Source organism: Palaemon carinicauda, chromosome 31, assembly GCF_036898095.1.
Source record: "Palaemon carinicauda isolate YSFRI2023 chromosome 31, ASM3689809v2, whole genome shotgun sequence".
Taxonomy (NCBI): Eukaryota; Metazoa; Arthropoda; class Malacostraca; order Decapoda; family Palaemonidae; genus Palaemon; species Palaemon carinicauda.
In genome coordinates this window covers 79,156,638-79,228,726 of record NC_090755.1, presented here as the reverse complement: position 1 = coordinate 79,228,726, position 72,089 = coordinate 79,156,638, and the positions used below count along the sequence as shown (strand labels likewise).

At 39.5% G+C, this 72,089-nt stretch overlaps 1 protein-coding gene and 1 long non-coding RNA gene across 3 annotated transcripts in view; one reads left to right on the top strand and one right to left on the bottom strand.

Annotated features, from left to right (window-relative positions):
* Positions 1–23,302: 23,302 nt before the first annotated feature.
* LOC137625029 (uncharacterized) lies at positions 23,303–62,222 on the bottom strand. Its single transcript, XR_011040809.1, has 3 exons — positions 61,814–62,222; positions 23,705–23,928; positions 23,303–23,522 (listed from the first exon to the last, which is right to left on the bottom strand). It is a non-coding gene; the product is annotated as an uncharacterized lncRNA (long non-coding RNA).
* A 5,958-nt stretch (positions 62,223–68,180) lies between these two features.
* Positions 68,181–72,089, top strand: part of LOC137625028 (glyoxylate/hydroxypyruvate reductase A-like) — a 9,915-nt gene continuing 6,006 nt past the window's right edge. Inside the window, exons 1-4 of one of the 2 annotated variants that reach the window (XM_068355962.1) lie at positions 68,181–68,597; positions 69,624–69,739; positions 70,282–70,368; positions 71,348–71,470. In XM_068355962.1, the coding sequence (XP_068212063.1) occupies positions 68,492–68,597; positions 69,624–69,739; positions 70,282–70,368; positions 71,348–71,470 (432 nt within the window). In that variant the 5' untranslated portion in view covers positions 68,181–68,491. Of the gene's footprint in view, positions 68,598–68,773; positions 68,998–69,623; positions 69,740–70,281; positions 70,369–71,347; positions 71,471–72,089 lie in introns of those variants that run through there. The other variant, XM_068355963.1, reaches the window with a different exon arrangement.

Sequence of the window (72,089 nt, the reverse complement as noted above, 5' to 3'; positions counted from 1 at the left end):
GTTGGGGTAATTGAATCAGTAAAACTTAAGTTCAAACTTGTAGCAAATTTTGTTGTTGTTGTTGAACAGGCTTACTCAAGTATTTTTATAGTTTCATATATCAAATATCTGTTTTAATGTTGTTTTTGAAGTATTATATCTTAATTTTTCATTACTACTTATATCGTTTATTTATTTCCTTTCCTCACTGGGCTATTTTTCCTTGTTGGAACCCTTAGGCGTAAAGGAAAGTATCTTGCTTTTGCAACTAGGGTTGTAGCTTACCTAGTAATAATAATAATAATGGCAGAGGATCCTCAACATCCGGATCTCAGCACGTCGCGTCGGTCAGTTCTCTGTTCTTGTGCGCATCGTGTAGTTGTACCGTGTTCGGTCCGTTATTAACAATGCTTATTATCTTCCTTTTTTAAATATTTAACTTAGCCGGTGAATATATAGCTGCAACTCTGATGCTCGACAGACAAACTCTACGGAAAAACTCGCCAGCGATCGCTACACAGGTTGCGGGTGTGCCTAACAGCGCCATCTGTCAACCAGATACCCAGCTCTTATGTAAACAAAGACTCAATTTTCTCTCTGTCGACGTGTCGACAAGACGTACTTTACTCGCTGTTGCTAAACTGGAGTTTTTCACATCTAATTGGTGAAGTACTATATTCTGGTTTTGAGCTTTCGCTGTGCAGGGTTTTTCTTCAAACAAATCCTTGAACTCTTTTTTTTGTATCGGATTCTTTGTTGATGACTTAGATCGTTTTTTTGGAATTTTCCCTTGACCAATTCAAAATGGCTGACCCTTCACAAGTTCCCAAATTTAGGAAATGCAATGCTAGGGACTGTTCTAGGCGTCTTCCGAAGGCTTCTATCGACCCTCACACTGTTTGTTCCAATTGTCGGGGTAAAACCTGTCAATTGGAAGATCGGTGTGAGGAGTGCGTTGGCCTTTCGGAATTCGATTTTATCGAATTTCAAAAGTACACACGTAGGCTAGAGAGAGATAGAGTTAGGAGAAGTTCTTCTCGATCTATTGATGTATCCTCTCCTCATGCCTCACAACCTATTCCTTCCCCTGTAGTGGTTGTTCCTAACCCCCCTCCTAGCACTCAGGAACCATCGATGGCTGACATGATGCGTGCCATCCAGGCTCTGGGTGAGAGAGTTGAGTCCCTTGCAAGTGACCGCAATCAGCTCATGGCGGATGTTAAGGAGCTTAAGTGCCAAAGTGCAGTGGGAAGTGCTAAAGTGCCAAGTGATAGTGTTGTGGACAGTGTTGCGCTTGAGGGTTCGTCTGTTCGTGCCTGTCGTCCTCCTAGTCCGGAACCTCTTGCAAGCTCCCAAGTCCAGGGGAGAAGCAATGTCGTACGACGCATGGGTTCGAGAGGCTTTAATCAGCGAACAGATGTTCCCTCCGTGGTATCGGGCGTATCTCCCCAAGATCGCCCCTACCTACCTAAGACGAGAGAGCCCATTTATACCTCGTCGTCTGAAGGTGTTTCTCGCAAGAAACTTTGGACCAAGGTCTCACGACCGTTAAAACGTAAATCGGTCCTTTCAGGACAAGTCCAACGGCCCGGTTGTAGCCACTGGGTCAGTTCGGACTCGTTGCCGTCATCCGATGACTGCTCACCGCCTAAGAGAGGCAAAGCGGTACCGCTTCAGACACTAACACCGTCTGTCGCCGCACCTGCTCCCGTAGACCCTAAGTGGTCTTTACTGCAAGACATGCAGTCTAAGCTTACGTCTCTGATGCAGGACTTTCATGCGGAGAAGGTTGCTGCCGTACCAGCAGCGAGTGCAGTACCTAGCCTACAACCCACCAAGCGATCGGTTGTGCGTCCTGTGGACGCTGAGGTAACCTTCTCACGTACACCAGTTGAGGGAGTTCCTCCACCGATGCGTTCCAGTGTGGGCTGCCAGCCGCATGTTGACGTTACGCGACGCACGGAGGTTGGCTTTGACGTTCTGGATGTTCAACAACCATCAGAGTTGCCTTGTTTTGACGCGGTGCGTCAACCTCCGCAACCCAGTGTGGTTTCCACTGCGCAACCCAGTCAGTCTAGACAGTCTCGGGTAGACGCTGTGCGTCCTCGCGCTACCATAGTTGTTGACAGCTCACAGACTGTGCAGCAGGTCCATGACGTTGCGTCCGGCTCAGTCACGCATGCACCAGTGCGACCGGACTCAGCGAACCAGCCGTTACCCACTCCGTTGCCGTTTCCTCATCAGTTGTCGGATGAGGAACTTTCTGATGATGATGTTGCTGCACATCAAGATGAACAACAATCAGAATTGGACGAGCCTAAGTCTACTCAACCCTCTTTGGACTTTAGAAAAGTTTTGGCTATTTTCAAAGAGCTGTTTCCTGACCAGTTTGTTTCTGTGGCTCCTCGTTCTCCGCCTTCAGAGTTTGTTTTAGGCATGCCTTCTACCGCACCTGCCTTTACTAGACTCGTCCTCGCACGCTCGTCCAAGAGAGCTTTGCGGGTGATAGGAGGCTGGTTACAGTCCAAGAAGAGTTTAGGGAAGACAGCATTTGCTTTTCCCCCTGCTAGACTCTCTTCTAGATCGAGCGTCTGGTATGCCACGGGAGAAGTTCTCGGCTTGGGAGTTCCTGCCTCTGCCCAGGGCGACTCCTCAAGTCTTGAAGACTCTCCCCGCCGCCTTGCCATGAGACGCTCAAAGATTTGTTGGTCATCATCGGACCTGGACCACCTTTTGAAAGGAATCTTTAGGGCTTTTGAAGTTTTTAACTTCTTAGACTGGTGCCTAGGAGCCCTAAGCAGGAAGATCTCTTCGACAGATAAAGAGACTTCTTTGCTCATTATGTCCTGCATGGACAAGGCCGTCCGTGATGGGTCTAATGAGCTTGCTGCATCATTTGTGTCCAGAGTCCTAAAAAAGCGAGAAAATCTCTGCTCATTCCTTTCTGCTGGAGTTACACCGTGCCAGAGATCTGAGCTTCTCTTTGCTCCTCTTTCCAAGTGCCTATTTCCAGAAGTCCTGATAAAGGAAATAGCCGCTTCGTTAGTGCAGAAGGACACTCACGATCTTGTTGCGTCCTCAGCTCGCAAAGCTCCCCCTTTGCCTACCTTGTCAGCTAGACCAAGGATGGACACTCCAGCGTCTCGCTTTATTCCGCCCTTTCGTGGCAGAGCCTCCAGCAGAGGAGGTGCTCGTGCCGAAGGGAAGCAAGGGAAGAAGAATGGATCCAAGTCCTTTAAGGGCAGAGTCTGACTGCCCGCAACTTCAGACAGCAGTGGGAGCCAGACTCAAGAACTTCTGGCAGGCCTGGGAGAAGAGAGGCGCAGATGCACAATCTGTGAAGTTGCTCAGAGAGGGGTACAAGATCCCTTTTGTACGAAAACCCCCTCTAGCAACGTCTCCCATCGATCTCTCTCCCAGGTACAGAGAGGAAGAAAAGAGACGAGCCTTGAAACGGGAAGTGTCTCTTTTGCTAGAGAAGGGAGCGGTGGTCAAAGTCTCGGACCTTCAATCTCCGGGATTCTACAACCGCCTCTTCTTGGTTTCAAAGAAGACAGGAGGGTGGAGGCCGGTGCTAAACGTCAGTGCTCTGAATGTCTTTGTCACAAAGACGAAGTTCTCCATGGAGACTACAAATTCAGTCTTAGCAGCGGTCAGAAGGGAAGACTGGATGGTCTCTTTAGACCTAAGGGACGCCTACTTCCATGTCCTCATCCACCCAGACTCCCAACCTTTTCTGAGGTTCGTTTTCGAAAAGGTGGTCTACCAGTTTCGGGCCCTGTGCTTTGGCCTAAGCACAGCTCCTCTCGTGTTTACGAGGCTGATGAGGAATGTAGCCAAATTCCTCCATTTATCGGACATCCGAGCCTCCCTTTATTTGGACGACTGGCTTCTCAGAGCCTCTTCCAGTCGTCGCTGTCTGAAGGATCTAAAGTGGACTCTAGATCTGACCAAGGAATTGGGACTCCTTGTCAATTTGGAAAAGTCGCAACTGGTCCCATCCCAAACTATTGTGTATTTAGAGATGGAGATTCACAGTCTAGCTTTTCGGGCTTTTCCGTCGGCCCCCAGAATAAGTCAAGCCCTGTTATTCATCCAGAACATGCTGAAGAAGGAACGCTGCTCAGTCAGGCTGTGGATGAGTCTGGTAGGGACGCTATCATCCCTGGAACAATTTGTGTCATTAGGAAGACTACACCTCCGTCCGCTTCAATACCATCTAGCTTTTCACTGGAAAAAGGACAAGACGCTAGAAGCGGTCTCGATCCCGATTTCCGAAAAGATGAAGTCTTGTTTGACTTGGAAGGACAATATCAACTTAAGAGAGGGTCTTCCCCTGGCTGTTCAGACTCCCAACCACGTTCTCTTCTCGGACGCATCGGACGTGGGCTGGGGCGCGACATTAGACGGTCGGGAATGCTCAGGACTGTGGAACTCGAGTCAGAGGAACATGCATATCAACTGCAAGGAGCTGTTGGCAGTACATCTGGCCTTGAAAAGCTTCAGGTCTCTCCTTCGAGGCAAAGTGGTGGAAGTGAACTCAGACAACACCACTGCCTTGGCGTACATCTCCAAGCAAGGAGGGACCCACTCACTGACGTTGTACGAGATCACAAGGGACCTGCTCATCTGGTCAAAAGGTCAAGACATCTCACTAGTAACGAGGTTCATCCAAGGCAACTTGAATGTCATGGCAGATTGTCTCAGTCGGAAAGGGCAAGTAATTCCAACAGAATGGACCCTCCACAAGGATGTATGCAAGAGACTTTGGGCCACTTGGGGCCAACCAACCATAGATCTCTTTGCAACCTCGCTGACCAAGAGGCTTCCAATCTATTGCTCACCAGTCCCGGACCCAGCAGCAATACATATAGATGCCTTTCTCCTAGATTGGTCACATCTAGATCTCTACGCATTCCCACCGTTCAAGATTGTCAACAAGGTACTGCAGAAGTTCGCCTCTCACGAAGGGACAAGGTTGACGCTAGTTGCTCCCCTCTGGCCCGCGAGAGAATGGTTCACCGAGGTACTTCGATGGCTAGTAGACGTTCCCAGAAGTCTTCCTCTAAGGGTGGACCTTCTGCGTCAGCCACACGTAAAGAAGGTACACCAAAGCCTCCTCGCTCTTCGTCTGACTGCCTTCAGACTATCGAAAGACTCTCGAGAGCTAGAGGCTTTTCGAAGGAGGCAGCCAGTGCAATTGCTAGAGCAAGGAGAGCATCCACCCTTAGAGTCTGCCAATCGAAGTGGGAAGTCTTCCGAGACTGGTGCAAGTCAGTATCCGTATCCTCGACCAGTACCTCTGTAGCTCAAATAGCTGACTTTCTCTTATACCTGAGAAAAGGACGATCCCTTTCACCTCCCACTATCAAGGGCTACAGAAGCATGTTGGCATCGGTCTTCCGGCATAGAGGCTTAGATCTTTCCAACAATAAAGATCTTCAAGACCTCCTTAAGTCTTTTGAGACCACTAAGGAGCGTCGTTTGGATACACCTGGTTGGAATTTAGACGTGGTACTAAGATTCCTCATGTCAGACAGGTTTGAGCCGCTACAATCAGCCTCCCTGAAAGATCTCACTTTAAAGACACTTTTCCTGGTATGCTTAGCCTCAGCTAAAAGAGTCAGTGAGATTCATGCCTTCAGCAAGAACATCGGATTTTTGTCAGAAAAAGCCACATGTTCGCTACAACTTGGTTTTCTAGCCAAAAATGAGCTGCCTTCTCGACCTTGGCCTAAATCGTTCGATATTCCCAGCTTATCGAGATTGTAGGCAATGAACTAGAAAGAGTCTTATGCCCTGTGAGAGCTCTTAAGTTCTATTTAAAGTGCACTAAACCTTTACGAGGCCAATCTGAAGCTTTATGGTGTTCAGTTAAGAAACCATCTTTGCCTATGTCAAAGAATGCTTTATCCTACTTTATCAGACTGTTAATACGAGAAGCTCATTCACATCTGAGTGAGGAAGACCAAGCTTTGCTTAAGGTGAGGACACACGAAGTTAGAGCTGTTGCAACTTCCGTGGCCTTTAAGCAAAATAGATCTCTGCGAAGTATAATGGACGCAACCTATTGGAGAAGCAAGTCAGTGTTCGCGTCTTTTTATCTAAAGGATGTCCAGTCTCTTTACGAGGACTGCTACACACTGGGACCATTCGTAGCAGCGAGTGCAGTAGTGGGTGAGGGCTCAACCACTACAATTCCCTAATTCCATACCCTTTTAAATCTTTCACTTGAAATGTATTTAATGTTGTTTTTATGGGTTGTCCGGAAGGCTAAGAAGCCTTTCGCATCCTGGTTGATTTGGTGGGTGGTCAAAGTCATTTCTTGAGAGCGCCTAGATTAGGGGTTTGATGAGGTCCTGTTGTATGGGTTGCAACCCTTGATACTTCAGCTCCTAGGGGTCGATCAGCATCCTAAGAGGATCGCGAGGCTCCGTAAGGAAGACGTACTTAAAAGGCAGAGTAATTGTTCAAGTCGACTTCCTTACCAGGTACCTATTTATTTTGTTTTTGTTATTTTGATAACTTCTAAAATGAAATAAAAAACTCTTAGCTCATAAAATGTAAACATATATTACTGGTCTCAACCCACCATCCTGGGTGTGAATCAGCTATATATTCACCGGCTAAGTTAAATATTTAAAAATGATATTTTGATTATAAAATAAATTTTTGAATATACTTACCCGGTGAATATATAAATTAAATGACCCTCCCTTCCTCCCCAATAGAGACGCAGTGGGACGAGGAGAAAATTGAGTCTTTGTTTACATAAGAGCTGGGTATCTGGTCGACAGATGGCGCTGTTGGGCACACCCGCAACCTGTGCAGCGATCGCTGGCGAGTTTTTCCGTAGAGTTTGTCTGTCGAGCAACAGAGTTGCAGCTATATATTCACCGGGTAAGTATATTCAAAAATTTATTTTATAATCAAAATATCATTTTTCACGTTTCATTTTTTATTTCACGTATAATCATGGGTCCTAAGAAGCTTACTTTCGGTACAGGTATTAGTAGTGGAGAGAAAAGGAAGAAGGCAATGCTTTCTTTAGAATTGAAGCAAGAAATTGTAGAAAAACATGGGCTAGGTGTGTGTGTGTGTGTGAGTGATCTGGCTTAACAATATGACTGGAACATGTCTACGATCTCGACGATAATCAAGCAGAAGGCAGACATTAAAACAGTCAAACCATCGAAGGGGATCACCATTATTTCAAATCGTCGCAGCCCTACCCTGGAAGAGGTGGAATGCCTTTTGTTAATATGGATAAAGGACAAAGAGTTTGTTTCCGATACGATCACTGAAACGATCATTTGTGAGAAAGCCAGCGCTATCTATTGTGACTTGAAGGCGGCCAGCTCTTGGGGTGACGCTTGAATGAGTTCAACCGATCCTACGACGGAGGAATTCAAGGCATCTCATGGTTGGTTTGAGAAATTTAAGAGACGCACCAGGATTCATTCAGTTGTTTGGCACGGAGAGGCTTAAAGTTCGGACACCAAGGCTGCTAACGATTTTGTTAAGTTCACAAAGATTGTGGAGGATGAAGGCTATGTAGAGCAGCAAGTTTTCAATTGTGATGAAACCGGTATTTTGGAAAAAGACGCTTAGTCGAACATACATCACCGCCGAAGAAAAGAATGATTGGTTGACTCTTGCCCTGTGCGCCAACGCCAGTGGGGACTGCAAAATTAAGCCGTTATTGGTTTATCATTCCGAAAACCCTAGGGCATTTAAGGCACATAGTCATTAAGGACATGCTGCATGTTTTCTGGCGTGCTAATTCTAAGGCTTGGGTTACTAGGCACTTCTTTGTTGAATGGGTAAACCAAGTTTTTGGCCCTGCTGTCAAGAAGTACCTTCAGGAGAGGAATTCACCTTTAAAGTGCTTGCTTTGCTTGGATAATGCTCCCGCTCACCCCCCACGATTCGAAGATGATATCATCAACCAGTTAAGTTTATTAGAGTGCTGTATCTTCCACTGAACACCACCCCTATCCTCCAGTCCATGGACCAGCAATCATCTCTAATTTTAAGAAGCTCTACACCAAGCACTTATTTAAGCAGTGCTTTAAAGTCGCGCAAAGCACCAACTTACCTTTGCGTGAATTTTGGAGGAGCCATTTCAATATCGTGCACTGCTTGAAGATCATAGACCAGGCTTGGGAGGGAGTAACTTGACAGACACAGAATTCATCTTGGAAGAAGCCTTGGCCTAATGCCGTTTCTCCCAGAGATTTTGAAGGTTTCGGTCCTGAAGCTGAACCTGTGCTTGCCATAGAAGATGATGTAGAAGAGATTGTATCTCTTGGCAAGTCCATGGGTCTGGAGGTCAATGGAGATGACATCACTGAACTCGTCGAGAAGCATCATGAAGAGCTCACCACCAAGGAACTCAAGGAGCTGCATGCCTTTCAGAATGATAAGTTCCAAGCGCAGTTGTGAGAGTTGGAGGAGATCGAGGAGGTACAGTACATCGTAAGTTCGTCTGCAATAAAAGATGTTTGCACATCATCAACATGTGGTTGACTTCATTGATAAGTATCACCCACAGAAACTAAAGTTTTGCCATGTAGTTTCGTAATTCGATGATGTCTGCTTAACCCTTTTCAGAAAAATAATGAAAAGCTATACCAAGCAACTTTCTCTCGATAGTTTCTTTAAAAAAAATCTACAAAGCGGTCTAGTGATCGTGATCGAGAAAGAAAGTGAAGCAAAGAGAACTAAGATTGAAGCGAGTGAAAGTGATGGAAATTAAAATTCAAAAAGAAAAAAAAGTAAATGCAAGAAAGATAAAAAAAAATATAAAAATTAAATAAAAATAAATAAGCTAAGTTAGGTTAAAGTTACATAGTGTAAGTTAGAGTAAGTACGGTATGTTATCGCTGTCACCATCTCTACCTCCTCGCCGACAGTCAGTCTCCTGCGTAGTAAGCCTACACCTTCGTTGGCCTGTCTCTTAAGGTAAAGTGACAATAAAAACCCCTTTTTTATTTATTTCTTTATAATTATTCATTTTTACTTCTCTAGTATATGATGCAATTGTATTATTGCTATGTGTAATCATGTGTAGTAATTTATTAAGGAGGTATCATAGGTTTTTGGGCTGTAAAACGAATTATACAAATTAGTGTATTCTTATAGGAATAATCGGTCCAACATACGATCGTTTTAACATACGATCTAGGTCCCGGAACGAATTAAGAAAGCATGTAGAGGTTCCACCGTACAGTATTTCTTTTAACTCCGTATGACTTGAAATTTTAGGTATGATTCTCAACAGCAAATTTACTTTTGAGAAACACATTAGGTCTGTCTTCAATTGCACAAAAAAATTGGCTTATTGAGAAAGTCTTTTAACATTTTTGGTAATCAATTTATTCTGAAGTGTTTTAAATCTTTTGTTCTACTTTGTTTCAAGTATTGTTTTCCTGGTTGGTCTTCAACTGCTGATTCTCATCTTTATTTGTTGGACAGGAACACACGATCTATTAAATTTCTTATTCCTGATCTAGGTTACAGAGGCTTCCTGATTCACTGTCATTGAAAGCTGCTAATGAAGAGAATGGCCTGATTCTTGAAAGGAGCAGGGTACTACCTTTTAGGTTATCAGTCGTCCCCTAGAAACTTAGAGATCACCCTCTTTAATTATTTTACTGGCTCTAAAAGCAAAGTGTCAAATTAAGTGTAGTCTAACATGCAGTTAGCGTCCTCTATCTTTACAGCAAAGTTGTATGGTATTCTTACTGCTATTGACAAAAGCGTACTAATGAAAGAGGGTAAAATTACTAATTTTGCATAAAAAGTGTGTTGCAGGCACTGAGTTTAAAAAAAAATTAGTGGCATTATATTTGTTGCACTGCAGGTAAGGAAGTTGAGTTTTGCTGAGTACTGCCTCATGTGGGTTTGCTGGGAAATGAAGAGGCAGACAAATTAGCAAAAGAGGCAGTAGACAAATTATTAACTGCAAGATATCTTCCCAAAATCTGTCTTTACTCAATTCCAGGTTTACATCCTTTCAGATTTTAAGTCTTAGGGAAGTAACATACGATCTCGATCGTCTGCTATTATAACCTAGGGGGTGAAGAAGGGGACCAAAAACACAATCTGAAAAGATCTGAGAGGTCATTGACTGGGTGGTCAATCTGTCACTTTACTTACAAAGGGGTAAAAGATCTAAAGCTCCTGTCGACAGGGACATTAGTATGTCCAAGGCGTTACAAAAGAATCTTTGTGATACAGGTTCTAAAAGCTGGAATCTGGAAAACAGAACCTTCACAACCCATTAACTGCAGGTCTTGACCCGCATGTCATTAGGTACGTTGTTGCAAGGACCTGTGGTAAACTGCATAGCAGTTTATGTACCTGATCTCCTTTCACAGGCCCTTTTGACAAGAGAATACCTTGATGGAGTCACTTGGTTCAGCATGAAATCTCATTTCCTTGATGAAATCTTGAGACAGGCAAGGGGGCCTCTCAAAACTGGGGAATATTTTCCCCGGATTCTAAATTTCTCTCTTGCTTTATTACTATGCAATTTTTGGGTCTAACCTTCAACAGAAAGTTGACTTGAGTATCTTGAATGCTAAAACTTAAATGTTTGAAGATCTTAATTTCTTTTTAATATTATTGGTCCATGCATCTTGGGGAAAAGATAATCAGACTTCTCAAATTTAGATTCCATTCGCCATGACTGTCATCAGATTAGCTAATGGTGCTTTTAGGTTATCCTCCATCCCTAATTTTTTTTTAATTGATGTATGAGAGTAGCTCTCGCCTCCCTGAGAGATTCATCATCAGCCTGAAAGAGGAGAGGGGAATTAATGATGAAGCCAAAACTGATGTCAATATATAAAGAGCAATTAATTCTTCGCAAAGGATATTAACAGGAACAAACTAGAACCAACTTACCTCCTCGCTCAGGAGTAGGGCTGACAGCTCATAGCAGAGCATGCATGACTCCGGAAACCATATCGTATAGGGGGCTTGTCCCGGTTCCCGAGAGAAGGATATGGCGCAATGGGCATGGGCCCGGCATAGATCATGGCCCATGGGATCAGTAAAGGCAGCGGAGCAGCCCCTGGCAGTGCAGCGGACTTTCTGTAAAAAGAAAGAAGACATAAGTCTGGATGTTCCTTGAGATTCTGGTGAGTGACATATGAATCAGAAACACTTAAATCTTAATTATGTGTGAGTATGGTAGTAGCTAACACCTTAATAAATTCAGAAATTATATTAGAAACCAGTAACCACGTAACATGAATCTCTAATCTTCATCGGTATCACATTGTTAACTCGGTTCTGGACGTCTGCTTGATCTCTGTTTGTACCGAAGATCCGGTAGCAAAGGCCCGTCATCGTGATATCGTGACCGTCTCCGGTACGATAACATTAACCTCAATGAATGTGTTATCTCCAGTGAAGCCGGAGATACGATGAAAAAGGGGGCCGTAACGGTGTAATTGTGAGTCCGAGTGCCGGATTTCACCGTTGCACTCCAAAAATCTGCTCCGGTACGATAACTAGTTCTCACCCAGTGAGTATCCATTATAGCGGAGCATAACTCAAGGCGGAGCTAACGGTGTCGGTATAAAACGACCCCAATTAATGACTCGTACACTAACGTACCTATTAATAGTGTTAGCTAATAAAACATTTATAATATTAAACGTACTATCATCAACTCTGATACTAAGAGGAGGCCTGAATAACTCGTGATCGTATAAAAACGGAGAACGGGAAATTCACCTCTCTTACTCGAGCTAACAAAGAAAACGAGAGAAGGGACAACTCATATCTGTAGAACAGGAAACGAGCACTCTATGCTTTCGCTCTCAAGGTTACATAATAAAAAACTAACATCACACAATAAAATAAGAAAATTAATAAAATTGATTGCTTTTCCTTAGTAATTGTAATAACCAAGAACGAAGAATAACGACAACGTAACAAATAAACAAGGATATAGTCTAAATCGAACCCTCCTGAGGCGAGTACAAACTAACAGACTAAATCGCTAAACTTTAAATCGCTATACTTTAAACCGCTATTCTTTAAATCGCTATTCTTCGTAGGTCCAAATTGGACTTGCAAGCAAATAAATACCATAGTAAAAACTAATAATAATTAATGATAACACAAAAGGCCATAAAACGTAAGTGATATAACCTAGCTGACAGAGTACCAGATGGGCAAAAATAACTAGAAAATTTACCAAAGCGAACATAACCCAAAATGGCTGCCGATACCTCGGCAGGACAATCGCTTCAAAACTAAAAACCACCATATTGGAAACAGAACAAATGCCCGGTACTGCCAAAAGCTGCCAAAACAAACTATGGTACTTAACATTGGCAAGGGTGAAGTAGCAACGTCAGTCATGTTGAAATAACGAGAAACTCTTCGAAAAAACACTGTGCCCAAAAAACTCGACTTGTTTGCAAGTCCAAAATCAGAAGGATGTCCTAGAGGGCGCGTGGTAGGTGTCGTTGGGGAGTTCAACTATGTTCTCTAGGGCCTGTCACAGGCCTCCCCATTGATGAAGGGATTGTCTAAATGGAAGACAACCTGTGAATAGTGGTTTTTCACACGCCTTTGTTTAATACACGACACCTACAAGGTGTTCGCGCGAGGGTTGTAACCTCTGCATTCCATGCTTTTATCTTTCTCTAGTATATTTGGAAGATTTATATTAGGAAAGGTATAAGGAAGGACCTTTCTCACCGTGCGTCACAGGCCTCTTCCCAGAAATAGATTTTTCCTTCGTCAAAATCCCTTAATTGATGTATGCAAGTGGCCTCTGCTCTTATATTGCCAGTCTACCATTCTTAGATATGGTTATAGGTTACATAGACTTCCCAATTTACTGTCCTTTAAAACTGACAAAAATAAAATTTCTTAGCAATGAGGCATAAGTTATTAATTATCCCTCCCTGGAAACTTGAGATTGCCCTCGAATAGCAACATGACGAATGATGAAGTTCAACCTCCCTTTTTTTTAATATTTTTACAGACTGCTCTTAAATCCAGTGCTGTTGTTGGATTTGGATAACCAGTAATTCATATCGTTTGATTGTAAACATTCCCTTTAACATCGTCTATCTTTGTATCAGAGCTGTATATGATACTCTGACTGCTGTTAAAAAAAGTATCAATAATGAGAGAGGGTAATTTTACCATTGTAGTGATGCAAAAAGTGTCGTCCAGGCATTGACTGTTTTTGGTACAACCATCCTTTTAATTTCAAAAATTTTAGAGGCTGTATATTTGTAGTATTGCAAGCATTGATGTTAAGTTCTGCTGGGTTTCAGTTCATGTAGGTGTGGCAGGAAAGGAAGAGGCAGACAATTTACTTCCTGGGAGATGGAAACTTCCATGTATTGACTTTGCCTTATATCAAAATATCTCTTGGTGATATTTAGCACAATTTTTTTTAACGAGATAAATGCTTTACCGACATGGAAATACAATAAAAGAAGGTGGGTAAGTTTCCTCTGTCGGCTAAAAATTGGGGACATTTGTTTAACAATAATTCTTAATAACTGGCTGGTACTAACCCTTGTGGGATGATTGCTTGGTTTCCCTAACTGTTAGGCATTTACTAATTTAGTGGTCCCAGTCTGGGGGATCTTGGAGAATTACTCTTCTTTGGATCTCTTGGTGAGGATAACAGTTATATCCTCGCCAAGAATTTATATCATGCCAGTGGCATTTTCAAGTGCATAGTGGATGCTGGCATTGTTACTAGTTTTTAAGATTTAAAATCTTAAATATTTTATTAAGTTATTGATTCATATTTTTATAAATTAATCTTGAATTCTTTATTAATCATACTCCAAATAGCATAAAATAACCATTGTTGTTATAATGCCGGATAATTGCCAGTCATTAGTTTCTCTTTCTCAATGAGGTGTATGCATGGCAGGTATCTGAAAAATGTTTACAATACGTTTGATATCTGGGGGATTAAACAGATTTTAATATCTGATAGTAACTTAGGGATGGTCATATTTCTTGAACTTTCAAAACTATAAAACATCTGTTTTCTAGGAGCTGAATTGGGAATGTGAACGTTGAAATTAATTCCAGGAATAGACTACATGCTTGAATAATTTTTTCTTAAAATGAACAAACCACTGACAATGATGATTAATGCATTATTTTGTTCTTTTAGAAATCAAAATAAAGAAAACGGTCCGCTTTCCCCGTGTTTCCAAGTGACGGATCATCAAGATAAATTGGCAGGAGGCAACCAAGCTGATTATTGCTAGTGCAGAGGACTCTGTCGACCCTTTGAGCTCTGATATGAACCACACAGTTCTGTGAATTGGCCTACTTTAACTCTCTGAAAGTGTCAAGTACAAAATGGAGTTGCAAGTTCTCTACTAAAGGAAATCTGATTGAGAATTATTGTGAATTTATTACTTCTAAGTGAACAGGTAAGCCAGAAACACTGCTGCTAGTATGCCTTGTGTGTGGGTTTTGACTTTGAGCCTGAATATCTGAATATTGCTTAAATTGTTTTGTTAGTTTATCTTATTAGTGGCTTTTAATAGTCTTATAATTTCATTTAGAAAGCAACCATGTCTGGTATAAATATTTTCAAAATTAGGAAATAAAAAATAATTGTTTTCCAAAGCAAATTGTTTAGTGTAAATTTTCCCTTGATATTTTTTACACACGGGTATTTGAAAGTATAAAGTACTAGAAAGCTCTCAGGAAATAAAGCTTTTAAAGACTTTTTTAAACGATGGGAAAATATCTGCTAGATATTTTATACAACTTCAAATTAGTTTATTGAAATAGCATATCTTTTGCCGAGGGGATTCAAACATTATAAGTAAAGTACAGTAATGTTTTTATTGAAGTGAGGGTAAAATGTTTAAAATCAAGTTTTTACTATCATATACTTTAATTCTTAAAAAATTTTCAAGTACAATAAATTCTGAATGTTGATCCTGTAATTTTTTATTCACCTGATGTTCATATTGCCAATTCCTGAGACATTTAGTTTTGTCAAAATTTCCCTTATCCCTTATTGCACATTTTTTATCAATCTAATGAGTTGTGTGTATTCTGCTTTACTTAATGAATTAATTTTATCTAGAGAATACAATAAGCTTAGTTGTAGAATTAAGATGAAAGTGAGTTTTCATTGTTAAAATAAAAGAATTTTTCAAGTCTGGTGTAAAATGGCCTTGCGTTTACCCCCCCCCCCCATGTCTGTTCTTATATTTTCCATGTACTTGGAAACAAAAGTAAATTTAACTTCTTATGATTACATGTTTACAGGAGACAATAAACACTAAGTTTATCAAGAAAATATGTATTTAATTCAATCTTTCTTATACAAGTTAAATAGTTGTCTTGCTATCTATCTTTCACTCCAGGTTTATATGTCTATGATCTCCATCTCCACACTGGGGCCTTAAGTTTGTAGCAGCCTACAATTTTATAGCATCCTGGAAACGGTTCAACTGATCGACCAGAAAAGTTAGTGTCACCTGCAAGGACCTCAAGTTTCACTCCCACCCATTCAGAGGACAGTTGTGCTATTTTGGTTAACAATTAAACTAATTCTGTGCATGTCGAAAACAGTTCCTGAAAAGAAAACCATTTCAGTTAAGGAATGAAGAATAAAATGTGAAATTCACAATACTATTATTAAACTCAAAATTATGCTGGTACATTAAATTTTTATTCACCAAATAAATTTCAATAAGATGAGAAAACTAAAAATTTTGATACTGAAATTGTGACAGGCCTCCCCCTTACAATAGAAAAAAAAAATATATATTCTAATTTTTATTCACAAAATAAATTCCAATAAGATGAGAAAACTAAAAATTTTGATACTGAAATTGTGACAGGCTTTTCCCCTTAAAATAGAATAATAACTTGAACTCAATATAAATTGATCCTCCCCATAATTAAGAAAGGATGAAAATTTTTTTAAAGGTACAGCTTGCTTGCATAGTCAGACCTAAGAGACATGGTAGGAAAAATGGAGCTTTTCCACACTTGTACATAATTGTGAGTTCTGAAACTAATAATTTCTAGAAGCCTAAGGAAAAGGTTTTACACTTGGGTTAATTTGGAGATGCATTTTTTTTCTGACCTTATTTCCTGTCAGACACAGTTCACTTCAGTTGTTGCATCATGGAGGAGGAAATTGAGGATCACCTTTTTGCACCCACCATGTTCATCCCTACTATTGGAATAGGAAGGAAGGATGAGTGAGGAATGAATTTCTCTCCGAAGGAAAAAAGGCTGAGAAAAATGTGCACGGCTGAATTGTCTAACAAAGACACATTGTTGACATGTACTTGCATGTACTCTTAAATTTATGAAAATTCATAAGATTGTGACATTTGAAGAGATTGATCAATCTGGGACAAGAAGCCTTGCAGGAAAAGCCATCAACAGACAAAATATACTCCCTAATGAGGTCTAACGGATGACAATTTAATCTCCCCCTTGACAGAACTTGGCACAAAATGAATTTGTCATTCTTGAGCTGTTTCCAATTGATCAGATTCTCAAGGAAGAGAAACATTTTAAACTTCGTAACCGCATTAGAATAAACTTACAAGCTACAAGTATTGTGCATGTTCCAGAAATAATATACCTCCAATGCCAACTTAGCAGAGATAATAGAACATATTTTCATATGCTTAGTCAAAAGGTGTCACATCCGCTAATACCATTGCTCTGGGCACTGAAGCCATAAAACTATCTCTGTTGATATCAGAGGATCATTCTGAAGGATATACTAAGTTAACCTCTGCCCATCCAAGAATCGTTATAAAACTTAGGAGGGGATAATGTTACTCCTTGCTCACACTAGTATCGAGAAAAACTGCTTGATCAAACTTGGAAGGCTTCTCCAACCAAAGGGTGAAGATGAGGTGATCATGATGCCTTCAGCTGCCACACTGTGCCTTCAAGCAAAGTCACTTCAGATTAGCAGCTCTTAATGTTTCAGATGTCTGGAGGTGCTGTCAAAGCTGTGCTATCCTGGGGAAGACTTGCTTCTTGCAGGTGTGACAAGACCGTTTTGCTGATGCCTGAAGGTATAATAATATTACGGTGGAGGGGGAGCTGATAACCGATAAATATACCTCGGAGTGACCTGGAGAGTTTTATAGGCATTACCAGATAGAATTCCTAGTCTCCTTACTTAACTTCTTCTCCAAGTCCCTTGGCTAAAGCAGACCAGGGGGATAAACTAGCAACTGTAGAAAATTAGACACACATGGTGCTCTTATTTATTCTACCTACTCTTGCAGATGGAGAATACCCGAGCCTATATGGTGGCGAGGCTAGCACTTGGAATACCTCAACCGGTGAATATATTATTTTACACTTTGTTAAAAATGTGCTGGATTTGCTTGATTAAGATGGTGAGGTTCTGGTGGATAAAATGGCAAGGATCTGGAAGGTTGACCCAAAACGGCAAATAGCCCCTGCAGAAGCCCTCTATTGAATGGGAGAAGGAAACTTCTTCTGCAGCATTGTTTTAAGATATCAACAGCCAGCTGCTACTGTGGAGACTTAACAGGCTTTGAGAGCAAATGCTGCTGAAGCTTATCTTCCAATACAAGATCCTTTAATAGCCAATTGAAGGCCAGAGAACTACTGCAAACCTTTCTGCCCTACACATAAGACAAGGTGAGGTCATAAACGATGCTAACAGATCGGGAGCATATATCTCCACTATCTGATGGCTGAAATTAAAGTGAACAGCTGTAAGCTGGGAAGTCTGGTTACACCTTTACAATATTGATATTTGCGGAACAGGTTATATATATATAGGCGTTGCTTAAAAGAACTTGAGATTAAAAATACTAAAAATACAGATTAATTCATGTAATTGTAGCAGGAAAACTTTTTTGTATTGATGATCTGTGGAAAAGTTGTACACATGTGAAAAATTATGCTCACAAAGCTATGAAATGCTATGTAATAGATGTTTTCTCATTCTGAAAGTGAATTGAGATACACAGTAGCTATATAAATAAAAATAAATTACAGTCCACAGTATTTTTTTCATAAAATTTATGATCACTTTCATGTGTCCATTGTAAATCCATCAATATATATAAATTAAAGTTTAATAAATAATATTTATTTTCTGTTTTTTATCTGCTTCACTCACATTTACTTTAAAGTTCATTATGATAACTAAATACTGTACAAACTATTCTCTTTTCCTTGAACAAAAACTATTGGCACCAAGAATTTTAAGTAATTGAAAAAGAAAATTACAGTAAAATACCTACCTAATAAGTTGGCCTTGAAGGAAGTTGAAATGACGTCAAATCCCTAGGGTATCAGTGTCATTAATATTATGTGAAGAGGACAGCTGTGAATTCCATTCAAAAACTTGATCAGGTTGTACCAAACTCCAGCTTGGCTTCTTTAATGTGTAGCAACCGATAGTCGTGAGTTTTGATAATCTTCACATGAAATCACTGATGATGATAGTGACCCTGGAAATAAAAGGAAAAACTATATACCATAAAGAATAGGCACTTGCATGCAAATAGCAAAAGACAATTGACACGGCATGAAATTAAAACCCTAGAAACATAAATGAAATTCCTAGATTGTATATTAAAAAATGTTCCACCCCAAACTCACATATAACTTTCAGAGCAGTCTTTACTCAACATACATATAAAGCCCTTCATATTGATGGGGATCAGGTTTTTACAGCAATAATTTAAATTAACTTCTCATTTAGCAACCCTCGTTTAATAATAATTCAAATATAAAAAGATTGTCAGCCTGTTCAACATAAAAACATTTGCTGCAATTTTGAATTTTTTAAAGTTCTATTGATTCAACTACCCAATTAGGAAGATCATTCCACAACCAGGTCTGACTTTTAGAATTAACTGCATATCTGAATGTGGAAGATTGTCAGAATTATGAAAATCTTATGCCACATTCATAGCAAACTAATAGAACAACAGTGCCAAAGATTAACACCTCAGAATAGATCGATCCCTGAAGGTAGAATAATATTAGGGTGGAGGGGGAAGCTGATGATCGATAAATATATCTCGGGGTGACCTGGAGAGTTTATTAGGCATTACCTGATGGAAATGTCCACCCCAGAAGCTTCTTGAATGGGGGTAGGTGCTACTTTTGTGAAACAACACAACCTGCTTTTTCTTTTTCAATTTGCAGCACCAGGCGAGTTGTCAAATCAAGGAAGAAGTTGGTGGGTACTTGGAAAAGTTACAACAGTTCCAGAGGAATGATACTCAGTTTTGAAGTTGAAGCACAGAATTCCTAGTCTCCTTACTCAACTTCTTCACTAAGTACCTTGGCTAAAGCAGACCAGGGGATAAACTAGCAACTGTAGAAAATTAAGACACACTTGGTGCTCTTATTTATTCTACCCACTCTTGCAGATGGAGAATGCCTGAGCATGGTGGCGTGGCTAGCACTTGAAATACCTCAACCGGTGAATATTATTTTACACTGTTAAAAATGTGCTGGATTGCGCGATTCAGAAGCTTTGCTTGATTAAGATGGTGAGGTTCTGCTGGATAAAATGGCAAGGATCTGGAAGGCAGTTGTCTACAATATACCTCCAAAGAGGAAGACTGGTGTAAAGGTTGACCCAAAAGGGCAAATAGCCCCTGCAGAAGTCCTCTGTTGAATGGGAGAAGGAAACTACTTCTGCATTGTTCTAAGATATTACAGCCAGCTGCTACTGTGGAGACTTAACAGGCTTTGAGAGCAAATGCTGCTGAAGCTTATCTTCCAATACGAGATCCTTTAATAGCCAAGTGAAGGCCAGAGAACTACTGCAAAACTTTCTGCCCTACACATAAGACAAGGTGAGGTCATAAACGATGCTAACAGATCGGGAGCATACATCTCCACTATCTGATGGCTGAAATTAAAGTGAACAGCTGTAAGCTGGGGAGTCTGGTTACACCTTTACAATATTGATATTTGCGGAGCAGGTTATATATATAGGCGTTGCTTAAAGAACTTGAGATAAAATACAGATTAATTCATGCAATTGTAGCAGAAAAACTTTTTGTATTGGTGATCTGTGGAAAAGTTGTCCACGTGTGAAAAATTATGCTCGCAAAGCTATGAAATACTATGTAATAAATAGATGTTCTCTCATCCTGATATTGAATTGTGATACACAGTAGCTATATAAATAAAAAAAACTATTTTGTTCATGAAATTTTTAATCACTTTCATCCATTGTAAATCCATCAATGTATATTATAAATTAAAGTTTAATAAATAATATCCTATTTTCTGTTTTTTATCTGCTTCACTCCCATTTACTTTAAAGTTTCATTATGATAAGTAAATACTGCACAAACTATCAAGTAATTTGCATTGTTATCCTACGTAATATAAAGTTTATCATATTGAAAAAGAAAATTACTGTAAAATACCTACCTAATAATGGCCTTGAAGGAAGTAGAAATGACGTCGAATAGGGTATCATTGTCATAAACATTATGAGAAGAGGACAGCTGTGAATTCCATTCAAAAACTTGATCAGGTTGTACCAAACTCCAGCTTGGCTTCGTTAATGTGTAAAAAATAAAAAAATCAGCAACCAATAGTCATGAGTTTTGAAAATCTAAACATGAAATCTCTGATGATGATAGTGACCCTGGAAATAAAAGGAAAAACTATATACCATAAAAAATAGGCACTTGCATGCAAATAGCAAAAGACAATTGACACTGCATGAAATTAAAACCCTATAACGTAAATGAAATTCCTAGATTGTATATTAGAAAATGTTCCACCCCCCAACTCATATAACCTTTAGAGCAGTCTTTACTCAACATAAATATAAAGCCCTTCATATTGATGGGGATCAGGTTTTTACAGCAATAATCTAAATTAACTTCTCATTTAGCAACCACTCGTTTAATAATAATTCAAATATAAAAAGACTATTGTCAGCCTGTTCAACATAAAAACATTTGCTGCAATTTTGAACTTTTTAAAGTTCTATCGATTCAACTACCCAATTAGGAAGATCATTCCACAACCAGGTCTGACTTTTAGAATTAACTGCATATCTGAATGTGAAAGATTGTCAGAATTATGAAAATCTTATGCCACATTCATAGCAAACTAATAGAACAACAGTGCCAAAGATTAACAACTCAGAATAGATCGATCCATGACAACCTTAACAGACTTTTTCCCCAGTAGGCCAAATTTTTGTGCAATTGCAGAAAAGACAATCGTAAGGCTTTTCTCAAAAGTAAACTTGCTCTCTAATCACGCCTGAAATTTTATCAAGTCATGCCGAGTTAAAGAAATATAGAAATGCTGAAAGCTGCATCATCTGCATATAAAACAAGCTCACTGTATGGCCCATTAACAACAACCTCTTGCAATCTAATAAAAATTTCAAGTCATTTGATTTATTAGCAAAAATTATGATTAAAAAAAAATTAAGTACATTTTTCCCCAATTATACAACACCTATTGTATTAAATCTAATATCATAAAAACTACTTTATAAACCGAACAATTCTGTCAACCGGAATTTTGATTCCCCCCCCATTTTTTTTTTTTACGAATTTTTATTTTTCTTTCCTCGTCTAGACGCAAAATAATCGTGAAAAAGAAAGTGAAAATAAAATCAAAATTCCGCTTAACGGAATTGTTGAATTTTTATTCTTCTTTTCAATGACATCTTTCTCTCTAATATCAAACAACAAAATAAGTGAGAAAAATATACCTATGTTTTTGAGTTATGAGCTCCCAAAGATTTGCAACATATTTTTGCTTCTTTTCTTAAAGAAATCAAGGTAACATTATTATAACTTTTATAGCCTATTCCTACATAAAAGCACCCTAAACGAGGCATTTGAACCCTCAGTTTACTATTCCTATGTTACGAGTTGCCAGCGATCTCTCATTGTTGCCAGTGTTTTAGTTAGCAGGTTTCAGCTTTGTACTCTTATTCATGTTTCCCTCTCTTCTTGGTTCTTTTTTCTTGTTCTCCACTTTTTGTTCTTTCTATCACCTTTTGTAACATTGACATTGCTATAAAGTTCCAGAGGACGTTGTGAAAGCACAATCTACATACGAACTCTAAGTAAACAAATACATGCATTATAACCTATCTAGATAAAACCAAGTTCATTTATAAACTTAGTAAAAGATTAATTTCTCATGAATATCAAGCATAGTTTATGTTCTTTTTAAAGATGCCAGATAACTTCAAATCATTCATTCGTGTTCTTCACATAATTGTATTACAAATTAATTAGCAAAACAATCCTTATCCTTGAATAGTGTTAGTTAGAACTTTTATATTTTTTCACACTACTGTAGTATATGAATAAGTTTTGTTTTGTTATTTTCTTTAATAATTAAATATTATATAATCTTTCTTTCTTTATTTTCATAATCTCATCATGAATCTATTATTTGCTTGTTGGATCCCCTTACCTATCTGAACCCCTGGTTCAGTTAGTCAACAGCGAAGACAGGACTTGGGTCGCTAAATACATGGGAAGTCCACGTGCTACACCAAATGCAGCCCACTAACCATGTCTCTACAAAAAGTTTTAAAAACACTCGCATGATACTATGTACAGATAATACTGCCGAGTGCTAATTGGAGAGAATTTAGGTCTCATCAATGTGGGGGAAATAAGCTTTAGCCAATCAAAAATAATCATTTAAACACAGGGTAGGCAATGAATGGGCACCACAAGACTTTCAGCGCAACTTGTGCTAGTCTTGTTATTACTTGTTTTGTCAACAAAACTTGCACATATTAAGTGAACATTTTCCTCCCAAGCCTATAAAATGCTCATAATCAGATTTGATTTTTTATGCTCAATACTGTAGATTTTCTGGTGCAGTTACTAGTAAATTGAGGTAGTATACTGTATATAAAAAATTCAATCTTTAAGAAAACTTAACCTAGTTCATTTTCATAAATGATTTGACCACTATAGCATTCATATTAAATTGTACTTCATAAATCTATATAAAATGAATGTTTAATAAATATCCTATTTTCTGTTTTTATCTGCTTCACTCATTTATTTTCAAGTGCCATTTTGACTAATTCAAAAGGAATATTAACCCTTCCAATATACTGTTCCTCTGCACAGAAATTAATTTTCAAGAGTCCCAGGTCCTTTTTGAGGGGCATCTCAACTCATCATTAAACAAAAACAAGTGGTGCCAAGAAATTTTAGCAATTTTTCAACATATATTAATTTACTTCGCACTGCTATTACATAGTTGAAATTTTTAATAAGTCAAATATGGAAAAAATTACTCTAAAATACCTTACATATGGGCCTGAAGGAATTTGAAATCTCAAGACGTCGAATACACCCTAAGGGATTCAAAGTGTTACGATCTGAAGACGGCTGCAATATTCGATTAAAAACTAAAATCAGGTTTTGCAGAACTCCAGCTTGCTTCCTTCAATTATGATAATGAAAATATCAGCAACCCAACCTCATGAGTTATGATCATCTTCACAAGTAATCACTATGATGATAATAGCCCTGCAAATAAATGAAAAAAAAATACACTTTCTGGGGGGGCATCTTAACTCATCATTAAACAAAAACAAGTGGTGCCGAGAAATTTTAGAAATTTTTCAACATTTACATTCATTTCCTTTGCACTGCTATTACATAGCTCAAATTTTTAAAAAGTAAAAAATAAAAAAATTACTGTAAAATACCTCACATATGGACCTGAAGGAATTTGAAATCTCAAGACGTCGAATACACCCAATGGGATTCAAAGGGTTACGATCTGAAGACGGCTGCGATATTCGATTAAAAACTAAAATCAGGTTTTCAGAACTCCAGCTTGGATCCTTCAATTATGATTATGAAAATATCAGCAACCCAAGCTCACAAGTTATGATCATCTTCACGAGTAATCACTATGATGATAATAGCCCTGCAAATAAATGAAAAAATATGAAATGAACCTGTGCCATAAAATTATGAGCACTCATTAAACAGGTAATACAAATGACACTACACCGCATGAAGTTAAATCCCTAAAAAGCAGAATAATACTCCCACATTAGCATCCCAAACTATCATTTTGAGCAGTCTTTATTCAACACAAAGGCCTTCAAATTAACGGGGATCAGGTTGACATTCCAACAAACACCTATTTTTCCAATACTGTATGGAAGTCCTCGAGTATCAAGAACCCTTGCTGCCATTACAAATCATTACTGTATGAGTGAGAGCCCTCACTGCTATCACAGTCATTGCTGAGTGCATGATCAAACCTCCATTCTACAGTATGCATCTAAATATAGTCTATAAGGAAAGTATATTATATAGGATAGAATTCAAGATTTTACTGAAATGTCACCATTATTTACCTTTGTCAATTACAATCTTTTACTTCATTAAGTTATTTAAACAAATTTTGAACATTAACTACATAATTTCTTGAGTGTAGTTTGATTTGTCAAATGTAAGTAAAAATGCCACCAGGAATCATGTAATGCATTTCAAAAGATAAAAATGCCAACTCTGAAAGTTGGGTTACTAGGAGTTTTTCAATATGCAACAGACTAACTTCTCGGCTCTATTTTAGTTTCTCCAATATGTTTTGAGCAGCCATATGGTTTAATATAATATTCTTAACAGAATACTCTGAATAGGCTACACTCTCAAGATGGACCATTCCCCTGCATCAAGCTTGACATATGACAACTTTAATAGCCAAGCCAAGGCAGTTACCTACAACATTAACAAGTACTTATTAGAAGAAATGAGAAATTTGTAGAGATGATGCATCCATGGGAGAATACATTTAAAACCTTATGCCCTCCCTTATTGGCTTTTTTTTTCACCACATTGAGTATAGTAGAGCAAAGATCTGTGATAGTTATTTTAATGCTTGTAATGCTCTATGCTACAAGTGCATGTGAATTCAAATAGAAAACAGAAAGATTCTGATAATGAATGACCTAATAATGTTAAATTCTATGGAATAACTATACTGCGAAGATATTCCAATAGGGATTAGAGATGTGCATGAGATAAACGAAAGAGAAAATGGTTATAAACTAACACTGAGGTAGTTTGGATACATGAGAAGGTATGAGGATCTGGCAAGTCAGAAAACCAGTTAATACATTATGCAGCAGAACACAATAAGGCCAAGGAAATTTTTGAAAATATTAAGAATAATGAAAAAAATGTGACAATGACAAACTGGTGATATATTAAATTGGTTTACATGAAACCAAGACAATACAGTACAAATATTTTCAAATAAGATAAATTTAAGAGAAAATTTTAATTTTTTCCTAACTATACAAACCTAAGTCTTCTATACAAGATCAGGACAGATTTCTGTAAAGCTGGAGTATACAGCCATTGAACTTTTATGAGGTGTACACAATTAGTCAGTACTTACCATCAGGGAGTGGGAAGCCCCGCCCCACTGCCTGTTCACTGAGCACTCACTCTGATTGCAGCTGGGACTTCATACAGGTAGGTGATGGTGGGAAGGTATGAAAAGGACTCAGGTTTGCATTATTATTATTAATAGCTAAGCTACAATCCTAGTTGGAAAAGCAAGATGCTATAAGGCCAGGGAAAATAACCCAGTAAGGAAGGGAAATAAGGAAATAAATTATATAAGAAGTAATGAAATTAAAATAAAATATTTTAAAAACATTAAAACAGATATTTGATTCATAAACTTCTGAAGTTCTACAGATTCAACTACCAGATTAGGAAGATCATTCTTCAGGAAAAATAAAAATTATCTCTAAATTTGACATTTGTTCCGGTACGAATACAAACATTCATCCTTTACACAGGAGACTCATCCTTAAATGGCAGGAAGTCCCTATTCCAACTGGTTGAGTACTTATCCTAGGCTACCAAAACTAACTCAGACCCTTGTCAGTGGTGCAGAATTAAGTGTCTTTACAGCTTCTGCATTGACAGTTTGGCAATACCATCAAGTCCTTGGCCTTTGCAATGAAGGGTGCAGAATAGAAACAGTAGTAACAAGAAGGCATATACTGTATCAATCAATGGGTTTGCCTAGTTACAAATCTCTGCATATTAACAATGGGGCATATATATAAATGAGTTTGCCTAGTTAGAACACCCCTTCGTAAGGAATGTGAGGAATAACAATTATTATTACTGTTACCTTAGCAGTAAAAATAACCCAGTAAAGAGAATAAATTAGGAAACAAAATTACAATTAATAATTAGTATAAACTATTTCAATAACAGAAATAACATAAAAATAGATTTGTCATATAAACTTATCTCTCAACAAGACAAATACTATACATTCGCTGCAAGTTTGAATTTCTGAAGTTCTACCAATTCAACTGCCTTATTAATAAGGTTCAAGACACTCCTCCTACGGCAGAATCGTGGAAAAGCATAGATGTTGAGGTTGTCCTTGGGATGCTGGAAGGCATCCTTGATCCCTGCTTTTGGGTTTTGTACCAGTGCGCAGTACTGTATATTGGAAGCTTCCGATTTAATGAGGCTGCAAATAGGGAATGTCAACGAACCTCAAAATGTCAGGACTTTGTTTGTTATCTAAAGATGCAAAGACTATTCTGACCCCACAATCTGCATCCTCCTGCTCAGTTTGATTATCAAGATGTTCATTTTGCCTAGAATAAAGTGGGCTGTTAGAGTGGTTGAGTCGAGCACTACCCACTCATGGATTTCTACTGCTAGTCAGAAAAGTGGCAGACACAATACAGTATTGCCTTGTTTGTTTATCCATGCTACTACAGTGGTTTTGTCACTCGTTGCACCAACACCACTAAGTGCCCAGTCAAAAAAGGGTAAAAGTGTTGGGAGCATGAGGACAGCATCTCAAAGCTCCAATATGTTGACTTGGCATCATTTCAGGTCAGTACTTTGTGTTGTAGGAGGCGAGCTCCCCACCCTTCCTTCAACGGATCTGTGAATAGACAATGTTCTGGTGGAAGTTAGAACAGAACAGGCAAACCCTTTAAAAAGATCGTCTCATTTAGCCTTATCAGATTAAGTCTGGAATGCTCTCCTATCAGAAATAATGCTGAGGGGTGTTGTTGCTTGTGACCAGCGTCTCCGGCTCACAAGTGGTTGTGATCGTTCGAAATGAGATATTCAAGGGAGGCTAGGTGTCCCAGCAACTTTTGTCAAACCTCTGCTGCCAGATGGTGCCATTAAAGGAAAGGTAGAGCCACCTCTCAATAGTTTACCAGACTGTACGGAGATGGGAAGAGTTTTCCTATAACATAACTACATACCCGATTCACCCCCAAATCATTACAAATGGAAAGAAGCTAGTTTTCCGAATCTGCCAAGACTAACCAATGATCTGGGTAACACAGTAGATGAATGCCATTGGTGTGTGCTCATGCAGAAACTATTTGTTGCAAACTTCCCGAGCTGTTGAGAAATGAAAACAAAGGACTTTGAATGGGTGCATTCCGCTCGCTAGGATGAATCTGAGGTATTTCTTGGAGTCGGGATGGATTAGGATCTAAAAGTATCATTTCATTTAAGTTTATAGTCCTCTTGAAGTTTAACTGTTTGATTGCATGCCTGGTTGTGCTTGGATTCTCAACCTAGAAAGAGGATTGTAGAACAAACTTGTTCAGGGCTGAGAGGTCCATGACTGGTCTTCAGCCTCTAGACGTCTTTTGTACAAAAAAAAAAAAAAAAGAAAAAAAAAGAGTAGACTGAAGAAACCTGAAGACCCATTTACAACCTTTTGGAGAGTGCCCACCTCCAGCATGGCTTGGACTTCTGACAGAACGATCCATAGTGGAATGACGATGCCGTCTAAAATCCACTGTTTCACCTCATGATACCGCCACCTCATTCATCGAAGCTGCAGGCATCCTCCCACACATGGCCTCATAGGAGGACTGTAACCCCTAGCGGAAACGCTGAGCTCGCTTTCCTCTCCCACATCGTCTGCGCTTTTGACCCTATCTGTTATATGGGCTGTTGTTGCTGAATCCCACGCCTTGAGTTGGAATGAGTAGGAAGAGGGTTGTTTGCTTGTCTAACCTGAGGTGATGATTTCAAGCAGTTGGGAGTGGAGGCAGCTGAAAGAACAAAGAGGGAGACCCTTAACTGATACTTTGCTGAAATTCAGGATCTCTTGCTGGCCAATCTGCTCATGGACTCAGCTCAACCACTAGTTGGCAGACCGATAGGTAAGAAAACTACTGTTTTAGCCCCTGTCATGACAACGTTCTTGAAGCCCCTTTGGTTGTCAGATTCCATAAGTACTCATTGTCAGCCAAAAAGCTCATTGTGCCCGACCAGTAGTCGATCCACGAAAAGTCCTGAAAGGTGAGCATCACTTTCCATATTCATGGCCTCTGTTGCTGTAAAGGTGAAATTGTGTGATTCTAGACTGTCTGATGTGACGTCTGGAGTCATAGCGGAAACTGTGGGGATGAAGGTAAGCGAAAAGGCTCTTGGGTGAGATAATACTTTCTCTGGTGAGAAAAAGCCCTGAGAAATCAAACTGGAGGATTTCCCTCCCCTTAGAGAACCCTCTCTTGCATAAACCTGGGCATCAATCTTGTCTGGGCTTCCAAGGCCAGAATTTACAATTGACATACTAGAAATGGTCTGGTGTCCTCTTTTTCTGGGACTGTCTGTCAATGGCTGATTTGCTTCTATTGGGAGGAGAGCAAATGTGCATCTCGGACTATTCACTCGGAGCACGCAGGCCAATACCTTTAAAATCATGGACCCGGACTCACCTTCCTCAGTGTCAGGGGCCTTTGGTCCAGGTGGCTTAGGATGAGGATCATAAATGTTTGAGTCTGGGTCAGAGGCAAAATCTTTCCTCTCAGACACGTACCCAGCCAGTGTAGGGAGAAGTCAAGAGACAAGTACTTCTCATGCTCCTCTTTCCTGGGAGGAGATTGAGAACGAGAGGGTCTGCTCACAGAATCCATTCTAAAATCAGCTTTGGATCCAGAGTCCTGAAGTCCCGGGAAGCTTGAGAATCCTTGTCTGGGACGTGGGGGGCAGCCGTCTTCAGAATGGACAGAAGATCCATCCTTTCTCTAAACCACGAGTCCCTCAGAGAATGGGGAGAGAGACTTTAGCTTTAGGGCTAACCACCTGGAGAGAGACTTAAGGGCTAACCACCCATCTTCTTAAGTGTCCAGGACTCGGGACCCTACACTCTCTCCTATGTTCTAAAGGATATTATTATTATATATTATATAATATATATATATCATATTATTATTATTGTTACTATTATTATTACTTTCTAATCCACAACCCTAGTTGGAAAAGCATGAAGCTATAAGCCCAAAGGTTCCAACAGGGAAAAATAATGCAGTGAGGAAAGGAAACAAGGAAATAAATAAACTGCAAGAGAAGTACTGTAATAGCAATCAAAATAAAACATTTCAAGATGATTAAAAACATTAAATTAGATTCATCATATATAAACTATAAAAACTTAAAAAAAAAAAAAAAAATTAGAGAAACAAGATAGAAAGAGCGTGCTCGTGTGCCCTCAAGCAAGCGAACTCTAACCCAAGACAGTGGAAAACTATGGTACAGAGGCTATGGCACTACCCAAGACTAGAGAACAATATTTTGACTTTGAAGACAAGCCAATACTGGGAACTCAAAACTCCAAGGAAAGAGCAAGCCTGAGAGCAAGACAAATTCAACGGGAGATAACGATTAGTTATTGACGTAAAACACTACCCTGGGAGATCTACATACAACCACGATGTGTTAGCAGATGAGGGTTCCCTAGAGAAGTGACTTGACCTTGGGACATGTCTCCGTTGGATATTTAGATCTACAGGGTAGATCGCAGGCTTGAAGGCATAAACTTTAGCTCTCGTAGTTGTGAGGTCTCACCCTAAGGGGACACCCAAATCATCTTTACACCTTAAAAGTGCGCGCTACAGGGGGGTGCATCTAATTGTGAGGTCTCTCACTAAGGAGATACCTAAATCACCTTGCACTTTAGAGGCATGCGCTACAGGGGTGCATCTTTCTTACTTGTGGTGTGGCAAGCAGCAGTGGGGCAAGGCAAGAATTGTGAGGTGTGTCACAGTAGCCCACAAATAGGGTGAGGAGATAAGAGCATAGCACCAGCAAGAGCAACTTCTACATTCTCAGGAGATGAGGTATTGTCCAGTGGGGGCAGGTCAGTTAGTCCACGCACGTGCTCAGGTAGGCTAGCTTGACCTGATGTGTTGTGCACATGTTGAGAGAGACATTGCTCGCCAACATAAGCAGGCAGCAAGTGCAGGAAACATGCTAAAATTAGGCTTATCTCTAGTCTTAAGGGGATATCGAAACTAATGTGATGGCAGGTGGCTTCGAAGGGAGGAGCACAAGGAGGGATTGACTTCTCTGCTCTTGAAATAACAAATCGAAGGTGTTCAGAGCAGCAGCAGTAACAAACTGCTGTGCTTCCATTTAAGCCAGTACCATAACAACTCCCTTGGGAGGTGGGCCTTGCAGACTCATAGAGGTCCACAAAACTCTCAGGGCATCATTAACCTGTCAATCAGATGATGATTAGATCTCCTTCCGAGAGGGGAAGCCCTTCCTCGCAGGATATTGTCAGCCCGTCAATCAGATGATGACGAGGCCTCCTTCCAAGGAGTTAAGCTTTCCCACTCCTCTACGGGAGACTGGAAGGTCTTCGGGCCTCAAGGCTTGGCCTAAAATTAAAGGTCACTACTGTCTTCTCTTCGACTTCCAGAGGAAATCAACAGGAGAGGGTTGGCAGGAAGTGTAAAGGGGTGGTCAGAGGAAAAGGTTGGGATGGCTTATACTTGGTAGGCAAAGAATCCATTTTGGACCTATTCTTCCACCTGAAATACAGCAGTCACTGGGAGGGTGACCACTCCCAACACTCACCACAAAGAGAGAATTGTCTGCAGGTAGGCCACAAAAGGTGAAGTCCTTCCCCCTTCAAACTCATGAAGGTCCTGCAATGTCCCAACAACCCAAAGCAAATTTGCATATCCATTGGCATCCCCAACAATCAGTCGCTAACACGCTGGAAAGAAAGCAAAAGAACACAATGAACCAAATTCCAGCTATAGCCTATTTTTTGTTAGCGAGGCATGTTTGCACCGACTAACAGGGATGCCCTTTTATCTCAGAAAAGTTTCCTGATAGCCGATTGCTCGGAAGTATTCGGACAAAAATACTTCCGACCAATCAGCTATTAGAAAACTTTCCCTAGCTAAAAGGGCACCCCTGTGAGTCAGTGCAAATCTGCTTCACGAAAAAAAAAATTGACTCTAGCGAAAAGTCTGTTCTCACTGACAACTGAAATCAGAATGAGTGCTCAAGGATGAAGGTTTGTATTTGCGCAAGAAAAACTTGCTTTTGGATTTATCATGCAATCTCCAGCCTCTTCTGCCTCTGGAAAGTTGAGTATTTGATCTTCACATTGTACAAATTTTAGCTCTTGCCTCACAGTGAAATTAGGTTAAATTAAGTGAGAGAGCTTTTGCCTGAACCGGAGGCTTCATGGGCACTGTTGTTCGTTACGCAAGAGTTATTTAGTTAGCCTGAACGACTTTCCCGGTATTATTTGCATGAATATCTTGTAGCTATTCAGTCTTCATTGCTAGGAGTTGATTATATTATGCCGATTGTATTCTTGATAGTTTCGGCGATTTAGGTAACCGAACCTTGCTTGCGCTAGGCTTCCTAACCTATGCGTTTCAGTTTACTTTCATGCATGATATAATAGAGACATTCCTAGTGTAATTACAATTAAATGAAGCTATTTAGGCAATTTATACGCAAAGATACATTGATTGCATATAAATATTCCTCTTCTGAGATCGTATACGAGAGTTTCAGCAATTAAGGTAGTCAATTCTCACCCGCCACTAGGATACTAGCCTAGTGGCTTTAGTATACTTCCATACATATTCCCTGGTTACCCTCGTGTATCGTTTTATCAATTCAGGCGAAGATAGATATCTCCTAGAATTATTATATAAATCGATACTCGTCTCCAGTGGAGATTTAAGGGTAATCCCTCCTTCCCTCTGAGCGTAGCCTGAGGCTACAACCCTAGTTGGTCGTGCCTTGAGTAGACACTCAGGCATAAGTAGGCTAGGGTTTTCCGTCTCTTCCCTTAGCCGCAGATAGCTGGTTTTGGGTTTTGGTCAGAACATCAGAATATATAGTCTTTTGCCGGCAGCCGGCCGGCAGGGTGAATAGTCATTCCCCTGCCGGACTAGAACGCTAGACCTCCCTAGGCCGCACTTAAAGTGATTGTATGATGCCGCCACCTTCTCCCTGCGGTCTAGTAGACTAGTCCTGTGCTCGCAGACCCTAGGCTGAAGAATAGACATTCTTCTGCCGCCTAGGATGGTGCCAGCACTAGAACTCTGTTTCTCACTTGTTGAGAGGAGGCGGCAAGTTTGCTGCCGTCCCCTTAACTATATTGGCAGACCCTAGGCTGGAGAATAGATATTCTCTTGCCGCCTAAGATGGCGCCGATACTGAAACAGTGTTTCTTAAGGGTGTGGAAGGACCGGCAACCCTGCCGGTTCCTTCCACACCTCATACAGGACCCTTTTCCCTCCCCCTCTCGCCTAGCCATCGGAACCCTTTGGCCGTCGTCCTACAATCTCACAGCTTACCAGCAGGTTGTGGGGCCAGCCGGGGCTCCTACATGCAGTGGCTTAGTCGCTCAGCTTTCCCTTATGGACGCAAGGCTCCAGGAAAGGCTGTTCCGGCTGGGCCGGCTGCCGGCAGGAGGCCCCTTTACTGTAGAGAATTCTTCAGTCCTCCCTTGGAATGCCATTCACATACCAGTGGCCGGCAGAGACCGGCAATGGTTTGTGTTTGGGTGGAAGCCTGAATGATACATTCTCCCCTTCCATTTGAACCCTCATTCTGGAAGAAGGCAGTAAGACTGAGTACTTACACCCTTATTTACTGTTAATACACATTCAATAAGGCACCCTTCACTCCTTGCTTTCTCTCTCTCTATCGGCTAGTGCCGCCGGGTACTAACTTGGCCGGCAGTTGCCAACCGGGTTGATGTTGCCGGCCACAACCCCAGCCAGCGCCTCGGCAGCCGGTGAGCCGCTAGCAGAACTGACTTGGCCAACAGGTGCCGGCGGGGTTGATGCTGCCGACCACTACCCCATCCGGCAAGGCGCCGGCTGGACTAGTGCACCGGCAGGGTTAACTTGGCTGGCAGGTGCCTGTCAGGTTGATGCTGCCGGCCACTACCGCATGGACTGTGCCGCCAGGTGCTAGCCTTGCCGGCACCATGCCGACTAAAACCACAGTTTATGACTATACAGTAGCCAGTATATATCATACTGCTAACAGAAAACTATAGTATAAATTATACAGTAGTTATTTTTCCAACATACCCTGTGTATTCATGCACAGTCTATTGTTGAGACCTATTATATATGGGAAGAAAAGATTTCTTTCCACATACTGATAGATGATCAGTTACAATTTACCCTCATTTATTAAAACCTTTGGAAAGTCAGTGTTAAGTTACACTTATCTATCCTTACAGGTTAGAATTCTTCCATTGAGTTTCCTGATTAGGAAAACTCAAGGTTTTAATTTTGGGGGAGGTTGCAGCAATTGGCTGGACAGGAAACACAAGTACTGTATGTGTCTTTCCTAATTCTTTTCTAGCTTTTCTATCCTAAGCTATATGCAATAAATATTCAAAAATACTAATGACACTAATATAGTTTATCAGGTGAGATGAACTACCGCATACTCATTTAGTTTTCCTCTCTTTACAGGAGGACCACCCTAAGTGCCTGAGTCTTTTTCAACGTGAGGAGCAAGGACTTCTGCGGCTAAGTGAGTGCAGGGCGCACTCTCTCTGCTCCATCTCCAAGGGACCTCTAAAGTACTGGGACCCCCAGGACTGCAATGTATGCAAAGCCTTGGTTACCGAGACTTTTGATGACCCCAAGACAGCGGAGTCAAGGGATGCAGCACGGACTAAGCTGCGCAGATGGGTTCGTGGCTTTCGGAAAAATGCCACGGGGCCTTACCTTTCAAATGAATGGATGCGTGCCTATCTGTTCCCTAACGCAACTGCGGATGCCGTTATACCACAGCCTCAACCTGAGATCCCTTGCGTCCAGATTTCCGTAGATACGGATGTCTCTGAAGCGATCAAGGGCATAACCTAGATGAGAGGATGTCGGAGGTGTCTGAGGACACCGAGAAAGACTTTCTTGCGGAGGGTCTAGAAGAGGAGTCTACCTTGGCTCCCGAGACTGAAGAGGATGACGTCAAATCGGAGTCCGTTTCGTCGGTTCCAGCCCCAGAACCAGTGACCTCTACTACTTCTGCTCCTCCATTGGACGACATGGGTAAGTATGAAATTTAATGGGCCAAGAACACTATGCTGAAGAACCCCAGATATTACATTCCTATACTCACTAGGGTGCCCATCAGCCATAACTCTTCACGATCTTTTACTTAAAAATTCAACGATGATGCCACCAAGAAATGACCCACCCACTCCCAAATTTTTAAGTATGAAAACAAAAGCCTCAAGATTAACATTGTCAAAGGCAGCACTAAAATCAAGGCCAATGATACAAACTTCCTGACCACAATCAAGGAATTTCTGAACAGCATTGGAGATTGTGAAAAGGGCATCACATGGTCCTAGGCCATTTACGAAAGCTAAATTGCAAACTACGGAACAGATAATTATCTTTTCCGTAATTTGTAAACACAACTGGTTAATAAAATTGGTCTACTTGGGTTAATTTTGGTGACCATATATGTTCTGAAGAAGTATTTTAATTCTTTTATTCTACATTGTTTCCAGTATCATTCCCCTGTCTGGTCTTCAGCTGCTGAATTTCAAAATAATTCATTAGACAGGAGCATACGTTTATTAAATTTCTTATTCCTGATCTTGATATCAATCTCCGGCAATGTCGTTTAGTTTGTTATGCATGTGGCATGAGATGTTTCATAATTCTGACCATCTTTTGCATTCAGATCTTCCCAGACAGTACAATTCTGTTCATAACACCAGGTAGGCAGTTAATTCTAATAGCCATGCCTTCTCCATCATGAGGCTCAATACTACACATTATTCTAGAAGTTTTATTCCAGCTGTGACCAGCTTTGTTTCCAGTATCATTTCCGTCTGGTCTTCAGCTGCTGAATTTTCTCTTTAATTCATTAGACAAGAACATGCGTCTATTAAATTTCTTATTCCTGATCTAGATATTAATCTCTGGCAATGTTGTTTAAGGGGACCGTCCGCCATGTCCGCCATTTTTTTTTTCTAATGAACCAAATTACACCATTTCTATATATGTTTTAGGCATATAATACCTTCATCATATAAAAATTTCAAGTCATTTGATCAAAAACTTTTGGATTTATTAGCAAAAATCATGATTTATAAAAAAAACTTAAGTACATTTTTCCCGACTACTATAATACCAATTGTATTGAAACTTTTTCCATAAAAACTACTCTATCAACCGAACAATTCTGTCAGACAAAATTTTGATTTTCCTTTTTTTTTTTTTTTAATGAATTTTTATTTTTTTTTCCTCGTCTAGACGGAAAATAATCATGAAAAAAAAGTAAAATGAAAATTAAAATTTTGTCTGACAGAATTGTGGCATTTTTAATCTTCTTTTTAATGATATCTTTATCTTCAAAATTGAACAATAAATAACTGAGAAAAATGTACCTAAGTGCGGATAAGTATGTTTTCGAGTTATGAGCTCCTAAAGATTTGCCATGTAAATTTCTGCATTTTTCATAAAAAAAATGAAAAAAACATTATTATGGAAACTTACTTGTTATTTTTATTGTTGATATTGTTGATTTCTACAGCATGGCTCCTGGTCCCCCCCCCCCCTTAAAAGGGGTATTAATACCCTAAGTGTACTAATACACTTAGTGTAAGGGTGTCGGGAGCTGCCTCCTCCCTCATTGTTGCCAGGGTTTTGCAGAGCTAAAATGCTCCAGCTTTATATTCTTCTCCTTGTTTCTCTGTCTTCTTTGTTCTTGTTTTTATTCTCTCTCTACTTCTTGCTCTTTCTGTATCATAAATTTTGAGGGAAGTGTCTATATCAGGACTTTTTCCAAATAACTTTACCATCAAGTTACTTTGCATGTATCCAAAATTATTTTCCAAAACTGTTAACCTTGATGCAAATTTTACTCTAGGCATGCCAAAAAACTTTTGTTTGGGGCACTTCATCCAAAGCCTAGAATGCAGAGATTCATTTGGATTTTGAGTCCAGCCATGCAGGCATCTTTGCAATAATTTGGGGTCAGCCAAACTATTGAAAACACTTCTTATGTGTGTGCGAAGCTCATAGGGTATTCCTGCAAGATGATTTTTCCTTGTTGCATGTGATGGTATCTTTTCTTTTTTGGCTACAGCTCTATTGTAAAAACACCATGATTCAGGCCCAGCAGGGCACATTTGATGGACTGGGTGTTCATCATCAGATGTCAAGTGATAATAGATAGCCCAAATAGCATTTCGCATCTGATCCACTGTTGTGTTTATATTATTTCTTATTGCCATACCATAATATACTTGAATATTATTTATAATGGCTTGGGTCAACTTGTTTTTTCCTGACAATAAACTTCTTTTCATCTGTTTTCCGCTTTTTGTTGTTATATATTCACTCACTTCTGATTTCATTTTTAGGAGCCTGTGGCCCATTCTTTTTTGGGCATGACAAATACACTCCTCCTTCTCTACCTTCACACCTTCATATGGCCCTTGGCCTTCATTCATTTCACATACTGCATTGTATGCACTCGAGTCCCCATCCCCAACAAATGTTTTATATCTGAAACCATTATTCAATGATCTCTTCCACATTCTAATTGCTTCTTCTGCTTCCATAGCACCAGATTTTCCTTCAAAGTTTTTATTGCACTTATGATTTGGCTCATTTCCTTCTTCTTGTCCTTCCTCATTTCCTTTGTCACATATTTTGCAATAATTACACAAAATTTCACAATCGAGTACTTTTCCTGTGAACACATCAATAACGAACCCTACACCTACGTGTGACTTATGGCCCCTTGATAACCAAGTTCCATCAAAAGACACATCTATATCTATTACGCCATTTTCATCAGGTATTGCCAACTTATTTTCTATATAAAATTTCTTTACATAATCATACGTATATTTCTGCATATCACAGTAATGTTTTTCCATTTCTTTATAAAGATAAGAACTATGTCTGGCATAAGATCCCGCTGTCAGAGGCTTGCAGAAAAATCCTCCCATTTTATTCAGGCCTGCTTTTCCTATACCTGTAGTAAGAGAATGATACACTTCTTGTAAATTTGCTTCACCAAGTTTATGACATTCACTTCCCCTCCCATGCCTCCTTGGGGGGGGTAGCTAATGTCCGTATGGCAACCATCACAAGATACTCTAAATGTCGTATCCCATCTGTCCCTTTCTGCGTGTACACTGACTGACTTTCTACAGTTTCGCTTTCTACAAGTCACGCCTTTCATCATTCCTTCTAGCTGTGTTTTTGAAATTAGGTATTTCTCATCATATTCTGGGATATCACTAATATTAATCCCAATTGTATGATCAGGAACTGGCGGTGAAATCAAGTCCTCACTCACGTAGCGTGAAGGTTGAGGGCTTGAAAGCAATTCCTGGCTTACATCCCGTGACGTGGATGGCTTAGGCTCGCTCAATTCTCCTTCATCTGGCAGCGAAAATGAATGACTAAGCCCCGATGTAAAAGGCTCCTCTCTCTCTCTCTCTCTACTAAGCTCCGACGTGGTAGAAGGCTCCTCTCTCTCTCTCTCTCGCGCAGACAATGCGAGAGCTGATGACAAAGAAATCGATTGTTTTTTTCTTCAGTTTTTCCTTCCGAGCACTCGCTAATTTTGAAAGAATTTCTTTCCTTGTACCCCTCTTTACAATGCTTTTCCTTGGCATGATGTAAAATTCACGAGGAATTATAAAAAACACTAATAAACACGTGGGCGAATGTAAACAAAAACACGTGCGTCTCACTCTCACGAGGTCTAAGACTGTACTGGCGTGTGTCGCCAAACTGCGGGTTGACTGAGCTCTCTTCCCCTGATACGCTACATCATTGCCAGAGGTACGAAATTCGAGAAAAAAAAAAACGAAAAAAATCGATGTATATATAAAAAAAAAACACGCAAAGACGAACTGTCAAACTCAGCCGCGCAGACGACGTCCCAGGATGACGTCATGATTTAAAAACCCCCGTATCATCATTATTTATGAAAATAATGGGTTGAAACTTCTGGAGAGCATGTACGATATGTTTCTCTATACAGAGAGACAATAAAACGATTTTTGAATTTTTCAAGTTGGTATGCCAAAATACCAACCCAGGCGGTCCCCTTAATTAGTTTGTTATGCATGTTGCACGAGATGTTTCATAACTCTGACCATCTTTTGCATTCAGATCTTCACGGACAGTACCATTCTGTTCATAATATTAGGTAGGCAGTTGATTCTAATAGCCATGCCTTCTCCATCATGAGGCTCAATACTACACATTATTCTAGTAGTTTTATTTGAGCTGTGACCAAGTTGTAAAATGATCTTCCTAATCAGGTACAGTAGTTGAATCAGTGAAACTTCCAAAGTTCAAACTTGCATCAAATGTATTTATGTTGAACAGACTGACATAAGTTTTTTTTAGTTTATATATGAAAAATGTTTTAATGTTGCAACTACTCTTAAAATATTTTATTTAAATTGTTCATTACTTCTCATAGTTTATTTCCTTTTCTCACAAGACTATTTATTCTCTGTTGGAGCCTCTGGGCTTATAGCATCCTGCTTTTCCAACTAGAGTTGTAGCTTAGCTACTAATAATAATAATACTGGGATCTATTCCTGGCTTACCTACTGATGATAATATAGCATATTTCCATGCCTTTGGGGCCTTGATATAGATATTTGGTCAAAAGATGATCATAAAATTCTTAATAGACCTTTGCCAAACAAGTAAATCTCTTGACATTAAAATTTAGATTATCTTTACCAGGGGCTGTTGAAGTACAATGATATTGAAAATTCCAGCTCCTCCGTAAATCTTTTGCTATAAGATATATTCCATAGTATCAAAATCTAAAGTAATTGCAGCTTCTTTTAATGGATTGAATATGAGCATCCAGATTATTAATACCGCTTATGCTTTTCAATATCTTATCCAGCAATATGATTTTTGAGAATGCATGTGTATCATGATTAAGTACCCAATATGCAATAATGCATGTCTTGCAGATCAAGTATAGGAACTATTAATTTTTCTGAATGTCACACCTACATTGATGTATATTCTGATATACTACTCATATTGCTAAAGTCTCTCCTACCCTTAACAAGAGAGAACTATTCACTGAACAATTGTAGTATAATAGTTAATCCCTTGAGCAAATTAGAATTGTTGGTAATCTGTGTGTTGTCAGGTGTATCTTTTTACAGGATGCAGGTATGGGCGTGCAGATTTTGGTAGACTGGTGCTTGCTGTTCTCTCTGCCTGATATTTAGAGAGCCACTTTCCAGTCTTTAAAAACTAATGTGTTACTGGAATTAAAAACTTCTAAAACTTGTAGGGTACTTCTTGCATCACTAAAATTGTAAAATTTCCCTTCTTTAATACTATTTTTTCAATAGCAGTTAGTATGCCATACAGTTCAACAGTAACTACAGGCCATACTAGGGGAAGTGCACCTCTACAATAATTAAAAGCACTGCTATACTGTATACTTGAAATCCAATCCAATGCCAGCATCAGATTTGGACCTGTCAGTAAAGATGAAAGTCTGACTCCCTATATTCTTCAACACGTTCCATACAAAGATACTGTGCTTTTAAATTAGTCAAAATATTCTTTAGACTAACAAAATAATTACAAATAGATATCTCTGGAGTTATATTTTTTTATACCAATGAATAATTACAGAAAGATATCTGGTAATTTCCATGACAGGGTTGGTGATATCCTAAACGGAAGTAGTTTTTACAGCAATATCATAACTTTATTTATTTATCTGAAACCAGTATAGTATACAGAATCTAAAATCTTTAATTGGCTTGGGGTGGATGAGTATATTTCACACCCATAACTAATTATTGAAAGAAATCAAAGCCTTCCACAATACAGTATTAAAATAGTTTTGCCATCTGACCCATGATGTGTGGGACAATATTTTAAAAAGATTCCAAGAAGATATATTTTACTTCTAAGGATTTCAAGGGAGAAACCCTTGTGAACCTTCAGTGAAGTATCAACCATAAAAAATCAGGCTTCACTTACATACAGGGTCTGTTGGCCTTTCATATACATATCAGGGGGTCTGAAGATAATCCACGGATACCACAGAAATAGACAACAGATTTTCTTATCAAAAACTTAAATCCATTCATATAAGCCTAATGAGTAATTTTGTTGAGTCGCAGTTTTCTCTCAACCATTGCCATTCTAGTTATTATTAAGAACATTAATAACTAAGCTACAACCCTAGCTGGAAAAGCAGGACGCTATAAACCCAAAGGCTCCTCCCCTAGTGAGGAAAGGAAATAAGGAAATAAACTACAAGAGAAGTAATGAACAATTGAAATAAAATATTTTAAGAACAGTAACAAAATTAAAACAGACCATTCATATATGAACTATAGAGAGACTTATGTTAGACTGACCAACATAAAAAAACACTTGCTGTAAGTTGGAACTTTTGAAGTTCCACCAGTTCATCTACTGTACACGATTAGGAGGATCACTCCATAACTTGGTCATAGCTGAAGTAAATCTTCTAAAATACTTTATAGTATTGAACCTCATGATGGAGAAGGCATGGGTATTAGAATCAACTGGATACCTAGTATTACGAACAGAATAGTCTTCCTGCAAAGGATAGTCAGAATTATAAAAATATCTTATGCAACATGCATAACGAACCAATTGAACTAGTTGCACTAATTTTAGCTAGATCTCTAATAAGAGATTTAGCAAACCCAGATCTATATTCAGGAAATGGAATTGATGCAAAGAAGAGTAATAGCATCACCTGCATAGGCAACAAGCTTGTTTTCTAGGCTAAACCATATGTCGTGTATATAGCATGAAAAGTAATGTGCCACAAACACTAACCTCAGGAACACCAGATATCACATGCCTATACTAACTATGGAGCCCATCAATTTTTTGCGATCTATTGCTTAAAAATTCAATGATGACAAGAAATGATCCACCCACTCCCAACTGTTTGAGCTTGAAAACAAGTGCCTAACAATTAATACTGTCAAAGGCAGCACTAAAATCAAAGCCAATCATACAAAATTCCTGATAACACTACAGGGATTTCTGTACAGTGTTGGAGACTGTAAGAGGGGCATCACACACTTCAGAGCATTTAAGAAAGATCACTGCAAACTAGTGAACAAATATAATTTCCAAAATGTTGAGTGTGTACCTATTGGAATAACAATACAAATAGGTTTCCACTCAAAACACTACCCTGAAGAGCTCTTCCTTCTTAATATTTCCTCTCAGACAGTTTCACCTGATTTTAACTTTCAAAAAATCTGTGAAACAAATGCTTGAATGAACAGTGGTAGCTCTCCTCTTAATCCCAAATTATGAATGGTTTTATGTATATCATGTCTCCATTCAGTATCAAATGCCTTCTCAAGGTTAAAAAAGAAAAAAAAATTATAGCACTGTTTGGAAGCACAGGCTTTACAAAAACAGGACTCGAGTTGTACCAACACAAGTCGTTGAGATATTATACCAGCCTTGCACCGACCACCATATTCATGCTTTTACATAAACACACATTACTGCAATTATTTTATAGTTTCCTACTAAAAACTTATCCTTACCAGGTTTCAAAAATGCTACAATAATGGCTAGTTCCCAAACACTTTGATAACTATGATCAAGCCATATTTTGTAAACGTTTGAAATAAATAAGTATGAAAGGGTAAAGGTTAAGTTTAATTATTGTATATGAAATTCTGTCAGGGCCTGGTGCTGTATTATCACAAATAGCAAGTGTGGAATAGAATTCACTTTCAGTAGGAGGCACATTGTAAGATTCCTACTTTAATGTTATAAAATCTAAGTTTTCATTCTTCAATGCTTCTATACCAGTGATCATGAGCTACTTCACACTTACATGATATGAAGAAGAAATGTTCAGCCAAAGCATTTCTTACCTCAGGAGCTCCAGTCACATACTGACCATTCACCTTCCACACTGGTGGTGGGTTGGGGGTAAATTTGCCTACTATCTTTTTTGCCTTCCTCCATAAAGGTGGTGGTGTTATTTTACTTTTGAATGTGGAAAAAAAGATATGAAAGACTGACACCTAGCTTCCTTTACTACACAAGGGAACTGTGCTCTACATTTCTTGTATATAAAATTCTCATTTGTCCACAGCCTACACAATAAAGTCAAATATTTTCTTGTAGCTCTGTGAAGGATAGTTATTTCTGATGATCACCAAGAGACTGGTTGCCGTTTGAATAACCATGGTATTGAGAATTGAATAGACTCCTATAGCATAAGCTCATTACAGTAAGTCTATGGTATCACCTGCATTTTCAAAACGCTCTGCATTCCCTTCAATCTCACTTGGCTCCTGAAGTCTATCATGGTTTGCTGTCTCAAGGTTACAGCATGGAGATCTCTCCAAGGGTGGATTATTATTAGTGTTTATAATAATTGGTGCATGATCACTGGTATGCTAATCATCTAACACTTTCCAATCAGATAAGAGCTTGCAACTGAAAGGTTAATGCATGACAAGGTACCCATTTCAATATGAAAATGTTTGGCCTCAGTGTTAAGGAATACCACATCTATTTTCCACAATTGAAGATATAAGGTTGCCCTTAATGTTTGCTAAGACATCACCCCCATAAAGGATGTCCACCACACACATCTACCAATAGGAAAAAAGGTTGAAAATGTTGTTGAATCACCTCTACTAAATTGATGTAAAAGTTGTAATTTGGTAGCAAGTAAAGGGAGCATATGGTATATTTTCTTCCTATATCAATTAATATAACCGCTGCCAGCAGTTGTAAGAATTGACAAAGATATTTGGGTAACATCTAGACAAACACATATGACTTCGCTATACCTCCCTCCTCACTGATCATATGGTGTCCTATAGCAAGTATATTGTCTAGGACAGGGAATTCTATCATCAAACTTGCTCTATTGTAGACTTACAATTATGTTGGAGTATTCATGAATGAGAAGCATAAGTTCTTCACATTTAGACTTCAGACTTTGAAAGTTCTACTGCAAAAATTGAAGAGAAAATAATTTTTACATTTTGGAAGACTCCTTTGCTGAAGCCTTCCTATCCGAGTGTCATGAATTGATGAGTCACTGATATTCTCTTTGTGAAAATATGTCTGACTTTTGGATTGCTATTCTTAGCAGCCTGCTATTTAATTGTCAAGGGGGTGTGTGGACTGCGACATTAATCTAGGATATATTTAAATTTAAGATTCATCCTCTTTACTCTCATAAAATATCATAACTTTTGCAATAAGTATTTTTACGTTTCTTATTGGAGATGAGAATAATGGTCACTGATCTTTTCATTTTCACATATGCTAGATGGATGTCCAAATTGGAAGCAATTGTAGCACTGCAAAGATTTGTCAGTAAAGGTGAACCGATATTCTCCCATTTTCAATGCATACATGAGAGGGTACACCATGGTCTTCAAATGTGAAAATAATCATAGTGATTTTGGGAATCTTATGATTCGTCAATTTTTCTTTAGGGCACATATCTAAGATTTCTTCCTTACTAAACTCGTAATGGTCCCTCTTAAAAACCAACCCTCTTCCATAACTAAAATCAAAATGTGGTTTGATATCCACCATTAGATTATCTTCTATTTTTGGTATCATTTAGCATTAAACCCCGTTTTCGATTTAGAACGAATTAAGATGGAATTTATGCCAATTCTAGAAATGTCTCCACATTTGATAGTAACTACTTTCCCTTACAATATATTACTACATCTAAAGTAATTATAATCTTCTCCCTTTGATGTTGCAATAATCCACGTTGGTGGCTTACAGTTTCTTTCTGAAATGACTTTTTTTTAGGTGTCAGCAGATTCACTGTTTTACCAGTAACTGGGGTAATTCGTGTCCATTTTCAATTTCCAAGTTATCAACAAAACTTTCCTTAATACAACTGTCAGAGATGGTTAAAGGTTCCGGGGAGGGAGTCAGCATATCTAAGGGATTGGGGGTCATCATTTGAAGGATCCATTTTCAAGGGTTTGGTTGATTTGATTGTTGGTTGGTTAAGTCGATTGGTTTACCTGCTTGAGAATATTAAGTGTATCATACATGGAAAAAAATTTGTAATCTACCATCGACACAGCGAGGGACTATTTCCCAGATGGTCCACTACATACCCTATGCATGGGATATCCCTAAAACCATATATAGAGACAGGTGTAAGCTGTAAGCTGTAAACTTCTAAAAACAAAACAAAAAAACATGGCATCATCCTCACCATATCTGAAATGATGGGCTTCAAGTCAGAAGTGGAGTCCCAACTTGACTGGATCCCACCAGAACTATGAAGACTCAACCCTTCGGAATAAGTCCACCATAAATGTCCAAACCATCTTCGGATAGTTGAGGCCATCCAATACTGTAACATACAGCTTTGAATCCAAACACCAACCAACTGGGATCCCTTCTCCCGTTCATCTAAGTAACCAGTAATAATGAATGTGGAAATATCCATGCCATTCAAGAAACTAAACAAAAATAAATACAAGAATAAACAAAAAAATTTATATAAATATAAGGGAAATATTACTGTACTCAGAGTTAGGATAGCTGGATGAAAAAGTTGTAAAAATTATGAGGTCGGAGTCATGTTGAGAAGTAAAAATAGAATAGAAAAAATATGTTCAAACTGGGGGAGCAGTTTCCCTAAGTTCGAACACACTCTTGCCTGTTACAATGCTTCAACATGGAAACGATATTCCTTGTTGAAGTACGATGACTTCAAGGTATTTTCTTGTTAAGAGGTTCCTGTTCTCGGACACCTTCTCTACAAGAGTTGAATGAATAAGCTTAGGGAGATGACTTCGTGAATGCATGCTTGTGAAAATGGCGAGTTGCATGCATATACTCTGTACAGCACCCTTCTGAAGTATGAACCTTTGCTTATAAGGCAAAGTCCTTCACCAAAACCCCGGTGGTAGGCCAATGAAGTTGATGGTAACATATTAAAGGAGGAGGATGAGTTGGTGAAAAGGAGGCATACCCAGACTGGAGCCTGTCCTCAGTCCTATGTCCCATTGCGTAATTTCATCCCTTCCTCTATCAGGGTTGCAGGTAATCTCCCACACATACCATCATAGGATGACTGCCAACCACTTGCATGTGTTGTTATAATTTTCTTTATGTACTATCGAAGCAGGTACCTGGCCCCTCATCCTGGCCGGATGTTGGTTGTACCTTTAACCCTATCTGCTCTTCAATAGCTGTTACTAGTCCATCGTCTTTAGGTCCAGGGTACAGCAACAGTCCTTGGACTGTACTGAAAGACATTATCGGTGTGTTTGTGTGTATCTTAACTATCCATCCGATCTATATTTGGGAGTAAAAGGGGAAGCAACCAGGGTTGAAGTTCCCATTTCGGCAAGGGGCGACGTTCCAATGGCTAAGAAGGCACCGGCATTTGACTGCTCTGAGTTATATGCTTAATTGCAACCACTAGATCAGCATACTGCCTTCTATGGCCCTTCAGTAGGAATTGCATTCCTCTTAACTATACAAACCTGAGTACTCAGGCTTGTATTTGTGTAGAGTAATTTGCATTCTTTTAACTATCCAATATGATTCTTCTAGTTGTTGGCTGTACTTGTGTGGAGACAAATGAGAGAGTTAGTAGAGATACTCCCATAGAAGAGCAATCTAGCAGGAAGGTGAGAGAATATGTGATAGATAGTGACCAGGTTGGAAGGTATACGACTGATCATGAGTAGTAGAGTTGTGCAAACGATCGTGAGTAATTGGTGTGTGCAACCGATCGTGAGTAGTTGAGGTGGTGTGCAACCGATCAGGAGTAGTTGAGGTGGTGTGCAACCGATCGAAAGTAGTTGAGGTGGTGTGCAACCGATCGTGAGTAGTTGAGAAGGTGTGCAACCGATCGTGAGTAGTTGAGAAGGTGTGCAACCGATCGTGAGTAATGAGAAGGTGTGCAACCGATCATGAGTAATGAGAAGGTGTGCAACCGATCGTGAGTAATGAGAAGGTGTGCAACCGATCGTGAGTAATGAGGTGTGCAACCGATCGTGAGTAGTTGAGAAGGTGTGCAACCGATCGTGAGTAGTTGAGAAGGTGTGCAACCGATCGTGAGTAGTTGAGAAGGTGTGCAACCGATCGTGAGTAGTTGAGAAGGTGTGCAACCGATCGTGAGTAGTTGAGAAGGTGTGCAACCGATCGTGAGTAGTTGAGAAGGTGTGCAACCGATCGTGAGTAGTTGAGAAGGTGTGCAACCGATCGTGAGTAGTTGAGAAGGTGTGCAACCGATCGTGAGTAGTTGAGAAGGTGTGCAACCGATCGTGAGTAGTTGAGGTGTACAATCGATCGTAAAAAGGTGTGCAACCGATCGTTAGTTGAGAAGTTGTGCAACCGATCATGAGTAGGTGACAAGGTGTGCAATCGATCGGGAGTAGTTGCCAAGGTGTGAAACCGATCGTGAGTAATTAAGAAAGTGTGCAACCGATCGTGAGTAATTGAGGTGTACAACCGATCGTGAGTAGTTGAGAAGGTGTGCAACCGATCATGAGTAGTTGAGAAGGTGTGCAACCGATCGTGAGTAGTTGAGAAGGTCTGCAACCGATCGTGAGTAGTTGAGAAGGTGAGAGACTGATTGAGAGTTGTTAAGGTGCATGACCAAACGTGAGCAGTTGAGAGGGTGTGTAATTAATCACGAGCAACCACCTGAACATTTGGGGTTGTGGCTTGTGATGTGCACCAGTGCTATGGCGTTCTCTCAATGCACAAACCCTTAGTAGTAATAGCTAGTACTGTACAGTCGGGTCTTGATATTCGGCAGTTCAAATTTTTCAGAATCGTTCATTTGTGATACAGAAAACTGTAACAAATTCAATAAAAAATCCCCTGTTCGCATTTACGCAATAATTACTCTCACAAGCCAACATGTTCAAACTATTCGGTGATAAATCCTTGGTATAGTAATTATAATATAGTGATAAAAATGAATAAGTTCCTTGATATATTGTTTAAATATTTGATATATAATATAAGATGCTGAATAAAAATATAAATAGGCATTACAGTTACAAGAAAAGAGTAAAGTCTCTGTCTCATGACAAACATTAATATGTATTACAGTTACAAGAAAGAGAGGCTCGCTCTCTCTTGCCAAGGCCCTTTGTTGAGGTGACAGAGCTTGCGAGATACAAAGATGGGCTGGGTGATAGTGGTGGGGAAGTTTTCTCCACCACAGCAGATTTAACTTTGTTGCTAAGACCAGCTCTGACCATCCAGGCTAGGACTGCACTGCTGTTAACTACAAATAAATTAAATTTTTTTTATCTCAACTTCTCTGTTCACACACTCAACTTTCCATTTCTTCTGGCAAAAAAAATAGATACATGTACTATGGTACGTTGGCTACTTATACGTGGCCTATATACATACAGTATAGACTTTAAGGAGCTGACAGCTACCTCATGCATCAGAGCAGAGGCTTTGGAACCTCTGTAAACAACGCTAGGAATTTGCTCAATGGTCTGAAGACTGGGACAGAGGACTCCCAGGAGGACGGGACTAGAATACAAGAGTGCTACAGTCAGCTCTCCTTATTCACAGGGGTTAGGTAACAGACGGCGCAAAGACCGAGAATCTGTGAATACTTGCTGCCCTAGGGTGGGATAATTCCTAACCCTACCAATTCACTGCCCATTGACTACACACAGTCGTCTAACACACTAAGTACTGCCTGATATTGTTTTTAATTGGTTTCTATCACAATGTAAGTATTGTGTAAATGAATAAACACATTTCAGTAAGTGTACAGTACATATGCATATGTGTAAACTACGTACAATATACGGTAAGGCTACAGTACAGTACGTAACACTAAAGTAGTCATTGGGACACTTATAATAACAAAACACTGTTGTTCCTATCTAATATAACACTGATACTGTAGTGTATACAGTAATAATGTAATATATGTACAGTACTATCACTACATTACAGCTAAACAATTTTCATTCAGACGACTCGCACTATTTGACTACTCAATGCACACGTAGCCTACATTTACATAAAGTACAGTAGTAATTTACATACAGTACTGTACAGTATACTGTAGTTAATAATCAATACTATACATTACTGTAATACTGTGCGGTACAATATGCCTACAGGTAGTCGTCGACTTGCAACATTAGTGACTTAAGGCTGTTCGACTTTACCAGAATTTTTTAAGGCGATGAGGTCACAAGTCTATCGGAAATACTACTCTAATATGACAAATATTTCCTTGGAAATAATCTATTTTAATGTGTAAAAATTAAACTGATTTACCTTGTTGAATTTGCAGTTTCTTTTATTGATAATATACAGTATCTATTTCCAATAAAAAATACATTAAGAAAAGTTTAAATATCTGTCGAGTTCATCTCGTATGTCTGGTGACGATATATTACAGGTAGAAAGCGAGAGGACAATGGAGTGATTTCCTTCCAAAAGGCTAACGATCAGTATTAATATTCCCATTATTGGAATATCAAGTAACGATAGAAAGTATTTTGTGGGATTGTATTGGTTGTTGTGAGTACAGTACTACAGTACTTAGCGTAAATATGACTCGGGCTAGTTTTATCTAATCTGATAATAGATCGATAATTATCTAGAGAGAGTATACTAAGACGACAAATATTTTCTTAAAAATATATCTCCTTTTACATTATGAAAATGAAATACGTTTGCTTGGTAAGCTAGTACTGTATTCTCTTTCATTTCTAGCATGAAAAAAGAAAAATGATTTACTTATTTTGCAAGCGTCTCGCGACGTCATATTTCTGGCAGAAGCTAGCCGGCAAACCGAATGATTTCCTTCCAGCATGTTGCCGAGTAATCTTATTACAGTATTCCCATCATCGAAACACCAAGTAACGATATTAAATGTTTTAGTGGTCTGTATCAGTAGTTATGAGGATGGTACAACTTGCCGTAATTTTAAGAAAAAAAGTCTGATGTCATATTTCTGGCAGAAGGCAAGTGGCAATTCAAGTGATTTCCTTTTGATACGTAAAGAGCGAGAATGTTTTTGCATGATAACTAATAATAATGGCTGAAACGAACTGTATGAAAACTGTGATTTCCTGTTACATATTGGCACTGATGTAATATTCATCATGAAAATATTTCGAATAAGTTAATATATTAAATAAATAAAATACGCCATTCGTAGGTACACCATCTTTCAAGACGCCAGCGGGACCTTCACATCAGCTGATCATGACTGAAGGTAAACAAAATATCAAGTAATTCTTGATTGGTAAAATGCTTCCTAAATTGAAAAATAGAACAAAAATGCATTAGCAATGCATATCATATCCTATGAGACAAGAAAATGAAATAATGATAAACTGTGAGAAAATACTGATAAAATAAGATTGAGATGATTGGTGAATCATTACAGAAACTTGACTTTCTTAATTCGACATATGTAAAAATCGACTTACAACGCGTCTCTCGGTCCCTATTACCGACGTAAGTTGATAACTACCTGTATAATATTACTGTAATCATGATTAACTAAATATAAATATTTTATACAAAGACCACTAACCATTTACGTACAAAGTTCTATGTAGTCTTGAAGCCTGACAACTCCTGATGCATCATCTCTTGTGCTGTATTGTAGGGAATCACATTTACAGCAAATTACCCAGTAAATATAAATACTGCACAGAAGTATGTACTAATGTATACAAGTATATCTCTTTACATGAACATGTGATTCTGGTAAAAAGGACTGAAGCGGGAGATGCACACACAAGGAGAAAGAATGCAATACTGAGGCCAAGTCAGCATGAGATGGGATGTTGTGCTGGGAGGAGAGGGGAGTGGCACAAGAAGAAGCGAGCCGGGTGCAAAGGAGCGGGGGCCACTTGAAATTGTGCTGCGAACCTGTGAAAAATGTTATTTTTATTAATAAAATAAATTCTTGAATATACTTACCCGGTGATTATATAAGCTGCAGCTCTGCTGCCCGACAGAAAAACTCTACGTTCAAAATACGCCAGCGATCGCTATGCAGGTAGGGGGTGTACATCAACAGCGCCATCTGTCGAGCAGGTACTTAGTACTCCATGTAAACACAGAACCAATTTTCTCCTCGGTCCACTGGGTCTCTATTGGGGAGGAAGGGAGGGTCCTTTAATATATAATCACCGGGTAAGTATATTCACAAATTTATTTTATTAATAAAAATAACATTTTTCAATATTAAACTTAGCCGGTGATTATATAAGCTGATTCACACCCAGGGGGGTGGGTAGAGACCAGCATTACTTGTTTACATTATTATGAGCTAAGTATTTTGTATTTCATTTTAGCAGTTATTCAAAATAACAAACATAAAATAAATAAGTACCTGGTAAGGAAGTCGACTTGAACAATTACTCTGCCTTTTTAAGTACGTCTTCCTTACTGAGCCTCGCGATCCTCTTAGGATGCTGAGCGACTCTTAGGAGCTGAAGTATCAAGGGTTGCAACCCATACTTAAAGGACCTCATCAAAACCTCTAATCTAGGCGCTTCTCAAGAAAAGAATTTGACCACCCGCCAAATCAACCAGGATGCGAAAGGCTTCTTAGCCTTCCGGACAACCCAAAAAACAACAATAAAAAACATTTCAAGAGAAAGATTAAAAAGGTTATGGAATTAGGGGAATGTAGTGGTTGAGCCCTCACCCACTACTGCACTCGCTGCTACGAATGGTCCCAGGGTGTAGCAGTTCTCGTAAAGAGACTGGACATCTTTAAGATAAAAAGACGCGAACACTGACTTGCTTCTCCAATAGGTTGCGTCCATTACACTCTGCAGAGATCTATTTTGTTCAAAGGCCACTGAAGTTGCGACAGCTCTAACTTCATGTGTCCTTACCTTCAGCAAAGCATGGTCTTCCTCATTCAGATGGGAATGAGCTTCTCGTATCAACAGTCTGATATAATAGGAAACTGCATTCTTAGACATAGGTAAAGAAGGTTTCTTAATAGCACACCATAAAGCTTCTGACTGTCCTCGTAAAGGTTTAGTTCGTCTTGAATAAAACTTAAGAGCTCTAACAGGGCATAAGACTCTTTCTAGTTCATTTCCAACCAAATTAGAAAGGCTTGGAATATCGAACGATTTCGGCCAAGGACGAGAAGGTAGTTCGTTTTTGGCTAGAAAACCAAGCTGTAAAGAACATGTAGCTGTTTCAGATGAAAATCCGATGTTCCTGCTGAAGGCGTGTATCTCACTGACTCTTTTAGCTGTTGCTAAGCAGACATGGAAAAGAGTCTTTAAAGTGAGATCTTTAAAGGAGGCTGATTGTAGTGGCTCGAACCTTTCTGACATAAGGAATCTTAGTACCACGTCTAAATTCCAACCTGGTGTGGCCAAACGACGCTCCTTCGAGGTCTCAAAAGACTTAAGGAGGTCCTGTAGATCTTTGTTGTTAGAAAGATCTAAGCCTCTGTGACGGAAGACTGCTGCCAACATGCTTCTGTAACCTTTGATCGTGGGAGCTGAAAGAGATCTTTCCTTCCTCAGGTATAATAGGAAGTCAGCTATTTGGGTTACAGAGGTACTGGTTGAGGATACTGATACCGACTTGCACCAGCTTCAGAAGACTTCCCACTTCGACTGGTAGACTCTAAGAGTGGATGTCCTCCTTGCTCTAGCAATCGCCCTGGCTGCCTCCTTCGAAAAGCCTCTAGCTCCCGAGAGTCTTTCGATAGCCTGAAGGCAGTCAGACGAAGAGCGTGGAGGCTTGAGTGTACCTTCTTTACGTGTGGCTGACGTAGAAGGTCCACTCTTAGAGGAAGAGTTCTGGGAACGTCCACCAGCCATTGAAGTACCTCGGTGAACCATTCTCTCGCGGGCCAGAGGGGAGCAACTAACGTCAACCTTGTCCCTTCGTGAGAGGCGAACTTCTGCAGTACCTTGTTGACAATCTTGAACGGGGGGAATGCATAAAGGTCTAGATGGGACCAATCCAGTAGAAAAGCATCTATATGAACTGCTGCTGGGTCCGGGATTGGCGAGCAATAAATTGGGAGCCTCTTGGTCATCGAGGTTGCAAAGAGATCTATGGTAGGTTGGCCCCATGTGGCCCATAGTCTCTTGCACACATTCTTGTGTAGGGTCCATTCTGTTGGGATGATTTGACCCTTCCGACTGAGGCAGTCCGCCATGACATTCATGTTGCCTTGAATGAACCTCGTTACTAGAGAAAGGTTTAGATCTCTTGACCAGGTGAGGAGGTCCCTTGCGATCTCGTACAATGTCATAGAATGGGTCCCTCCTTGCTTGGAGATGTACGTCAAGGCCGTGGTGTTGTCTGAGTTCACCTCCACCACCTTGCCTAGAAGGAGGGACTTGAAGCTTTTCAAGGCCAGATGAACTGCCAGTAGCTCCTTGCAGTTGATATGTAACGTTCTTTGATTCGAGTTCCAAGTTCCCGAGCATTCCCGACCGTCTAATGTCGCACCCCAGCCCATGTCCGATGCGTCCGAGAAGAGAACGTGGTTGGGGGTCTGAACAGCCAGGGGCAGACCCTCTCTGAGGTAGATGTTGTCCTTCCACCTAGTCAGTGATGACTTCATCTTCTCGGAAATGGGGATCGAGACCGCTTCTAGCGTCTTGTCCTTTCTCCAGTGAACAGCTAGGTGAAATTGAAGGGGACGGAGGTGCAGTCTCCCTAACGCAATGAACTGGTCCAGGGATGAAAGCGTCCCTATCAGACTCATCCACTGTCTGACTGAACATCGGTCCTTCTTTAGCATGTTCTGGATGCATCCTTGGGCTTGACTTGTTCTGGGGGCCGACGGAAAAGCCCGAAACGCTTGACTGTGAATCTCCATCCCTAAGTACACTATAGTTTGGGATGGGACCAGTTGGGACTTTTCCATATTGACCAGGAGACCCAATTCCTTGGTCAGATCTAGAGTCCACTTTAGATTCTCCAGACAGCGACGACTTGAAGAAGCTCTTAGAAGCCAGTCGTCCAAATAGAGGGAGGCTCTGATGTCTGCTAATGCAGGAATTTGGCAATATTCCTCATCAGTTTCGTAAAGACAAGAGGCGCCGTGCTTAGGCCAAAGCACAGGGCTTGAAATTGGTAGACAACCTTCCCGTAAACGAACCTTAGAAAAGGTTGGGAATCTGGGTGGATGGGGACGTGAAAGTAAGCGTCCTTTAGGTCTAAAGAGACCATCCAGTCTTCCCTCCTGACCGCTGCTAGAACAGACTTTGTCGTCTCCATGGAGAACGTCTGCTTTGTGACAAAGACATTCAGAGCACTGACGTCTAGCACCAGCCTCCACCCTCCTGTCTTCTTTACCACTAAGAAGAGACGGTTGTAGAAGCCCGGGGATTGATGGTCCCGGACTTTGACTACCGCTCCCTTTTCTAGTAAGAGAGACACCTCTTGCTTCAAAGCTAGTCTCTTGTCCTCCTCTCTGTACCTGAGAGAGGTGCTGGAGGCTCTGCCACGAAAGGGCGGAATAAATCTGGACGCTGGAGTGTCCATCCTGGGTCTAGACACGGTAGGCAAAGGGGTGGCTTTGCGGGCAGATGACGCAACCAGGTCATGCGTGTCTTTTTGAATCAAGGAGGCAGCAATCTCCTTGATCAACTCCTCTGGGAAAAGGCACTTTGAGAGAGGAGCAAACATAAGTTCCGATCTCTGACATTGTGTTACTCCAGCTGACAAGAAGGAGCAAAGGTTTTCCCGTTTCTTGAGGACCCCGGAAACGAACGAAGCCGCAAGCTCACTGGAACCGTCCCGTATGGCCTTGTCCATGCAGGACATAATGAGCATGGAAGTTTCCTTGTCAGAAGGGGAGGTCTTCCTGCTCAACGCTCCCAAACACCAATCCAAAAGTTAAAAACCTCGAAGGCTCTGAACACTCCTTTCATCAGATGGTCTAAGTCCGAAGGAGTCCAACAAATCTTGGAGCGTCTCATGGCTAGCCTGCGGGGAGAGTCTACTAGACTTGAGAAGTCGCCCTGGGCAGAGGCAGGAACTCCCAAGCCGAGAACTTCTCCCGTGGCATACCAGACGCTCGATCTGGAAGCGAGTTTCGCAGGGGGAAACAAGAATGCTGTCTTCCCAAGGTGCTTTTTGGACTGCATCCATTCTCCCAACACTCTTAAAGCTCTCTTAGACGAGCGGGCGAGGACGAGCTTCGTAAAGGCAGGCGCGGATGACTGCGTGCCTAAAGCGAACTCAGATGGAGGAGAGCGTGGGGCTGCAGAAACAAACTGATCAGGATACATCTCCCTGAACAGTGCAAGAACTTTCCTAAAGTCCAAGGAGGGAGGCGTGGTCTTGGGTTCGTCGATGTCCGTATGCGGGTCGTCAAAGTGTGCAGCGTCATCATCATCAGAGAGTCCATCGTCTGAATACTGAGGAGGAAGCGGCAAAGGAGTAGGAATTGGCTGGTCAGCTGAGTCCGGCAGCACGGGTGCATGCGTGACTGCACTGGACGCAACGTCATGGAACTGTTGCCCAGTCTGTGAGCTGGCAACAACCATAGCAGCGCGGGGGCGCAAAGCGTCTACTCCTGACTGTCTAGTCTGCTGTGGGCGAGTAGTGGTAACCACACTGGGTTGCGGAGGTTGACGCACCGCGTCAAAACAAAACAACTTAGGTTGTTGTTGTAACTCGCGAACGTCAACGGAAGGTTCCATGCGTCGCTGAACGTCAACATGCGGCTGGCAGGGTACACTGGAACGCATGGGTGGCGGGACTCTCACAGCTGGAGTGCGGGAGAAAGTAGCCTCAGCGTCCACTGGACGCACAACCGTGGGTGGTTGTAGGCTAACGGGTGGTGCAGCGTCAACCTTCTCCGCACGAAAGTCCTGCATTAAAGACGTTAACTGCGTCTGCATGGTCTGCAGCAAAGACCACTTAGGGTCTACAGTAGCAGGTGCGGCAACAGACGGTGTTACTGCCTGTTGCGGTACCGCTTTGCCTCTCTTAGGAGGTGTGCAGTCATCGGAAGACTGCAGCGAGTCCGAACTGACCCAGTGGCTACAACTGGGCCGTTGGACTTGCGCGGAAGGGACCGACTTGCGTTTAAGAGGCCGTGAGACCTTGGTCCATTGTTTCTTCCGAGAAACATCTTCCGCAGACGAGAAATAAATGGGCTCTCTCGTCTTCTTGTGGGTGGGGCGATCTTGGTAAGATACGTCCAAAACCACGGAGGGAACGTCTGTCCGCTGATTAAAGCCTGTCGAACCCTTTGGTCGTACGACATTGCTTCTCCCCTGGGCTTGGGAGCTTGCAAGAGGTCCCGGACTGGGAGGACGACAGGCACGAACAGACGCACCCTCAAGCGCAACACTAACACTTTCCACAACACTACCACTCACTTTGTCACTACCCACTGCACTCTTACACTTCAACTCCTTGACGTCTGCCATGAGTTGGTTACGGTCACTCGCCAATGACTCGACTCTCTCACCCAGAGCCTGGATGGCACGCATCATATCTGCCATCGAAGGTTGTTGAGTGCTAGAAGGGGGATCAGGAGCAACCACTACAGGGGAAGGAATAGGTTGTGGGGCATGAGGAGAGGAAATATCAACGGAGCGAGATGAACTTCTCCTGACTCTATCTCTCTCTAGCCTACGTGAATATTTCAGGAATTCGAGAAAATCGAATTCCGAAAGCCCAACGCATTCCTCACATCGATCTTCCAATTGACAGGTTTTATCCCGACAATTGGAACAAACGGTGTGCGGATCGATAGAGGCCTTCGGAAGACGCCTTGAACAGTCCCTAGCACTACACTTTCTGTATTTAGGGACTTGAGAAGGGTCAGCCATCTTGAATTAGTCAAAGGGGAATTCAAAATCTATCCAAGTCGTCAACAAATAATCCAAAAATCAATAAAAGAATGCAAGGATGTATTGAAGATAACCTCTGCAAAGCGAAAGCTAATAACTAGAAATGTGTACTTCACCAAAATCTGTGAAAACCAATCCAGTAAGCAACAGCGAATTTAGTAGGTCTTGCCGGTGGCACGACAGAGAGAAAATTGGTTCTGTGTTTACATGGAGTACTAAGTACCTGCTCGACAGATGGCGCTGTTGATGTACACCCCCTACCTGCATAGCGATCGCTGGCGTATTTTGAACGTAGAGTTTTTCTGTCGGGCAGCAGAGCTGCAGCTTATATAATCACCGGCTAAGTTTAATATTGAAAATATGATCTTTTACTTGATAGGTTATATGGTTCTCCAAGTTGTGAAATCGGGGAGAAAAAACTCATGGATATGGAGGGCTGACTGTATTAGAGACCCACAAAGCACATTCCTAAGCATGTAATAGCTTACCACTCCCTGTGAACAATTCCCAGTGAAATATGGTTAACTGCTCTTGAGGTTGACAAGAGCTTTTGTGCCTTGTTGAAGTCCTGGCCAACTAAAAAGCCCAATTTCTGCTTCTTGGTAATACTAAGTTGTATCTAAGAGTCTGGCTGTTCTTGGATGTCTGGAAATACCAATAATCACTAACCTTCCACTGTCAATCCTGGGGAGAAAACAGGTTTCTGCCTTGTGCTGCTTAGTTTGGGGCTTCAACACACTGGGGACAGACCAACATTGAGGAAACAACTGTTGGTTTGGCATAAAAATGATGGAAAGTCATCTCGGATTAAGCAGATGCAGCAGCAGATTGGTAAGTATCAGCCATCACACTTTTTTATAAGTGGTAATAAAGGAGGGAAGTAAAGAAGTAAGCTAAGATCTCTAAATAGATAATCAGGTATATCAGATAATAAATTAATAAAAGATGAGTGAGAAACTGAAGTTAAAGCATAAATGTTCAAAGTGGCAGATAAACAAATGTTGCATCAACTTCAAAGGAGGTTGCACTGCATACCTGCCTAACAACAGTGTGTGTGTTTTGGCAGCAGGAAATAGAAAAATGAAAAAGAAATAAGAAAAATGAGAGGTTATGTCAAGTTTCAACAGTTGGAAATAAAGAAATTATAGGCAATGTAGTACAAAATGGGATTACTATCCAAGAGATACAAAAAGTAAAATTAAGGACAAAACTTAATTAGCAAATAATTATCAATAAAAACAGAGTTCATGAAACCAATAGAGGAAGGGTAGCAAAGGGAAAGATGAAACAACAGCCTAATTATTAACTACTAACAAAGATTTTCCCTCCTAGAAGAGGAAGAGACTGCTAATCAAAGGCTCTATAGTAATGAACCAAGGGCTGCACTTTAGCTTCAAAAAGATGAAAAAAGTCAGGTCCTGACCAGGTGCCAGCACACAGAAAATAGTGGTAGTATTTAGTAAAACTACAATGGAGAACAAGACCACCCTTATTGTTCACACAATTGGAAACTATCTGTTCTTAAGAAAGGACAATGCTATCCAAATAAAACCTTAGGTTAAACCGCTAGAAAAAAATTGTTGAAATGGCTAGGAACAAGAACAATAATGCAAATGTTAAAGGTATTCTCCCGAGACTATGTCAGGCACTTGACCCTCAGTTAAGCCAAAGGGATAAATGAAAGGCTAAAGTCCATATGCTAGCAAAAGAAAGTTACATTTAAAGATCTATAAGTCACTTACTATGGCAAGAGAAAGTTGTACAGAAAAGAGGAAATACACTTTAGTGAAGAAAGCAAGAGAGTATATGAAAACAAACAATCTCAACCTGGTACAAGTTGATAGTTCTCCGTATAAGCAATCTCCCACGGATATATCTAGTCTCTTATTGTCCTTGAAAGTACGAAGTCCCCCGGGAGAAGCGTCCGCTCGCTAACCCCGTCTCTTCTTCCTAGACTTGATAGGAGTGATTCCCAATCTCTCCCAAACAGGGTCATGACTGATGTCAGAGGCCTTGGAATGCAGATACTGTTCATATCTGTTAGACCTCTGCGGGGATAGGACCCCAATACAGGTTGCTGGTCACTTCTGCGTCTAGGATCAGACGGTAGAGAATTTCATACCGAAGAACTAGATTGTCAAAGGAATCAGATCAGTATTCCTTGGTGGTGCCAGGAGAACTTTGGCTGATCCAGAGACCACTTGTTTAGCTGCTTGGACAAGGTCTTAAAACCAAGACTTCTTCAAAAATGCGTCTCTTTGAAGGAGCACCAAACTGTTTCCTCGCAGGAGGAGAGCAATCACAGAATAACACCCGATGTGAAATGCACGCGTATGGCAAGCGCTGCGCAAGCGGGCTTTGATGACGAGGTAAGTGCGCAGAGGGAGAGTGCTGTTCCGATGGGCACAAGTGCTGAAAGGATAATGTAGCATGCACATCCGCACCCACAGGTATTTGCACACCTGTGTTGCGAAGGTTCAAGTCTCATCAAAGTGAGAAGACGAGGTCAGGCTAGGGAAAAGTTCACTATAAGGAGATTGGGACATGCATAAGGGAGCACACTGACCTACCTGCACTTGCACACCTGAAGACTAAGTGGTTTAGTGAGGAAGGTAAAGGGGGGCATGCGCTACATTCCATCCAAGGTTGGCGAGTGTTGGATTTGGTGCATAGAAGGGAGGGCATGCCAAACTCCATCCAAAGTTGTTGAGTTAAATTGGTTCGTAGCTGGGTATGCGCGCTAAACTTTGTCTAGAATTCAGAGTTGTTGAGTGATGGTCTTAGCATGTGGCTGCGAGAGCACGCCGAACTCATCTAGTGTTGGCGAGTGATGAGGCTGGCGCGTAATTGGCAACTCGCCCTGAACTCCTCGCACACTCACCTCTTCGGGTAAGAGGGTGCACGCTTGACTCACCAGCAAGCTCAAAATTAGAGTGTTCCTCAGATAACATACATTGAGGGAAGTCTTCTTTCCCCTAAGGGAAAATGTTGTCCAATCTCATGCTCTCTTGCACATAAGGATGTACTAATGTGTTGGCTAGGGCACCAGCCACCCACTGAGATACTATTGCTAGTGTTTTACAGGGTCCTTTAACTAGCCAGACAGTACTAGATTAGATATCTGTCGGGTAATGCCTCATTTCTTTTTGCCTACACATACACAAAATAGTCTGGCCTATTCTATACAGATTCTCCTCTGTCCTCATACACCTGCCAACACTAAAATTACCAAATAATTCTTCTTTGCTGCCCAAGGGGTTAGCTACTGCACTGTAATTGTTCAGTGACTACTTCCTACTTCGTAAGGGTAGAAGAGACTCCTTAACTATGGTAAGCACCTCTTCTAGGAAAGGGACACTAAAATCAAACCACTGTTCTCTAGTCTTGAGTAGTGCCATGGCCCCCTTACATTGTCTTTTGCTGTCTTGGGTTAGAGTTCTCTTGCTTGAGGGTACATTCAGGCACACTATTCTATCTTATTTCTCTTCCCCTTGTTTTCCTTTTTTTTAAGTTTTATAGTTCATATATTGAACATTTATTTTAATCTTGTTACTATTCGTAAAATATTTTGTTTTGGTTGTTCTTTTACTTTTCGTGTAGTTTATTTGTTTCCTTATTTCCTTTCCTCACTAGGCTAATTTTCCTTGATGGAACACTTGGTCTTATAGTATCCTGCTTTACCAACTATGGTTTTAGCTTGGCTATTGATAATAATAATGAGAGGGAGAAGGTTGTTGACATGTAGACAAAAGTGTGTGTTCCACCCCATACAAGGTAGAAGCCCTAGGCTCAAGGGTGGAGCTTGGCCTTTCAAAGCAACAAGCATTTTGATGTGTCCTAAGGAGATGAAGGCAGGGGGTAGGAGATGTAAACAGCTGCCTAACCCTGCGTCATCTAACTCCAAAAACCTATGCTACAATGAGCTGGAATGTGGTATTGATGAATCGCATACCCATTTACAGAACCCTCTAGGCGGCGAACATTCAGGTAAATATTTCCTTTCCCCCAACCAGGAAGGACAATCGACACCGGCTGCTGCTGTTGGAGTATCACTCCTCAAATGGAAAGATGGTCCCACAACAGCTGGTAGAAGTCATCCATCCCACGAGTGGGAAGATTATCCAACACCTGAAGAAATTCCCACAGGGGGATCCTCCACCAAGTGCTAGTGTCAGTTAGCAGAAGTTGAATGAGCAGGAGCAGACACTGAGGGTACTCTGGCAAGAGAGAGACGCCTTCAGCACTAGACCGCCTGTGTTGGGGAGAAGATATCCTCAGATGAGGCAGGCTCGCCATCACTGTATGTCACTTGCCAAAGGTCCTCAAGATGGCATTACTTACAAGGGGAGCCTGAGAGCCCAAAGGAGGGCCCCAGCTGACTTACAGCATCAGCAATAAGAAACTCCCCCTCCCCAGCTGACTTACAGCATCAGCAATAAGAAACTCCCCCTAAGACTTAGCCTGCGCTGCTTCTCAAGGAAAAACAAGACTGTAGCATAGCAAGGTTGTCCGAGAGTCTAGGCACCTCCACTACTACCTGACTGGTCCCCGAGAAGATCAACCTAGGATGTAGGAGTGATGGGATTGAGCCGCCTGATAAAGTTGGTGAGGCTTTTTCAACTTCTAGGATGACCCCGAAGGAGAAGAATCACTCTAAGCCTTCTTCCAACATCTGATAAATCGCTGCCACTGGGTGGGAAGCCACTCCCTACACATAATATGTGGAGACTCCCGAGTACAAGTGGGCCCCCAGCACGTAGGATAAAGGGCATGAGGATCAATCTTCGGCACAGACATTTAGGTGTAGCGGCGGTGCCCTTCTCTGCCTGGCCAAATCTATTTTTAATAAGGAATGCAATCACTCTTCCATACAAGAGAAAAGGGAAAGTTTTGATTATAAGGCCAATTGGTTTTATTGGTTTAAATAGTCAAGCGGAGGAGAATTGACAACTTCTGATCTCTTCCCAGCTGAAATAAAAAGTGGCTTGTGTTGACTACTGCATGTGTGAGTGGGATGTTGGTTCTACCCCAAGCTCTCCCCCCACTAACTTGTGGAGGGTAGTTGCACCTTCCTAAGAGTATTATGGGAAGTTTCTGCTGTCGCTGAAATATATCTCTTTTAGTAAAAGGCTGAAACATTTGTATTTGGCACATGAACAAATATAATTTCCTAAAAGAAATTGCTCTGTTGAATTACTTCATATTTTTCATGTTTGCTATTGTCAGACACAACTATCCCCATTAGTGTTATTGCACTCAAAATCAGTATACTGTGCAACATCATGACACTTAACGGAATAATGTTGGGGACAATTTTGGTGGAGGCAACCACAACTATATAAATGTTATAGAAAACATTTGAATAAAAATCATCTATGACAAAGTTAATTCTGAGTACCCCTTCTGTTCAATGTCTTATCTAGCCCAAAATAAATGATATAAAAGCTCAAGTTTTTAACAATTTGGGTCTACAGTATTTGAAAAGAACCCTTATCCCTTCGATAAGCCATTATATCAGAACCCGATGTCTCCTAAGAACTCTTGCCACCCTATAACCAGAACAATCTAATACTGGAATTTATGATAACCATATATCATTTTATTTCATATGTTCAAATTTTAAAGAAGAGAATAGCCTTACCTACAACTTCCAAGACCAGCGATCAGCAAATATTCAAGTTAGTAGTTGGTTGTAGAAGAATCTTCAAAGCTTGAAGGGGTGAAACCTACATGAGTTTGGTGCTACATGCTTGCGTTACATTAAAGGAGTTAAAACTCCTTTAATATGTACCACCGCCAGGTTTCCACATGTAGAAGTCACCAACCAGGAGGCAAAATGACATTTAAACCTTATACAGAAAGTATTTATAATACAGATTAGCATAAAAACTCATTTGATGCCTCCTGGGGGACCACCAACACTCACAAGGATAGTTACGTAAGCATATATTCTCTTCAGGTTTACATTAAACTCCATGGGAATAAACGTGAACTTTCACAATGGGCTTGAGTCCATTTTATCCTGTGAACATGCAGCTTCTGTACCTGTCAACACCTGAAAAATGGAAAATAAAAATATTAATGCGCTGAAGATTCACATACCTTAAGAAGTTACGGCCCTACTTGTATTTAACTATTCTACATGAGGTACTTGTATACTAACTGTTTCCTACGTCTACACCTACCCTCATGAACTTTCAACAATTCAAGGCTCCTTTCCTCTTTAATTCTATACCCAAACTTTGAAAAAAAAAAAAAATGGATTAAAGAGTTATTTGCTCTTCCGTGTAATAGTTGAGGTTGAAACCACTGTACAGGACCTGGCGGGTTATTCAGTATAGAAAGTAGAAATATCCAACTGTGCTCTAAATTGTAAAATTTCTATACATACTGTACTGTACTAGAAAAGCCTTTAATAACTTGCAAGGCAAATACAATGATATCCTACAAATATATTATACAAATTCTTCTATTAAAATACAAATATGTCAGTTGCCTAAAAATCATAATTCCCTACAAATATATTAGCTTTAACCACCTTATGGGAGTGGCCAATCTTTTAAGTATTTGCTGTACTACCCTAATGCAATATTCCTTGTATCTAGTGTATAATTAATAGTTATGGTTCAAAATCCCATTTTCAGTGGCACAGAGGCCAATGCTTAAATTGTGAGGCTACGGCAACATATGAATACTGTGCAGTACAGTACTTTGGCACTTAAGCAATTTCCTGACAGCTTGTACAGTAAATTTTAAAATATTATATACAGTGGTAAAGTCTTGATCTACAAGTAACCCAAACTGCAAGCAACTCAGTGTAGAAGCAAAATCTTTATATAATATCTGTCAGTCAGCAAGCTAAAATCTGCACCGTTACAGCAAGTACAGAACTAACCTGATGATCCTGTTATGCAATGTTACATTTCACTTAGCAAGCAGTATACGTAGAAGTATGACTGCAAGTGTGTGCATTCCTCTAGTAATTTTGCACTGTCTTATTACTTTTAGTGTAGTGAAACAGTGCATAAGAAGGAAATTATCACCGTAGCACTGAAGAAAGAATTTGAGGACTGACGGAACTGTTGATAATTTCCTTGTCATCTGGAAAAAAAGTTAGAAAAAAATTAACTCATTAGCCAAACATCCAGAATGTATACATTTAGGAGTTCACTTAGGGCCCATCCACATGGGCAAGCTTTACTTGCTGCGAGGTCAAAAACGGAAAAATAGACAGCAAAGCATCATAGGCTACAGGTTTCTCCTGTTTTTCGAAGTATCAATGCTTTGCTTATTGCTCGTCAAAAATAATTTTCGAAGGAAACGGGGTTTTATCTATATGACCCCATTTCTTTATTGGCAAATTCCCCCGTGTTCTACAATAATACCTACATTTCCAATATCAGTTAGAATATATCAAAGAAACATTTTTAGCCAATTCATTTACTACTAACAAGATCAATAATATAAGATCTATGATTATATTACTTGTTCCAATATTGTAATTAAATAAAGGTTTAATACCAAAAACGTTGGGCACCTTATTCAGTTCTAACAAGCAACTCATAGTAGAAACACTACATATCAGAGTTTTTCTGAACTACAGAGTGGAAGAAGGCTGCTATGATATATGGGCTGACAAAAAGTAGCAAAAGTGTTTTTTTTTTTTTTTTTTTATTAAAATCTGTAACTTCGTTAATAGCGGTTTCCGTCAAGTGTATATGGTATTCAATACTGTGGATTTTCAAAGATTTATTTAATTATTAGAGTTTCAAGGTACTAATTAATATTGAACAATTCTATAATAGAGCAGGAAATATATACTAGTTTTAATTACTGACCAGGCCAGTAGCAAACAATACTTAACCTCACATAAGCTACCTTTATTACACTACCAGGGCGGTTACATAAATGATCGGTATGGGAGCCTTTGCATGTCAGCGGCCAGTTCCTCCGTTGTGGATTAAAAGTGGACATCAACTAACCTCTACTCTTCCCCCCCCCCTTACCTAACCTACAACCTGTGTCCTTACCTACCTGCCTAACGGGGGGCGTTTATACCCCTTACAAAGCCGTATTCTAAGCGAGCGTAATTTTTTCTATAAGAAAAAATAGTTTTTTCCCTAGGTTGCATTACCCTGTAACACACTACAATAATACCCTAATTAATATTGCACCATTCTATAATAGAGCATGAAATTACTAGTTTTCATAACTGACCAGGCCAGTACCAAACAATACTTACCCTCACATAAGCTACCTTTTTTACACTACCAGAGTGGTTACATACATGATCGGTATGGGAGCCTTTGCATGTCAGCGGCCAGTTCCTCCGTTGTGGATTAAAAGTGGACATCAACTAACCTCACCTCTACTCTCCCCCCCCCCCCACCCCTTAGCTAACCTACAACCTGTGTCCTTACCTACGTGCCTAACGGGGGCGTTAATCCCCCCTTCCACTGCCGTATTCTAAGTTAGCCATAATCATATATGCAAGCGGTAGCTACATACAACCCTCTGTATGAATACAGGAAACCACACAGTAAAATAGGATGCCAGGCCCTACTGGCCGGGATGGTGCACCCATCGACAAACTTCGAGTCTACGTTTGCAGTTTAGTGGTAACCAGAGCTGAAAAATAATATAAAAAATAATACCAACCTGGGTAATGTCTTTCATTAAGCAAAACAACTGAAAATTGGACATCAGGATTATCTAGTACCAAACAATACAACTAAATTTAAATTGGACGGAATCGTACAAAATCTGTGTCAGCCATTTGTTGATGGAAAGTCGCACAGTGTGGCCAGATGGATTCGTGTAAATTCCCCAAAACTCATGATAAAAAATCTCCAAAGCAACAAAAAAATCCCCATTTCCACAAATATATTTTCTTCTGATCATGGAGGCTATAGGAATTACTCACTATACTTAATATAAGTGCGCATAAAATAATTGCAACAATATAAATGTTTACTCATCTTTGTTTCTTCTTCATAGAAATTTGTACGGAATATCTAGTGTATCAGACACCCAAAATCCCTAAATCTAGGGATAAATTCCCATATCTGGCAACACTGTGAGCGTCGCTTTATTCAATCCATGGATCGCGTAGTACATGGTCTTTCAAAGAAAATTCTGACTTCATGATCCTTCGATTGTAAACTGAATATTTATGATAATTTTTTTTTCTTTTTTTTTTTGGTTTTGGTAATCTTAAAGGCACTAGCCATCAGTGTTATTTTAAATAGATCATGCTAAGCATGAATGTATATTAGTATTTATAACTAAGGAATGCAAAATTCCCTCTGTAGAAATATCCCAATTGGAAGCTGCCAATGAGGAACTTCCATCAGGATGACATGACTATCTTACAAAAAAAAAAATGAAATTTTCCTATGTTAAAATCCGTTTTATCCTGCTAATGAAAACCAGCATAAATAAATACTGGCTTTATGATCTCGATTTCTTTATTTCTTTCTGTCTATAACTAGTGGTAAATGGAGAATTGTTTATAAATATTGTAAATGTTCACAGAGTTTTGCAAACACCGTCATTGAATTTAATTTCCAAAGCAGGTGGTTTATTTTAGGAGGGTAGATTACAGAATTCTCGATATCTACACATAGATATCATACTCAATATGTTATCTACCATAGATATCTATGCTATCTAAATTATTGTTTATTTCTTTCTTTGCCCCATTTTCGCTCAAGTATCCAGGCTTTGATAAGATTTGGATTTAGAAATTTGGACCATATATGCCCTCTCTTTCCTATAAGCACAAACACATTTACCAGTTCAGTTTTCTTAGTTGCACATTTACGCATAATTATTGCATTTAAGCTGTCAAATAAATGTCATTATATTCATCGACAATGTTTCTAATTTAAGATCTTTAGATAACAACCAGCCAATTAGTACCATCATCCATTTATTCTAAGTTATAGTATATATATATATATATATATATATATATATATATATATATATATATATATATATATATATATATATATATATATATATATATATATATATATATTCATAAACTCTAGTTCATATTGTCCTATTGTATTCCCAACTAGGCCTACCACAAAACATTTAACATCTAGCACTTATCAATGATTAGATGTCAATATTTCCAGCTACACTAGTTACATTTCGAGAATTTTGCAACAATTAAAATTTATCTCGTATTTAGTATCTTGCCTTCATGTCTAAAGAAAGAAATTTTTTTTTTTCGTGTCATTGTTACTCGCATAGTTTACACAGACTCTGCCATCGTTCAGTCTTAGATTAAAGTAAGTTAATTCTTCTGGCAATAAAAACAAGAAAAGGTTACGTGTCATGTGGACCAGATAGTGATTTTACATTAATGACACAACGTTTGCAGGTTTTCCTTCATCTATAACAGTTCGTTTTCGTTATGAAGCATTATCGTAAAATCAGTATATGTAGCTGGTTCCTGCGTTGGGATAATGTGATACGATTGATTTGACCACCACTGCTTTCATAACATTCATTAAATGAAAACGAGAGCTTATCTTTCGTCCTTATAGAAGATAAAAACGTCGATAAAGTTAAGATAGTAGCATCATCGATAGCCAAATGTTAATTGTATATCTAAGTGTAATGTATGTTCACCACGATTTCAGTTAATTTCAAGCAAGTGTAGCTATTATGACAGTTTAAATGTTGACAAAGCGTAATATATATATATATATATATATATATATATATATATATATATATATATATATATATATATATATATATATATATATATATATAACCGGAATCTCTCAAATAGAAATCCACTTTTGAGGAAAGTTTTGGACTATGAAAAGCCTTTGATAGTGTGCACCGGCCAAATTTGTGAAGAGTCCTGCGTTATAATGGAGTTCCTCTAATATGTAAATTGGATTAAGTCTGTTCATGAGCATAGCAAATGCAAAGTTAATGTTAGTAGAGTCCTATCAAATGAATTTCCAGTGAACGTTGGAGTACTCCAAGGGAATATATTGTCACCTAAGTAGTTTATCCTCCGCGTCGATTTCGTAATGCATAGAACAGTTGGGGATGACGGAGAAGGATTTGACTGGATTGGTAACAGGATGTTAGCCGAACATCACAAGACTTGCAAAGCTTGCTTACCAGAATGCATGAAATATCACATGAAGTTAGGCTCAGGATAAATAGAAGAAACACAGAGATAAGAATGGAATATGCAATGGAAGACGAGATATAATTGGAAGGAGAAAGAATTAATGAGGTGGAATATTTAGGAACTATAATCTCTAATACTAGATCTATAGAATTTGAATTTAATGAAAGATTGAAAAAAACAAATCAGACAGTAGCTAGGTTAAATAAAATTTGGAAATCAAAACGCCTGAAATTGCATATCAAAATCAGGTTATATATCAGTTTAGTAAGATTGGTGTTACTGTATGGACATGAGTCGTGGTATAACAATGAAACAATATCTAACACATTTTACAGATTTGAGAACAAAGCCCCCAGAAGAATATGGCAGGATAGGATTAGAAATGAAACTATAAGAGAGATTACTCGAGTGCCATGCTTGGATGAGATCATGGTGATGGGAAGATGGAGATGGTTTGGGACTTCACCAAACTTTCAACTGGGCTCCACAAGCCACTAGACGAGTTGGAAGACCCAGGCCTACATGGCTGAGGACTATGAAGCGTGAAGTATGAATGATGAACGGAGTACTATTGATTTAAAAGCTCAAGATACTGTAGAGACAACACACGATGGCGAAATCTAGCAGAGGCCCTTTGTGTCAATAGGCGTAGGAGGAAGAGATGATGATGATGATGAAATAGGTCAAAACAATCCAATCTGATAAGAACACTTCTAAATGAAGTCGTAAACGTTATCACCCTCGGTTGATTAAATAGTGGTGGAATATGTGGTACCATCCCGCTGCTACACAGAAAAACAAGCAATTAATGGAGGCGTTATCGTGCTCCCAACCAACTATAAAAAAAAAAAAAAATCACAAAATTAAGGTGATTGAACTCTAAGCTTCGAATTTAGATTCAATGATAGTCGACAGCCGTGTGAATGCTTAGCTAACCTCGATTTTGCTCTCTTCATTCAGTGGCACGTAGGGTGAGATGATCTTGAATACCAGGACCAAATCTAATATTGAAGTTAGTTTCGACGCACGCCACGCATACTAGTCAAGCTTTTCACCTAGTCTTACAAAGGAAGCAACAGTTTCCAATCGCTTATTCTCTTCTGCAAAGGTTAATAATCCTATTCTAAGACTAGACAGTCTACAGTCTCTAGGATGCCAGGAAGGAAGGATATCGTCGTGGTCAACACAATTGTGCCTGGTGCATACGATGCTTTAAAAGAAGCGTTTCCTGGTGTTGACATCAGGAATGCCCTTGCGTGTGAGTTTCAAAGGGTTCAGAAAAGAAAGAATTTATACAAAAAATTAAGAAAACGATAATTGTTGTTTGGAAGTGTTCTTGGCGAGTGAATAGTAAAGGAGTATTTTATACCAATCCAAGAATAGTGATATAATGCATTTGAATAGGATATATATTTTTCATTTCGTCGTTGGGTTGCCATTGAAACTGACATTTGAATTAATATTTTCATAGCAATTTTGAACACCTTATTTACCTGATGATCGAGAAGACTTGAAAGAGGATGGCTGTGATGACCAAGGGAGATTTTCTGGTCATTGTTTGAATGGAAGCACTGGCTGGGATTAACTAACTTATTGTAGATAGCCTGACACTTGTGGCCAAACACGGCCTCTTGCAATTCTGCAGGGTTAATTTGAAGGTGAATAGGGGATAAAACATAACTAACTTTATATATATATATATATATATATATATATATATATATATATATATATATATATATATATATATATAATATATATATATATATATATACACATATATATACATATATATATATATATATATATATATATATATTATATATATATATATATATATATATATATATATATATATATATATATATATATATATATATACACACTATATATATATATATATATATATATATATATATATATATATATATATATATATTATATTATGTATATATTTATATATATATATATTATATATATATTTATATATATATATATATATATATATATATATATATATATATTTATATATATATACACATATATATATATTATATATATATATATTATATTATATTATATATATATTTATATATATATTATATATATATTTATATATATATATATATATATATATATATATATATATTTATATATATATACACATATATATATATATATTATATATATATATATATATATATATATATATATATATATATATATATATATATATATATATATATGGTCAAAATATAAACGAAATTTGTTCATAACTTTACAGGTGAATCGGAGTCTCCCGGTGACAGTCGCAACTTAACCCGGAAATTGACGAACGAGGAAGTAGCTCTGATGCAAGAAGCTGACATCCTTGTATTGAATCCTCATACTTTGATACAAGTAAGCTTTATATCTTCCACAAATATACATAAACACGAAATTCTATTCCCATCTCTTACACTTTCATTGTATAAAAGGGGACACCAGCTAGCATAACTATACCCATCACCTTTAGGCATACTATGAATATAGGCCTAATATAAAATAGGACTTTTGCTCATTTTTCACAAAACCATTTTCAACCCTTCGAATACTTTTTGGTTGACTTCAGCCTGACGTTTAACTTCAAAAGTTCAAACTAGCAGCGAGTGTTCTTAGTTTTTTTTTATGTTGAACAGGCTGATATAAGTATTTTTATAGTTTATCTATGAAAGATCTATCTTAATGTTGTTACTATTGTTCAAGTATTTCATATGAACAATCATTGTTCTTTACTTCTCTTGTAGTTTATTATCTTATTTCCTTTCCTCACTTGGCTATTTTTCCCCGTTGGAGCCCTTGGGGTTACAGCATCCTGCTTTTCCAACTAGGGTTGTAGCTTAGCTAGTAATAATAATAATAATAATAATAATAATATAGAGATTTAATTACCAACATTCCAGGTGATGTACGACTTACCAAAAGTCAAATGGGTGCAACTCACAAGCACTGGAGCGGAGCAACTTCTAAGGGAAAGAAGGGAAGATAAGGTAATTAACGACGGTGGATACTTTTTGTGCCATTCTTGGGAAATGAGGACATTTCACGTAGCGGGAGAAAAGGACTTCAACAATAGAATAATGTCAAAGTATAATTCAACCTATTATGTTAGCATTACAGGTAAATCTAAACATAATGATCGCAAGCTGATACGTTTGGGCTCAGTATCTTTATCAGTTTTTTTCTTGTTTTTTAATAGTGCATTCGTCTCTCTGTCCTTCTCTCAGACGACTTGTGTAGCCTACATTCCGTTGTCCACTTCTATTAATCCTTTGGTATGGGAAACATAGGGTCTCAATGTATTCACACCATATTTCGTTCCTGCTCCATCTCTGTGAGCTCAATCCAATTCTTAGACCCAGTCATTCTACGCATTGTCATCAGCCACGTTTTTCTTGGTGTACCACATCCACTCCAGCCCAGCGACTTCCATTTAGGTACATCCTGGGCTAAATCATCTTCACTTCTTCTTAAAATATGCCCCACTCACCTCCATTTTGATAATCTGGTAATATCGTTCACGTTGGGCACCCCTGCACGTGAGAGAGAGAGAGAGAGAGAGAGGAGAGAGAGAGAGAGAGAGAGAGAGAGAGAGAGAGAGAGAGAGAGAGAGAGTCATGTAATCAAGCCATATAGTTTCACCGCGTTTGTTATATGCTTCTGCCATTTGATTCTCAAAAGCCTTCTAAATGCTTTATTCTCAAAGGCAAGAAATTTTGCATCAGTTGTTACAGTGCTGTACCACGACTGGCGCCCTTAAGTCAAGATCGGCCCCACAAGTGAAATATATATTTTAATTTTGCCGTGAACTGATATTCGATTTGACATCTAAACCGTTTTGTCATGTGCACTGCTCCTTGAATTCTGTAACTAGTACTAACGTTTCTATATTAAATAACTACTCATAAGCATTAAGTACAGCCCAAGTTATTCTTCCTCTTTACACTAATTTTGCCATGTATTTTTCAGCCACTTCCTTCTTACGTCGTCACTCGCAACATCTCGAAGCATATTGGGCTCATCATGGCTGAGTATGTGGTAGGGCAAGTTATTTGTCATGAACGATTGTGGTACTCAACAATGGAGAATCAGGTACGTGCTTAATTTTACCTTTCAAACAATGCAGGGCTATTACATCTGTTAATTAATTCCCACCCCCCCTTACTCTCATTCAACACGCAAACATACAAACAAACAAACAGCTGCAACAACAACAACAAATGCAGCTGCTTCTGGTTCACTGCAAGATAAAGGCCTCAGACATGTATTTATGGGGTTTGACTAGTTTTCATCAAGACATTGGCCAACTACAACCTTACTTTAATTTAGATTGATTTACCTTAAGTAAAGCACGGGCTCTTGCGTTGGTAGCCCGTAAGAGAAAAGTTGTTTGACACTGAAAATTAAAAAAAAAAAATTAGGATTATTGAACTGAGAAATGGGTTTCGGTCTGTTAAATATTAAATTATTTAGATAACTCGCAAAAGGTAAGAAGCTCCAAAATAGACGAAAGGGAGCATTGCTTGTAATTACGTTAAAAGATTTTTGTGTGTATGACTGGTCGTGAAAGGGAGAAAAGTGGCACAGTAGACGACTCCTCTTTAGGTCCACTACTGGTCAACAGCAGACTGGTGAGGGTGGGAGATTTTCGTCTGACCGCTCACAGCAAACCATCCTGGCATGTTTTTAGATGGAATATAGACATTATCGA